This window comes from Ruditapes philippinarum, unplaced genomic scaffold (genome assembly GCF_026571515.1).
Source record: "Ruditapes philippinarum isolate M1 unplaced genomic scaffold, ASM2657151v2 ctg723_1_1_1_1, whole genome shotgun sequence".
In the NCBI taxonomy this organism is placed as follows: domain Eukaryota; kingdom Metazoa; phylum Mollusca; class Bivalvia; order Venerida; family Veneridae; genus Ruditapes; species Ruditapes philippinarum.
The window spans coordinates 790,428-862,516 of NW_026866929.1; the positions used below are offsets into that span (position 1 = coordinate 790,428).

General features: G+C 33.4%; 3 protein-coding genes across 4 annotated transcripts; 2 read left to right on the forward strand and 1 right to left on the reverse strand.

Moving 5' to 3' along the window:
• The first annotated feature begins 588 nt into the window (after positions 1-588).
• Positions 589-12,232, forward strand: LOC132734254 (uncharacterized). Of its 2 annotated transcripts, none has more exons than XM_060720957.1 (4): positions 589-1,196; positions 9,501-9,651; positions 9,982-10,354; positions 10,697-12,232. In XM_060720957.1, exons 2-4 carry the CDS (start codon positions 9,507-9,509, stop codon positions 11,037-11,039), a joined length of 861 nt encoding a protein of 286 aa, XP_060576940.1. In that variant the 5' UTR covers positions 589-1,196; positions 9,501-9,506; the 3' UTR covers positions 11,040-12,232. The 2 variants fall into 2 exon arrangements, with proteins under 2 accessions (XP_060576940.1, XP_060576941.1); XM_060720958.1 differs by lacking the exon at positions 589-1,196 and adding an exon at positions 5,254-5,365.
• A 2,583-nt stretch (positions 12,233-14,815) lies between these two features.
• On the reverse strand, positions 14,816-27,174 carry LOC132734238 (peptide-N(4)-(N-acetyl-beta-glucosaminyl)asparagine amidase-like). Its single transcript, XM_060720942.1, has 7 exons — positions 26,923-27,174; positions 23,933-24,166; positions 21,191-22,085; positions 19,766-19,854; positions 19,105-19,128; positions 17,570-17,717; positions 14,816-15,937 (listed from the first exon to the last, which is right to left on the reverse strand). The coding sequence occupies exons 1-7, from the start codon at positions 27,142-27,144 to the stop codon at positions 15,765-15,767; spliced, it is 1,785 nt and encodes a 594-aa protein (XP_060576925.1). The 5' UTR covers positions 27,145-27,174; the 3' UTR covers positions 14,816-15,764.
• Positions 27,175-34,671: 7,497 nt separating this feature from the next.
• On the forward strand, positions 34,672-58,111 carry LOC132734240 (ubiquitin-conjugating enzyme E2 Q2-like). The gene is made up of 12 exons (XM_060720945.1): positions 34,672-34,953; positions 38,148-38,252; positions 38,619-38,720; positions 39,444-39,523; positions 40,543-40,639; positions 47,209-47,293; positions 48,167-48,227; positions 50,852-50,942; positions 53,903-54,010; positions 54,886-54,981; positions 55,768-55,834; positions 57,289-58,111. The coding sequence occupies exons 1-12, from the start codon at positions 34,792-34,794 to the stop codon at positions 57,318-57,320; spliced, it is 1,086 nt and encodes a 361-aa protein (XP_060576928.1). The 5' UTR covers positions 34,672-34,791; the 3' UTR covers positions 57,321-58,111.
• The last annotated feature ends 13,978 nt before the right edge of the window (positions 58,112-72,089 follow it).

A 72,089-nucleotide genomic window follows, 5' to 3' on the forward strand; every position in this document is an offset into this window, starting at 1 on the left:
TATTGACCTCGGCTATCGCCTCGGTCAATATGTCATCTGCCGGTGAATATCACATCATATTCAATGGCTCACTAGTCAATAATTGTATAATAAAATGTCATTGCTGTTGTCATAACATTTTTTTGTATTTATAAATGGCCAAAGACAAATGTATTGCTGATTGCAAATAAATTAAAACTTTGACACTATAATTAACTTTGATTCGGGGTTACAAGTGACCAATGATATATATATTGAAACTTGCTATTTTCATTGAGTCGAATTTTTTATCATTTTAAATTACAGAATTGATGCTGTTTAATAAGGTGAACATGTCGGACATATTGCGATATATAATCGTAACTTTATCTTACATGTATCTATTTAGATTTATCGGTTCAACAATCGTATATATACATAATATACATTTATCTTTGATCTACTGTCATGCATGTGATGGGAAGCGATTAGTTTGTGTGTACACTAAATGTTCTACAATATGTCATAATGTTTTAAAATAACAAATACAAAACGCACAAAATAACATTCGATCTGCTATCTACCGATCGAATTTCATTTTGATATCACTTTAAACCCAAACTGATCTCCTCACTACAGACATAATGTTTAAACTCTTTGATAATCAATGGTGTAAATACGTTCAGATAAGTAAATATCTGACATGGAATTTAAGCACTAATTTTAAGGGTTTCTTAAGATTGGGAGATTTATGTATAATTCCATGTATAAATATTTCCATTTATTTATACGCTAATTTTTGATCAATTATTGATTTTCCTTATCAATGAAATTAAAAGTGGATCTTTAAAGGGAAAAAATCGCGCTAGCGGAATGGACGTATAACAATGTGGATTTTATATTGTTTGAATTGAATATGGAAATTCTCTTTAATTGAACAGATCTTTTAAAAGGCAATTCTATTGTTGCATTTATTGTCCCAGGGAGAAATTATATTCTACATAAACTGAACAGAACAATGTAATAGCCATTAATTTATGTGGATAGTTAAACAAACAGTCTTTTACAACGTCAGACAAGTACAACAAATGACAACGCTAGTTTCGTAAAAAAACAACTCACTATACGACATGGATTTTGATTACATTTATATATAACTATTTTATATCTATGTTTTAACACTTAAATGAAGTGCTATTAAGATTTTGAAGAAGAGTTTTGAGATATCTACTACAAAGGTAAGAGCATGTTTGTAAATACTTTATTAAAATGTTGATATGAATTTTACTAGAAAAAGACGAAAAACGGGATGTTTAGGCAGAATTTGATCTGTGTGTCATAAGCTGTGTGTTATTATATAATAATGATTATAAATGAGCCGCGTCACGACAAAACCAATATAATGGGTTTGCGACCATCATGGATCCAGACCAGCCTGCGCATCCGCACAGTCTGATCAGGATCCATGCTGTTTGCTTACAAACCCTATAGCAAGTAGAGAAACTGATAGCGAACAGCATGGATCCTGATCAGACTGCGCGGATGCGCAGGCTGGTCTGGATCCATGCTGGTCGCAAACCCATTATGTTGGTTTTGTCGTGACGCGGCTCAAAAAATCATGGTGATATGCTAAGCAACGGATTTTATTTTTAACGGAGAACAATTAACGTTACGTTACACCGGTTATATACATTTAATCTCAGATATACATGTATAACTACGAGCCAATGGTTGTGGATATTTAATTTGATATTGTCCCTCCTTTGAATTGTCTTAAATTGCAAATTTTCACATTCGTCACACAACACATAATGCTGTTGTTGTTGTTGTTATTGTTGTATTAGTGTTGCTTGTTGCTATGAACGATATTTTCCTTATCAGATCTTATGACACATTATCTATTTCGAGCATAAAAACTTCATTTTCAAATAAATAGCCAATATTGAAAATATCCATATAATGAGATAAGAATAGCAAATTTTCAGGAAAAACAATTCACCTGTCAAATATTGACGAATGGTCTTATATAATTTGTAGGCGTATTCGTTTTAAATTTAATTAACTATATATAAGTATGATATACACGAAACAATTAACATCATTCAGCTGTGCCACATGCAAGTATGCTTTAAATTATGTTTTCCATGGAAGAAAATAAAAGAAAAAACGCGTGTTTGTGTATAGATACTGTAAACAACGCTAGCTAGCTTTAATTAAGTGGCAGGGGAAGGGACTTTACACAACAGCGACAAAAAAAAACAATTTCTTTTCCCAATCTCGCATGTGTTCTGAATTCTAAACAACAAAAAAAAACAAGGCATTCAAAGAAAACATTGAAATACAGCAGCAGCAGCAGCAACAACAACAATAATAACAACAGTCTTTTAGTGTGTTCATGAAATAGCATTATTGAAAAATAATCATAATGTATAGTATACCCTATCAAACCGTTAAAGAGACTAAATTAAAAAATATATAAACACTCAGTTTTGGTGACGTTTTTGTGCATGGCTCTATGTCAGGAACTCAGATTTTATTCACAAAGTAAGGTGACCTCCACTGTTGTATTCAAGCAGTTGAGGTGGAAACATGGTGTGTCAAAGTCTGAAACCATGCAGGATTCTGACTGGTGAAACCAAGTGGCTTCCGAATATGGGCATTATTTTATTTGTCTCCAAGAACGAGCATGTAATATGTCCAATAAAGAAAGTGGGACGGACTATAAATCCTTAAGAAAATCATAGATTTTGTGTAAATTATTTATTCATCAAACGTACGTTTATAAGAAATCTAGAGCAATATAATTGACATTTTTATTGGAGACAGCTTTTCATTATTTTACTTTTATCCTTTAGATAAAAAAGTCCAGTGTGTATTTATTATCTTTTAAATGTTCGAGCATTTTAAAAGAGCGTTCGATTTTATATCAATTTTAAAGCAAAAATAAATAGAGTACGTAAGTGATATTCTGTTAACGCCATACACTGTCTGCCTTTGATTATATAATCAATTTAAAAGGCTCATATAATGGCCGTACCAAACTAAAATGTAAACTTTTCAGAAAATGATACAAACTTACATTGAAGAGTAAAAACAGCATGACATTATGCACTTACATCGAAAAGACTACCATGAATTAATATAAATTATTATCATCAATAAACAATGCTACATTATGAAAACGTTTCGGCTTCTGTGGCCGCCAGAAACAAAGTGTAACTGAGGAGGAATAATACAAATTGCTAATTTTAATCCAAAAAATGTTAAATATATGTCCAAGGCGTCAGTCTTGAACCAGTCAAAGCTTTTATTTCTATTCTATATGTGTTAAATTATCTTTTTTGTGACAATTCGATGCAATTATCGCAAATAAAAAAGTGTCAGTATGCTTTATAACCCAGTTGAGACTGACCCGTTAGTTTTTAACATAAGACTAGAACTCGGCAACATTTGTAATTTATAAGACATGATAGTTTTTACTAAAGTTAAAGTTATTTGTCTAGAGTCACAACGTCACAACGATGACAAGAGGCGCAACCAGCCTTACATATATCAAGTGTATATCATAGCAATTTGTCAATATCTCTTGAAAAGAGTTTGGCACATCAAACACTTATTCGCAACATAAGATTTCGTGCCCGGTACCTGAGTGTTCGTCTCGTATTCCTGACTGTTACTGACAGTCTTCAATCAAAAGGTGTGCTCATCGCCACCATCTTGGGCAAAACTTTGATATAAGAATATGTGAACAGAGATGCAGAGGTGAAAGACAGCGCTATAATATATAGATATTCTTTGCTTACACAGAAGCGACATTTAGTATAGTAATTTTGTGTGGAATCAAAAAATGATAACAAGGAAACCACCTGATTAATGTCTTCATAGGTTTAAGGTCAGTTTGGCAGAATGATTTAAGTGATTTAAACATTTATGTTTTTATTTTTTTTCCTATTTCACTTCTTTCAGTATTTTATTATTGACAAATGACGACAAGGTTTGTAATTAACCTTAGTAATTTCATGATTAAATACAAAATTGTCAAAATGGAGAAAAAAAATCTTCTATATATCACAGTTTTACAAATCATTAAATTAAATGTCCAATACTATTTTATCGTGTTATTTTCAATAGAAGTATAGTATATAATTGTTGAAAGTCAAGGTTTTCCTACCAAATCTAACCACTTTATATTCACACCACGGTGCGAACGTAAATCTTCTTTATACATCTCATTAACGACTTCAAACACATTAAGTAATTTAAACATAAACAAGCGATTGTAAAAATTTTAAAAGCTTAAGTGAAAGACTTTTTAATGAAAGGGTTATTTTATTGTAGTGTTGACAATAGATAGATATAATCTATACGTCGTCATAATAATTAACGACACACACATATCGTATATCTTAAACTCCGTATTTAATTTCATGAAAGTGCCACTTTCTGTACAAATGTCACCTTGTAATTAAGGTTGTTTTTTTGCCTTTTTTCTTTTTCTCTTTTGTGTAAAAGTACGGACCCCTTTAAGTGTCATTTTTTGTTACAGTTTCACAAAACAATTAGCATGTCTTACTAAAAGAAAAACTACGGAATATTTTAAGCGATACGAATGAACTGAATATTTTGACTTGCTTAAATTTTAAAGCACAAATTCCGTTGAACATATGGTCATCTTAACATTTACGGTTTTTGTTTGCTTGTTTTGCAAATGTTTGAAAACCTTGAGTAACATCTTTTGAACAGAAAGTACAATCTTCTTTAGCAAAAGAATGTTTAATTGTAAAATAGTACGGAAACATTCTCCATATAATAATAATAAACTAATTAAGTTCTGTTCTGTTTGTGTTGTTGCTCGGAACGTGTTTTAATCATTTTATTTCAACTACCATTCTCTTTATGTTACAATAAAATCTTAATCAGAGAGATTGATTTCACAGCTACACTAGCGGTTCCATAAGATTACCTTAAACACTGGTGTGTAAACTATATTTTGTGATAATCTGTCAAAGTCACATTTTTTTCGCTATGGACAGGATTGCTTTAATTGCGTTGTTTTCAAGCCTAAATAAAATAACTTTTAGGCGCCATGGTGTGCTTGTTTCTGGATTAGAAATATTAATCGCTTTATTCAAAGTTGAACGTATAAATTATAAATTGATCACGAATCCGTTCACTTCAAAATTAAAGTTAAACAAACAAGTCTCGGTCTTACTAATCCTTAACATTCTAACAGAAATTTATTCTGATCTTATATATAACTTTTAACATGTACTTAAAGCCAATAAACTGACACTTTTGTTCTGCTCATGTTGAAATTATAAATTAAAACAGATTTTGTCTGTAAATCAAAACCATACAAAAGAAATGGTGACTTGGTATCTTAAAATATGGAATAACTTATCAACAGGTTAGTTATAATGTAGAATTTATATACATAACTTTATAATGTTATGGTTAGCAGTACTTTAAAAAAACTAAATGAGTTTGATTGAAATTTGCAGATTTTACGATAGGATTGATATGAGGGATGGAACATTTGAGCCGCGTCACGACAAAACCAACATAATGGGTTTGCGACCAGCATGGATCCAGACCAGCCTGCGCATCCGCGCAGTCTAATCAGGATCCATGCTGTTCGCTTACAAACCCTATTACAAGTACAGAAACTGATAGCGAACAGCATGGATCCTGATCAGACTGCGCGGATGCGCAGGCTGGTCTGGATCCATGCTGGTCGCAAACCCATTATGTTGGTTTTGTCGTGACGCGGCTCATTTATATTTTAACGCCAAGACTATTCAAATACCATAATAGTATGAAACATAAGTTTACATAACATGATATTTATTAAGCATTAAATGTTATAATATTCATAGCAATATCAAATCACATATACTACAAACATATAAAGGGCAAGTATACATGGTTAACAAAGAATTATACGTATTTTGTAATAATATCTCTTACATTTTAGCATTTCCTGACGTGATTTCTTTTTCAAAACTGTAATTGAAAGCAAATGAGAAGTAACATAAAACATTTTTTATGTTAATAGTAGTTTTTTACAGAGTCTAACGTCGTATAAGTGTAATAAACAAATGAGGGTTAGAATAGTTTTTCGTAATCATTATATTTTGGACACACAAGGAGAAAATGATACTCGTATGAAATATGTAGCTTTAAATGAATTTCTGAGAAACAACAATGGAATCCTCGTTTACAAGTTCTGTAAAAATATATGGAATTTAATGGATTGATAAAGATTTGTTAGAAGTTCCATTCATAGTGTATTGAAACGATATGCACCAAAAGTTGGTAAAATATTGAAGAAAAGTAACATAGGCAAGCAAGAACAAAATTACATTTTCAGCGCTTCAAAGGGGAGTCTAGTTTTTAATCCGCTATCAAACACTTGTTTCTTTTCACGGTGAACTAGAACGGCCTCTTTTTTGAATAATTAATTTCACAGATACTGCTTTAAAATGTTCTTTTCTTTAGATACATGTATGAAATATGAGCGTAATGATTCATTATTTAAAACCACACAGTGTCGAACTATATCCAATGGTTACAGTCGTTAAGTTTATTTGTTTCAATTTTAAATAACGATTTCATATAATGTTTGACAATGCATTTTAAAACATTGTATTCACAAGCTTAATTTAAATGCAGAGTTTCCTCTTTATTTAGACAACTCAACGTTTCGATTGTTCCGGTAGTCTCTTAGAATTATGTAGAATTCATCCTGAATAATGAATAAAGCGTTTTGCAGTGTTTTCAAGTGCGAAAAGAAACTACGCAGCATTAAATTAGCCGTGTCATGACAAAACCAACATAATGGGTTTGCGACCAGCATGGATCCAGACCAGCCTGCGCATCCGCGCAGTCTGATCAGGATCCATGCTGTTCGCTTACAGACCCTATAACAAGTAGAGAAACTGATAGCGAACAGCATGGATCCTGATCAGACTGCGCGGATGCGCAGGCTGGTCTGGATCCATGCTGGTCGCAAACGCATTATGTTGGTTTTGTCGTGACGCGGCTCAAATCTTCTCCGGATGCACCGATATTGAATTTTCAATTTTACTGAAATTTCGTTCTAAGAGTATTAACAGTCCGGCTATATTCAGCCTATGTCAACAAAAATCTATTCAAAAGAAAACAATTTTGATTTATTTCAGAAAATGTTTTTAAGAATTCTATACATAAATTTGATTGATTGTTTAATCGTTTGAAAGTAAAAGGGACTTCTGTTACAGTTCCCCTTTTTATATTTTATATCTAGAATAGAATAATATCTATTATATTTATTTTCATTTTTTTATTGGATACATTGAAATCATGCCTCCACATTCATGCAAATTTTCATGAAAATGTTAAAATGTATTTAAAAGTAAAATATTTTGAAATGATAACATAAAGTATTTTACACACTGAAAGCGGCACATACAATCCATTTAATTTACAAAAAGAAGGTCAGAATATACAAAATACCCTAACTGCTTTAGTCACAATGTAGAAATATCGGTGATGAATACTGCAAAATCATCAATCGCACGTAATATGTACATCATTACTAGAATTTTGAGTCTTTTTACTTTTCTCAAAATCTTTTCATTTTTCCGAAGTTTGATTTTTTAAAAAATATTTTGGCTCATTTTGAGGCATACAGCTTTGACATTAAAAAACATTCAGTAAGTTGGGTGAGAAAAGGACCAAAGCAAAATATAAAATGCATTTCAAAATGAATGGAAAGATATAAAGAATAATTCGGATAAGAATTATAATTGCATCTATACCATCCATTTATTTCGAAATCACGGATTTGTAAATTAAGTGAATGAAAGTTACATAAGAGTATGCTTTATCCTTTACTTTAGAGACAATTTGTACAGAAAATAATAATTTGATGCACTTTGGGTCGAGATTACTTTTACATGTAACTATAAAACAAGATGCTCATCGCGCGCGCATACTTTGTGTCTGATAATAACAAATCATATGTAATTGTGTTTTCCTGCGTTATATCAAGCCAAATAATCATAACGATGTGACCTCGACACATAAAAAATAATTCCCGGAGATATTTTTATTAAGTTTATTTGTACATAATTATAAGAACCACACTTACAAGTTTTGAAAACTGGCATTAAGCTGGAGCCGTGTCGCTGAAAGTCTTTAAAAAAAGGTTCAATTTGATCACTTTGCATGCTTTGAGCGAAGTCGAGTCTATTAAATAAAAAAAAACACTTTATTCTGAGTTCTACCTCGAGCCTCAGAATATTCATTGGTCAGTGTACATTCTATGCCAGTTATGCACAAATCAAATACCTGGGATTTATAACCTCACTTTACATTCAACGAGGTCAGAAGTCTCAAATCGGACCAGCGTGGTGGCAGCATAGTTGCAATTCACATTATCACCAATAAAGCAACTGTTTAAATATTGTAAAAAAGAAATATTTGCGTAACCGACCCAACAAATAACGCTTCAAAGGTTTGCATAAAACAAATATTTACTAAGTTTTACAAATGTATGGATATGTTCTATATACTGTGGGTAAAACGGATTAAGTCCTAATAAGGTTATTTTAAACAGCTGGCGTATGCCACTATAATTGCATTAAAAAGTTTTAAAGCCAAACTGGATTGTCTTGACCACTTATTTCACGCACAATTAAGATTATATAGAGAACATGTCATATGCTTAAAAGGTAAAATTTTTGTAGTGAATATGAAAATAAGTGATAGAATATGTTGAATATGTAACAATTTTGCTATTTTTTTCCTTCTTCTTCTTTTGGATAAATAAAAAGGGATAATGAAAAAGTTTCTTGATCTGGTATACGACAAAGCTTCGGATTAAGACGTTATTGTTAATAACAGCCGAGATGTTCCGACTGGTATATGACTATTACGAAGCAGAGTATGATGTGTTCTAGAGCCAAATACAAGACCTCGATCAAGATACTCTTGTACAACATTTTTTTAAATACCACCTAAAATGTAAATGAGCCGCGCCATGACAAAACCAACATAATGGGTTTGCGACCAGCATGGATCCAGACCAGCCTGCGCATCCGCGCAGTCTGATCAGGATCCATGCTGTTCGCTTACAAACTCTATAACAAGTAGAGAAACTGATAGCGAACAGCATGGATCCTGATCAGACTGCGCGGATGCGCAGGCTGGTCTGGATCCATGCTGGTCGCAAACCCATTATGTTGGTTTTGTCGTGACGTGGCTCAAATTGTATATTTTACCGTAACGTAATGCCATGACGTCAACATCGTCATATCTTCTCTTTATCGCGCCAATTTGTGCATGCGATACATGCTGTAAATTTAGCATTATAAGTATATAATTCATGTAATGTATAGAACTACACAGCATGTGTACATTACTGTATCTTTAAGACACCAGTATATTTATAGATAGCATTGAAAATCATCCCAAAACTAACAAACATCAAATATTCTAGGATGAATGGTATATAATCGAAATGAGCCTTTAATATATATGAATTTTTTTCTTTCTTGCAGTGTTAAATGCATGTTGAAAGTACAAGGGACCGCTGGGGCGGATCTCCGAGGACATTGACACCTGGTCGACCCAAGTCAGTGCGGGAATTGTACCGGCCTGCTGTGCAGGACCTCAGTGAGCAAGCAGCAAGGAATGGTACCAGTAATCAAGGTTGTATTTTGTATTACATAGTAACGCGAACTAATATGCAATTGTTTAAAAAACATCTGCTATAATATTATGCACTTAATCACATGTTTTTAACTTTTAAGTATTTAAGCTTTCAACATTTTATTTAATTTACAGTTGTAAAGGAAGAATAGGAAGAATATGGCTTAGTGCTTGTGTAAGTATCCAAAATAAGTATAACTGACATTCTTTCTGACAACAATTTCATTTCTCCTTCCGAAATTGCATGTCACTTTTATTGAAATATTTAGACTAACTTAAGCTATAAAGACTATCTTAATGCACCTTTATTCGTATAATTTTTATTCTCAGAAGAAGCAATATTGAGTGTGGTGAGCACGTGCACACCACGTGGCTCAAGGTCAAGTGCAGATTATTACAGCGAAAAGTTCCACTCGCCAACCCCATTGATCAGTCAGTTTACCCCAGAAGAAGCAATCAAATCGTCACCAACAACTTCATACTGTTTCAACACTCACAACAATGAGTACCACGAAGATCTCCATAGACAACGCGTGCTTGTATCTGCGCATCAACGCCGGAAGTTACAATCGCGCCTGCGTCGTTCAAAATCTACGCCCCTAAGTGATAGAAGCAGAGAATATTGGCATGATGATTACAAGAATAAGCTCGAGCTCGTTATAACAAATAATTCAAAAGTTGATGAAAAAGATTTAAAAGAAAGGTATTATGAAGATAATATTTTACAGATATGAGAAAGCAATACTCACATCAAATGCAACTGGATCGACATCACGTAAAATTATGAAGTTGTTATTCTTAATTAAGAACTTTTTCAAATCGGATCTAAATATGTTATTTAACAAGTCTGACAATTCCTTTTAAAGCCTATACATTTTGATAAATTTGTACCTATATTAAGTCTCTTTGTAAATCTATGCTAGATTTTAAGCAGGCTACGTTAGGTAAAAAATATGTAAAATTTCTTTCCCAGGTATCAATACGCTTCACTAGACTACTTTGTAATCAATATATGTTTCTATATTTCTCATAATTTCTCTTTTAGAATCAACTACAGACTAACAAACCGGACAAAGCCTAGGACAGCTCCTCAGGGTTCACTTATGTCAAATGGCTCACCGTTATCAGTCACCAACGGTTACACACAGACTTTAACCCAGCATTACCCAAAGTACACTCAGAAATATAGCAACTGGCTAACAAATGGTTTTAAAGTTCAAAGCTTTAGGACACACCCTTTATCACAAGAGTACAGTCACTCGCGCCCACCACCTCCGTTATTACAGTATATAAACCGACCAAAAACTGTCCACAGCAGACTTGGTCCAAGAAAATTCTACGGATCAATGGATATAAACATAATCGGAACACAAAAGAAAGGCGTGTAATAAATACAAGTACAATTTATATCTTTGTGGTCTAATATTACATCTTCAAATTAATATGTGATAATCAAATTTAAAATATCTATTTCTGATAAGTTGATACAATTGGGATGTCTTGGTTTGAGGAATACTCAAATCAAGCCAGTTTCAAAATGATTTCAGGGTTGTAAACAGAAAATGGACAAATGTCAGAAACAAATATTTGATTAAGTAAAAAGTTATGTTTTAACACATGCGCGTTTGCTGAATGAACAATTACCATGAAAACCATGTCGAAAAAAAATCAGAGACGCTTTTAAACTTAGCAAAAGAATGGGCAATTATATCACAGAAAGTCTACGTTCAAGTAGATCTTGTATGTGAAAACAAATTACGGACTCTTGTCTTGAGATTTGTAAATCTGCATAATAAATGGAGAAATTTTGTATTTTGAGAACAGATCAATGTTCAATGACCACCAGAAATTAAATTAGAGGTGGGGTGGCGTTTAGCATAGGTTTGTGGAATTATAAATATATAAATTACGAGACTAATATTTGAGAAATTACGCAAGAAAGCACAGGATAAATACAAATGACCTCCTGAACGGAAAACTGGCTTACATGGTCAAGAGACCAATGTGTATTAATCGTGACAAAAGTTAGCTCCCCTGACGTGCACGCGGTTTTTTCATGTTTGTTACAAATGTAGGTTATTTATTGTTCGAGTAAATGATGTTTGAGCTACTTTGTATTTTATATCCAATGCATAAACATTCATTCTTTAGTAGCATAATATGTATTTCATTCTAATTTATTTACAAAGAATCAGTTTATTTATTTATATATTTATGCTTTATTCGTTGCCAAGGTTTCATCAACATTATCATCACATCATGTTTATTGTAAACATTACTACATCATCATCATCATCATCACCATAATCATCATCAGCAACAACAGCTACAGAACTGCAGTCATCATCAATCCTAAAAACAGTTCATTGAAAAAACTGATTTGTATGGCTCCATATGGTGATAAATTTCTTAAATAAACAGAAAACAAAAGATAAAATTTTTTGTAATCATTTATTTAAAATAAACAATATCTACATGGTTCTTTTCTCTCTTGTTTTTTGCCAATGCAACACAAACAATTGGCCAATTTTGTAAACCTAATGTTAATTCATGGATTTCATTACATATAAAATGATATAATCTATACAATTGTATTCAATTTACAATTTCTCTGTCAATTTGTTCTTAGTTTAAAGGGAATCCACCGAGGTTTTTTTTTACATGACGGGACTGGATTTTTTTTTTAGACATTATTGTTCAACTTGATGTAGGTCCAGACCAATAACATGACATTTGTGTGATAAATTTCAGATCATTTGCATATTCTGTTTTTCTGGAATGAATTATTCAATTTTGTAAAAAAAAAAGACAAAAAATGGGCAAAGAATAGCACAAAGATATGATTTTCGATCTATTTCTGATTTATACTTCTTTATTATCTATTGAATATCTTGCTGTTTTAAGAACCCCAGCTGATCTATGGAAGAAATTCAAATTCATATACCTCAGTGGAGTACCTTTAAGACTTTTAAATTCTATAAAAACTTGCAATAGGTTAGCTTTACAACATTTATGTGACTAGATTAATGTTACACATTTTAAAGGCAATGAAAACATGTTTTTCTCCCATGAAGTTTAAAGCCATGAAATTGGCAAAATCTCTGTTTTACATGCCATTTTATACAAACAATTAATAATGTAAGGAAAGGCATAATGTTTATAGTTTATAATGGTAAAAACAACTGTAAAGTAATAAATCAATAACCATAGCTGCAGGTTTTACAGAAGAATTTCCTTTCATTTTTTTTTATTCCATTACAATGTTGAAAAGCTTTCTATACATTATCTGATCGTAATGTGAATAAATCATAAGAATCTACGTGTAAAACATGCAAAGATGGTAAGTTATCTTCAACCATTGCCACACTTAATATCTTAAATGGACCTGTCCATCTTGCAGTGTGGATAAAACAATTCATCATTGTAAGGGAAAATTTCAAAATTATTATGTACCGACTGAAATTCACATTGTAAGATTACTATAGCCATCTGCAGACTGAAGGTTAATAAGTTGCACAAATATATACATGTATATATATATATATAATATGTCAATCAAGTAAAACAAATTGATTTATTATTCAATGCCAAGTGTCAGAGGAAAGTACTAGTTTCTAGTTGAAACATTTATAACGATTATGAAACAGTATCTTGTAACTTCCTCATTTGTGAATTAGATTCAAATCTGATTTTCAGAACAAACCAGATATTTGGCTTTCAGTGTTATACTGGGAAACATGAACATTGTTCAAATAAGACTCAAACCCATGACCCCATGCAGGGGCAGGCACATTTTTCATCACTCTTGTTAGCATTATATTTTATAACAGAAGTTGAGCTGAATACATTTTTCATGTAAAAAAACCCATCTCAAATCTACTATATAATATGGATAAGGTGTTAAACCTTAAACTGCTCAATTTGTGTAATGGATTTGCCCTGCTTTGACTTTGGAACACTCTATTTGATGATTAAGGGATTTCAGAATAAAAATACAACAAGAGGGCCATGATGGCCCTGAGGTCGCTCACCTGTATATAGGCCCCCGCAGCGGGGCCAGTTTAAACCCCAGGGCTTTTATTTGAACAAACTTGGAAGACACCCATAAGAAGATGTTTCATGATGTTAAGTTTTTACTACACACATATAATGAAAAAAGAATGATCTGCCCCCCCCCCCCCACCCCCGGCAGGGCCATTTTTAACCCCAAGGGCTTTTATTTGAACAAACTTGGTAGACACCCATAAGAAGATGTTTCATGCTAAACATCTAAGCTGCAGCTCATTGGGTTTTTTGAAAAGAAGATTTTTAAGTTTTTACTTTACACATATAGTTAAAAAACAATGACACCCCGGGGCGGGGCCATTTTTGACCCCAGGGCTTTTATTTGAACAAACTTTGTAGACACTTACTAGAACATGTTTCATGCTTAATATCTAAACTCTAGCTATTTGGGTTTTTTCAAAGAAGATTTTTAAGTTTTTGCTATACACATATAAGGAAAATCAATGACCCCCAGGGCAGGGCCAATTTTGTCCCTCAGGCTTTTATCTGAACAAACTTTGTAGACACTCACTAGAAGATGTTTCATGCTTAATATCTAAACTCTAGCTATTTAGGTTTTTTCAAAAAAGATTTTTTAAGTTTTTGCTATACACATATATAAGGAAAATCAATGACCCACGGGGCGGGGCCAATTTTGACCCCAGGGATTTTATTTGAACAAACTTGGTAGACACCCATTAGAACATTTTTCATGCTAAATATCTTAGCTCTAGCTCTTTGTGTTCTTTAAAAGAAGATTTTCTTAAGTTTTTATTATATGCATATTAGGAAAATCAAAGACCCCCTGGGGCGGGGCCAATTTTGACCCCAGGGCTTTTATTTGAACAAACTTTGTAGACACTCACTAGAAGATGTTTCATGCCAAATATCTAAGCTCTAGCTCTTTGGGTTTTTTAAAAGAAGATATTTAAAGTTTTTCCTTTCGGTTGCCATGGCAACCAGAGTTCTGCATGGAATTAAATTCTTTGAACAATTTTTAAAGGTTACCACCAAAGGAACATTCCTGTGAAGTTTGGATGAAATTGGCTTAGTGGTTTATGAGGAGATGTCATTTAAAGTAAAAGTTTATAGACGGATGGACGCCGGACGAAAAGCGATCACAAAAGCTCACCCTGTCACTTTGTGACAGGTGAGCTAAAAATTGAATAGAAACATTTAGTCAATAAAGCTTACGCTAAACCCAACAAAAAGTCACTTTTTGGAGTGAAATGATAAAAAAATACAAATAGTAATAACAGAAGTGTGTATAGCACATGTATTTCCAATTTTAAGTTTGGGCTCACAATTGAACCATTACAACAACTTTTAATCAATATTTGATTCCAATGAAAAGAAATGAAAGCCTAGTTTTTGTTAAAAAATCATATTTTGGATTTTGCAGTTTCCCGGGACTGAACTTTGTATTTTTAGAATCTACAGGGTACAATCTTTCATAAAATATAAGTTTCAATTCTGTGCAAATTTTGTCCAGGTTAAGCCTATTTTTGGATTCAGTAGATAGACTGTGCATATGTGCAGGGAGACCAGGCTACTCTGCCCTGGTGGCAGGGGTTAATCATTTTATGTTCCAGAAGTTTAAGGGTTTAAATGAAAATCAGCAGGGATGAGAGAATTACACAAATGTATGATTGGTTCACCTACTATACTTCTATACATATATTTGATTGTTCAGAGATTCACTTCACAGGCTCAATAACAAACATCTTAAACTTAAATGCCATATTTTTAAACCACACAGTAAAAAAAACATAAAAAAATAAGTTGCAACAATATGTAGATAAAGTGTAGGAAATAATTTTGTATTTAGTACAACCATTCAAATTTGTAAAACAAAAATTTACCAAGAATAAGAAAATAAATATACGAAGAAAAAAGAATTAAATAAAGAGAATAATCATTAAATAAAGTGAATAATCATTAAATAAAGTGAATAATCATTAAATAAAGTGAATAATCAACCTTCATGCTCTTAGAACACATATGTATAATCTAAATATATTTTTATAATCCTACACACAACAAACACTTTGTTTATTAAATAATGCTGATTACTGAAATCTGATCAGAATTTCAAAAGGACATATCACAGTGTCCTCACTAGATTGTCTAAACAGTTGAGTGTGTTGCCAGGCAGCATCACCCGTTCCCCCTGACAGACTGGCAGTTAAAGTAAAACCAGTCTGACCACTAAGGTCTGTCACAGTCTGTAACGAAGGTCCACCTGAAATAAAAACAACACAGAAGTAAATAAGATGATAATGACAAGCATTCTCAGAATTTCAAAATTTAAAGGTTTTCTTCTGCAGTCCTATTTAAAACCCATCCCGTTCCACAGAAGATACAAGACTTTTATTCAAAATATTTCAATAAAATCAAACTTGAGAAAAATGTACTAAGATGTAAGGAAAAGTAAAAAGTTTAAAGATTCAAGTAATATTTCACATATTATGTGCGATTTATGACTGACTTTTCAGTATTTACAACTATATTTCTACTGCGTTACTAACGCAGTAAAGGCTATTTATGCATATTTTGGCCACTTTTTGGTAATAAACGTGGTTTGTAAGTGTCATTGATAATGTGTAAATTGCTTCCTTTTGGTTAATTCATAATATTACAAACATTCAAATACATTTTCAAAATTTTCATGAAAATTAGCATGAATCTGGAGGCGTGTTGCTTTAAACTATAAAAACATCAAAACACTTGAGTTCAAGTAATACAACATACAGCGGGTCCAGCTTTTCTTATGGAAGGAGTCGGAGTGCACTTCTGTGCATCATTTTTGTAAAAACTTTAGATTTATGAAGAGCAACCAACTTTCTCTTAGCTATCTGGATAAGTGTCTTGTATAAAAATGTTTTATAGTTTAAAATCAGATGTGCACTTTATGCTGTCTTGGATCGGCATAGATATCAGATGTGCACTTAATGCTGTCTTGGATCAGGATAGATAGCTAAGTCAGCATCCTGGCCAAATGCAACACAGAGGTCATACAAAAAATAAACAGTATGTATGAAAGCACAGAGTTAACATGCAGAACTAATTTTGGCAGTAAACAGAAGTGGCTAGTACAGTGTTTCTAAAACAGCTTTTACCTCTAACTTTTTATAATGATATTGATTTATGTGTACACAGTCACACATATATGTGACATTACCTATTAATCCAAAATGCATGAAAACTGCAACATGAGACAATGGAATTCTAATGGGTTTTCCAACTTGAAATATAAGTTAATAAAACTATCAAAGTCATGATATATGGTTTTTTTTGTGGCATAAATTTTAATGAGATATAATTTTTTTTTATTTGTCTACATATCAACTGATTCCATTGCCAATACTTTAATGGAAAATCAAGATGAACATACTAACAATAAGCAGCCAGCAATATAGGCATCTTGTCAGACTTTTCACATACATAAGATTTGCAGACTGGTCTGGCTCTATACTGGTGGCAAACACAATTAATTTTATTCCGCTACTGTCTATATTATCAGCTGGCTAAAGCCTTGCCGAATAAACTTATCTATCTCCAGTCATTATGTCACATGGTTAGCCTATGATGAACTGACATGGTTAGCAGCAGAACAAAATACATATAGACCCTGTATGATCAGGGAAATAGTAAAAATTAAACCATTTAAATAATCTGTAAACATGGTTTAATTAGACAAAAGCATGCTAAATCAAATACATGGTTGTTGTCAAAATGAAGAAGATTTATCCGGTTCACTGTAAAACTGAATTTGGCTCACTTCAGCTCATTAAGATACATAAACCTTCTCCATTCTGAACATCTACTATGTATTCTCTATGTTCCTCCAATATTTTCAGATTCAAGGTCATACCTTTCAGCATTGCACATGTCTCATCTGAGCAAATCATCCAGTTTATTCTACCATTCTCATATGTAGAACAGTCCACCTTTATATCTATACTGTCAATCTTCAAAGTACTCTCTACAACAACAATAACAACAGTGAAAATCATCATCAACTACAACAATAGACCTGACATCATTCTTCTTTAATACTTTTCTATATTTGCTCTTTATCTAAAATCCTTTCAAAATCGGGCAAATTTCTTAAAAGAAAACATGTAATTAATCTAATACCGTATAACTGGTAATATCTGCGGATAGCTAATTTCTGCAATATTTTGCGGGTCCCTTCAGACTGCATCTCAAATATTTCCTAGTTTTATAATTAGGCAATTTACCCAGTTTGTCACCTCAATTTACCTCTTAAATTAATCAATACACAATACCTGTTGGTAGCCTCTCGCTCTACTGAAAATCGTCTATTATTAAGCTAGAAACGTTGCAAAATAAACTTTATTGTATTGTATTGTATTGATAAAGAAATATGAGATGTTTATAGCGCGCTTTTGGTGTAGTCAATTATCACAAAGGAGTTTACATGTAGTTAATCACGTAATAAGTTTAGCAAAATGGTGTTTGTAGGCTGTAAATTTAATAGAAAAACGCAGAAATTGAATTTCATAACAGTTTTTGAAGAAAAACGCAGAAATTAAATTCACATATATTAATATACTCATTTTCAGTCTCAAAACGCAAAAATATGCACCCACAGAAATAACCAGTTATACTGTATATGAAAAGTATTTTACTCCAAAATCAATCAAATAAATGAAACATTATGTTTTAACTAAGAAATATTGTAGTCATTTGTTATCTTAAGTTATTTATGAATTATCAGTTATTTCTAGCAATTATATTTTTGCAAAATTTCAAAATTTTTTCCCTCGTTTTGGACAAAAAAGCAAAAAAAGTTGCCCCCACAAGTTTTAATGGCCCCCTTAGACAAGCTTAAAAGGGAAATAATTTTTTTTCCTTTTCATTTTGTTTTACACACACCGACACAGTATTTGTTTAATTAGCGATTTTTCCCTCTTTACTGGGAGGAAAAAACTTTAGGTTCCCCTTTTGTGCATTGGGTTTTTGGGGATCTGAATAGAACCCCCTGAAAATTCTGTTAAAACTAGCTGGAAATTTTCCTCAATGAAAAAATTTGAATGCACATTGGGTGAAGGGGAAATTTAATGACCTTAAACCCCTTGGGCCCCAAAACCGCCCCAAGATTTAAAATTTAAAATTTTTTAAAAAGTTTATGAAAGAAAAAATATTTATAACAAGTCTTTTCCCTTTTAAAATCAAACTTTCCCGACAATTTCAAACCCCTTATTCCCGGCCCTTTCCCTTTCGTGCCAGGTATGCCCTTTCCAACCTGTTTTTACTTTCCTGAATATATTTTCTGACTTGTTTAAACCCAAAGTTGAAAACCAGGGCGAAATTTCCCCATTATACATGACTTTCGACGGGATTCATCCTTTTGACAGGAAATGGTCAGAAAGGAGATATTTACCAGGGTTTCTCCTTCTCTGTCAACTTTAATATCAATATAAAACAGTTTTTTTAATTTAAAGGGGTAACTGCAAATGTTTTTAAACAACATATAAAAATTCACCAATTTTAAAATGCTTGAATCAAATGCCCGGGAAATTTTACACTATAAAAAAATTTAGATAAAAATATTTTACAATACCACAATATACTTTGGGAGTTTCATTTTTTTTATTTTTTAGTTTTATAATAACTTTGACATGGTTATTTTTGTACATGCATCTCTTTTGCTCAAAATTAATTTTCCTGTATTTGAATGTAAATTATATCCTGCCTGGCATAGCAGACATTGTTCCTGGGCAGGATGTCAAACAGTTTACCAGTACTAGTTGCCTTCACTTTCGTAAGGAACTGAAACTTCTGTACATAGCAGAGGTACAGTGCGAATGACCGTAGAAAAGATTTCATGATCAATCACAATGAAAGTGACCCGCACCGTCTTGGAATCGAACCCAGATCGCCCAATTCACAGTCCAAAGCTCTTCCTATTAAGCTAACCAGAAAGTGTGCAAAACTCTAACTGTACAGTATTTATCTAAAATTCTAACCAATCTCAAGGCTTGTATTATCCACTGGACCACAAAGGCCCCTTAGGTACAAAGATACTAATATAAAATCTAACCTTAAATACATATGGTTCAGCTTTGTTTACTGGTTGGTCACCTAACTCTCCTCGTGCTAATCTCCATGCCAACGATCCAGTAGTACGACCTAAATGATAAATATCATATATGTTCATCAAAGGAGGAAACAATAAAATTCATGGTAAATACATAGAGGATAATAAATGAGTGTAAATTCAATACTGATTTTACTGAACGAGTTGAATAAAGTTATATTATGCGAGTCTCTGGCGAGCATAATATTATCTTATTCAACAAGTTCAATAAATTCAGTATTGAAAGTACACGAATATAATATTCTATTTATCACATATCCAAAATAATGAGTGTCTAAATTGAAAAAGAATCATTTTCAATGACATGCCTATAGTGTAACGCTAACATTTAGTTTTATGTTTGCATAATGCAAATGACATCACGCCACAATATATGCATGGTCGTGCAATACTGTTTTTACGGAGTGGCAAAATCTGCACGAGTATGTGATAAAATGTTCTATGAAAGCCACAGTGCTGAGAAAAATAACTTGCAACAACAGAATATATTGCGGGTTCGTATAGTCAAAATGCTTTAAATCATAATACTGTAAGTTTACTAAAAGTGTATCAACTATAATATGAGAATACTTCATATTATTTTATTGTTAAGAAGTTATCATAAAGTTTTTTTATGTAATCTTTTTTTTTTGGTCATGAATTTTACAATCAAATTATTTACAATCAATGCAGGGTTCATAAGATCACTACTGTAGTCCGGAACCGCGGAAAAGAGTCAACTCGGCCCTATACCAACTCGGCACGGGTCAACTCGGCCCACTTTACAAAAATATATAGGCCTATAACGTATTTACTTTGCTTTGCATGTTGTTAAGGTAAATGAATAATAAGAAATATCTTATTATTATTATATAATTATACATTGTACCTCTGCTGAAATAAAGTATATTTAGAAAAAAAAAAGTTATTTATTTGTTCTTGCAGATTCGATAAAATTAATATAGATATAGGCACGATTATCGAACCTGGGAAGAAAAAAATATGAACAGATTGATAAAATAACTTCATATTTTTTCTTCCCAGGTTCCGATACTTGTGCATTTTGTTTTGTAAAGTATATTTTCAAAAAAATATGTGCTGTCGACTAAATCAAATTTTGTAAATGAATAGTCAATCATAATTATGTATACTTTTAACATCAATATATAGCCCGTGACAATAGGAAATTTTTAAGTTATACCGAGTTGCCACGTGCCGAGTTGGAATAGGGCCGAGCTAACTCGGGGGCCGAGTATGTTTTAGGGCCGAGCTGACCCAGATTCCTGTAGTCCATAAATTATATTGTATACAGAACTAGAGCTTTCTTACCATTGAAAATTTCAATTTTTGTATAAAGTTTCAATTATTATTTCAAGTTGAATAATTTACCTGACAAATTTTTCCCATCAGCTTTTTTTGGCGTCATGAATTCAACCAGCTCCACAATTTTTCTTTTTAACCTTACATTACGCTTTGCTTCAGGCATCGATGACCACTTTTGTTTATCCATATTGTACAAAGTTCTGACTAACCAATTTTCACGACATTCATTCCTCCTTTTCAGAATTTCCTCGAAATTTGACGTATATCTCCAAGTAACATCCTCAACATCGTCCACAGAAAATGCAATAATGTAAGTCAACTTTTTCCCCCAGCCAACTTCATATAACAATGGTTTATCACAGGTGTTTTCACAAGGATCACAGTGAACCCAACGCTGCTGTGAGTTTGAATATACCTCGGTCCATACGTGATCGGTCCAGTCTAAGACATAGCGTGCCTCAAAATTCATTGCTCGACAACAAAGAGTGAAACAATTTGCCCACTCTCCACATCTTCCCTCCCTTGTTTCTAATAACTTCTCTGGATCGTTGTAGCGTACAAATTTTGTAAATGTCTGACAAGTAGGGCATTTGTAATTTTCAACTCTATTACCGCCAAAGCGTAACTCTTCTGCAGTAGGCTGTATGCTTCCAACAGCATTTGGTTTCCCTCCACAACCCCCACAGGCAGGAGCATCAACCCATTTGAAAAAGGAATTTTTAAACCAATTAAGTAAAGCTAACACCAAGCAGTCCTGTAAATCTAACTTAGGAGAAGAATCTGTTTGACCATCACCTGTACTTGCGTATTTATTGAGCTGTTCCAACTTTGCCTCAGCCTCTTTCTGGAGTTGAGCTATTGGAATGACCTCCCTTGCTTTTTGTTGCTTTCTTCGATCTTCATAAACAAGCACATGTTGAACCTGTGATTCAAGTCTTCTATGGAAATCCTGTTCTTTTCTCTGAAATTTTCATTAATGTTTAATTTTGCACCATGCAGTCTTAATATCATCAAGAGAAATAAGATATGCTTATAAACTGAAGTATTTTAGTAAACTATAAATTTTGTAATCTGTTTGCATTTTTTTTTTTAAATAAATACTATCTTCAATAAATTGTTTAACTAATTACTATGCTCACAGAAATAACTGTTATTTATATCATATTGTATCATAGTTTGGAGACCTTTCTGTTGAAAATGTGTCAGGGTTAAATTGTATACATATACATGCACAGTGCGTTAACTGGAGTGCGGGTATTAGTTACCCGCACTCCAGAGCATGCCCATTGATTGGCTCATTTTTGCTGGTGTTTACATATTGTGAACGGCAGAGAAAGGGGAAAGTGACAGAAATTGTCATATTTCAGAATGTTCGTTCATTGGTTTCATTTTGCCGGGGTTTTTCATATTGTGACAACAGGGAACGTGCTTTTATGTTTGACTATGATACAAAAGAGAAAGAACACCAAAACACTCGGCAATCTGATTAATACTCGGGGGCTACGCCCCCTCGTACAAATCAGATAGCCTCGTGTTTCGGTGCTCTTTCTATTACTTAATAGTTTGACTGGTAATGCCCATAAAAACATGCTTATCCATTGACTAGACTCTAAATTGTTTTCCGTACATTGTAATACTTAGTCTGCATGCAGCCATTGAGTCTACTTTAAACATGCAACAAGTGTCAATCAAGATCAGCTGGCAAGACCATGCCATCTGATTATGACCCACACTGTTCCCTTTTCAGTCAGTACATATTTTGAAACTTTCATTAAATATGATGAAGGGCTTTGTCCAGACTGAACATTCTCCAGAATACAATGCAGATTGAAGCATACATATATGTACATGATATTCAGGTTAGAGAGACTTAAATATAGTTCAAGGTAACATCATTCTCATTAGACCATATTCCTCCATTAAAGTGTACATTTTGGTATTTAAATATGAGCAAAAATAAACTTTTTTTAAGCATAACTGATAAAATTGAATATATGTTGCTTTTTTGTTGTAAGTATATATTTTTAACAATAGGGCGTTTGCCAATAACAAAGATAATACAATAAACAAGTCAGATTTGGGGTTATTGAAAATTTGTGATTGTAATTACAATTTATAACAACTTTGTACAATTTGTATGGTAATTGAATGTAATTCATTACATCATGAAAGTACATTCTATCATTCACTAATTAATGATCTGCCACTTTCAATTTTATTTTTAACTATCAAAGGGAAGTAAATGCTGAAAATATTTGTAATGTAAAGTTACATCAGTTTTTCCCCCTTTCTATGCCACAGCTTTTTTACACTAATTTTTCCAAAAAAGAAAATTTAAATCAATTTAAAAAAATTTGACATTAAAAAGTTCAATACTTTTCAATTATAGACATTAATTTTAAATGTTTTAATTTTGTAAATTTAAAAAATTTAATTTTATTATTTTTTTCTTTACTTTTTTACTGGAAAACATGCAAAATTTTGATTTAAATAATAAACCCCAAATTACCAATATTATTGTTAAAGTAGGTTTGACATCTTCCCTCTTAACAAATGACACAATTTTGGGTCATTTTCTGCATTTGCAAGTACAAATGTATTTGGTACAGTTGGTTGGAGAAAACAAAATATAGCTGATTACTAGATACATGTATATGGTAATAAATTAATATTCTTTGATATTATTGTAGGCATAACAAATGTATGCTTAATTGACAAAAAATTTGTGTCTTTTCTGTTTAAAATAAATGTTTTAGATTTTTATATATGTTTTGAAAATGCATTCAATATTGAATATAGGCAACTTACAACAATTTCAGATAAATTCATTTGACTGTTAGCAAGTGAAGCAACTTGTTGTCTACTCTGTCCACCAGATGCCTGTCCTGCACTTGAAGGATTAGTGGTTTCTGGTGCTGAACTACTTGGAGCCACTGGGGTTGATGATTTCTGAACAATTCCTCGTTCATTCTCCAACTGTGTCTTTAACTGAGATAATAGACTTAAAGGAGCTGACATTGGTAAAGTTAGAAACTCCCCATCCTGTAAGATAAAATAATGATAAATGATATGTTATTACCATAAGAATAAATGTTACGTATGAGATTATTAAATTTTTTCAATTAAGATAGTTCATATATATATGAGTGAGCGAGCGAATGAGTGAATGAGAAAATGAATGAATGAATGAATGAATGAAATATTTCTAGAGTTAAAGGCACATTATGTCTAAACAAAATATATTTTTCAATTCTTTAGAAATTTTATAGATGTGTTAAGTAATGTTTAAGTAATGGATTAAGAATATGTTAGATGTTTAACAACTGAAGATCATGCAGTAAAATGTGTTAAAGGTAGCAAAATACTTATTCACTGCAATTATACCAATTGTAAACAGAAAAAAGTAGCAGAAGAGATATTTCATGAATAAGGCTAATAAGTTCAGCTGGAATAGACAAAGTAGAAGTATGAGGTAGTCAAAATATATTCATGTGCCAAAGCTAGATTCTGAGATAACGTTTGTTTTTGGTCAGAATCTCCTTTCCATACACAAATAGCACAATTTCTCATCACAAAGTTTAATTATTTGGACTAAGGTATGAGGTGGATTACCCTTTATACTACACTGCCACATAATTTAATTAATGATAAACTAATTTCCCTTATTCAGAAAACCTTTGCACGGGAAAAAGTTACATTTCTTGCATGTAACTCTCAAAAAGCCTTCTTTACAAACTGTATTGTTAAACAATATACTATGTGGACCTGTGACGAAGTTTGTAGAGCACTCTCTTTTCTTTTAGACAATATTTATGTCAGGTTTGGTAATACCCTATTCAAACAAATCATAGGAATTTCTATGGGTACTAATTGTGCACCCCTGGTCGCCGATTTGTTTTTGTATTGCTATGAAAGAGATTTTATGTTAAGTCTCTCTGAAAAATACACAACAAGATGTTATATCAGCATTTAATAACACTTCCAGATATCTTGATGACATTTTTAATTTAGATAATTCTTTTTTTGATCAAATGGTGTCTAATATTTATCCTACGGAGCTACAACTTAATAAAACGAATACTTGAAATTTAACTACATCATTTTTGGATCTTCATATCACTATCAAAAACAATTCGATTCACACGAAAAAATTTATGATAAAAAGAGATGACTTTGATTTTAGTATATAGTAAATTATCCTCATTTGGATGGAGACGTACCGCACGCAACATCTTACGGGTTTATATATCTCAGTTAATTAGATTTGCTAGAGCTTGTAGCAACGTAAAGGATTTTAACGAGCGAAATATTTTCATTACCGGTAAGCTTCTTAAACAGGGCTACCGCTATTATAAATTACGTAAATATTTTAACCAAAATTTTACAATCGTAACTTTGATTTAATTTCAAAATTCAATAGTGATCTAAAAACACTTCTGCCACAAGGGATTAGCCAGCCTGATTTTTACGGTGATGTTGTTTACAAACTTCGTAAGATCTTGGGTCATTGTAAATTTTTCTGTTGTGTTTTACTAAAATTATAAAACGTTTATTAAAAAGGGCTTATGACCCTACTATCTTAAGACATACCGCAATGCTTAGTGTTCAAGCCCATTTACAGTTGGACACTACGCTTTCCTCTTTTGATTACATCTGACGGGGCCAAGTGGGAGACTATATGATGGACAGTTCTTAAAGCCCTTTGGGACTGAATTGCCTTAATGTTTGTCTTCTGTCTTGCTTTCGTCGGGCCATTGTAGATGATTTTCTTGTTGCTCTGTCTTCCTTTAAGACATCGAGTACTTTTGTTATGGTCATTGGGTTTACTTTTATATGTTTTCTACATGATCATTTTTGGTGTTTTACTTATTTGACCTTTGTAACCATAACAACTGTTAGAATTTCACTTGGCGGGGATTCATTTTTGTTTACACTGTCTCGTTTATAGGAACATGGTGGGGCTAAGAGCGAGGTTTGGTGCACCATTAACCGGTTTAAACTCCCCAGTAGTCATTATTATGCTGCTGACCGTTCCAAGGCGGCGCCCCTCTGTGTTCCTCAGATGTATGTCTATGTTGTTTTATACTGTTTTGGTGACACGTTTGCTTGTGTCTCTTGTTGTTTCTCGTCTACGGTAAGTGTCTTCCCTTGTCCCTAGTTTGTATTTATTTTATTTCCCCCCCCTTCCCCGTGTCTCATGTCCCCTTCCCCTGTGCCCTTTGGCATTATGGGCCTTATATTAAATCATTTATTTGTTTTGTTTTAGTTCCTTATAAGTTAATAAATATGTATTCTGATGTAGTGGTTTGCCTGCCCGTACTCTGCCTTGTGCCCTGTCCTTTTTTTATTTTTTGGGGTCCTCCTGGGCTCCTTGCCGCTGGCGTTTGTTGCTGGGTAGGGTGGGGGCTGCGTTCATTGGATGCCGCCTTTCCTTGTCGATCTTGTTTATCATATTTTACATAAATAAGGTAGGTTTATGGTCTTTACCAATTGCTAAGCTGCAAATCTCTCCACATGTGTCCTGTTTCCTATCTGCGCCATGTGCACTAGTCCTATAAATATGACGTCGCTTTGAGATATTTTTGCTTGTCGATATTAACTTTAACAAGATATATTGGACTACCATGTGCACATACCAAGCCCAAGGCCACCAAATCCTACTTATGACACTCGGCACCCTCCCTCCACTTCTGCCCCGATAGACAGGTTAAATTTAGGAAAGAAGAGTTTACTCTCAACTCTCTTTCATCAAAGTTTTCTCATGCTTATATAACAAACAATAACAAATATAAACTTACCTCTGTAAATCCCATTTCAAACAAACATTCCATGGCACCACATACTGGAAGAAGTTTAGTTTCCACTGTAGGGTTGCCTAATCTGATTCGACGATATTTTTGTTCAGATGGGTGCTGTAAAACATTATTTGCAAACTTTATCAGTATATCGGACGCTGTCATAAAGTCCTTAGCAGTGTTTTCATTTACTAATTGCTTTACCGATGAAAGAATTGGTGCCATTGTTTACCAGGAAGTGACGATTCACATTTTAGAGTTATTCCCCTTGAATAGTAATTTAAACACCACTAAATTTTATCAGAAAGGGTCTTGCAATGGGATCAGAATATCGTATTAATTCTCCCGATAGACTTACATCTACATCTACACGATACTGCGAAATGTGTTCAATCAATACTGATTATGACTAGCAGGCGCATTGTCAGGGAACTGTTATTAAAAGAAATCATTTATATGCAAATTTAAAAAGTTAAAAGAATAAAAGTTCTACAAGACTATTTATTTAAAAGAAATGGTGTGCAATTTAGAATTTATAGAATGGGTCAAGCCTCTCAGCCTGGGGCTAGAGTGAACAGTTAGAGGGAGGCTATTCCAAAGACGTATGTTCCTAGGAATGAAAGATTTTATTGTGTCCTCGAGTAGGGTATCAGGTACTTGTAGTTCAGATAGTTACATGTATATTATAAAAAATGGATCCTAAACCTACAATAAAATCGAGTTTTCATGCTACAGTAACGATGTAATTTTTCCAGGAGAATAAAATGTCTGACACGTAAAAGTGATCGAAAAACTGACCAAAGAAGACTCTAAATCGGAACATCTTACTATGCATAGGCATTCTAAATAACCAGTTTACAAAAGCGTTCACTTCTTAACCAATCACAAGAAAGGCCAAAGCCCTAATCTATTACTTATGACATTTAGACCACACAAACAGGCCTTGACATTATTTTTTATATTTGGTTGTACTGTCGATCAAGTACATGTACTTTTAAAAATCAATTTCCCATTTCAAATCCAGCTTGTTCTGACATAAACTGGCAAAGATAAGCGAACAACCATACTGTACTTGAAGTTAGTTTAAAGCATTTCTAAAGGGAAAAGGGGTTTATATATTTCCACTACAGATGCAAGAGTTTCCAATATAAGCGGCCTTTTGGGCGGTTACAAGAAACAATTTAATGTAGAAATATTGTAACAAATACAATATGTACACACATCACTAAAATTAGTTGGAAAAAGTGGGAGAAAACGTAAAAAGGAATTAAGATTTCAAATGTATCTGCTTACTATAGGTATCCTGATTTCTCGTATTATCATGGGGATAAGGCCTAAACTCGCATAGATGAACTTTAGATAATCTTTCTAGATAGTGTGTTTTGCCCTACACACAGAAAAATGTCCCTTTTAGACATTATGAACAAAGAAAACATCATATCTGAATTAAACACAAACATTTTTTTCTGTCTGTGAATACTGACCCTCAACATCTAGATGAACGATAAACTTATCGTATTATCTGGTAATTTTATTTGTTGCTGAAGGATGGGTCGCTGTGTTATGATTTGACTCTACAGATCACCTCAAAGCATTAGTGTCATTCTTAATTAAGTGTTTAAGATACGTTTTCATAGAAAATGATTATATTTTATCATGAAAAATTAGTAAACCAGAGTATGATTAAAAGTACAGTCGAAGTTTTAACACATTTTTCTGGATTTACTGATATTTTCATAGAGCATTATTTTTACATGTTTTAGTCACATTTTTAAAAAAAATATTCTCTCGGTATATATCAATGCTACAAAGAAGGCGCGTTTTCGAATCACTAAAATTGGTTGGAAAAAAAGTAGAAGACGAACGTAAAAAGGATTTATTAATTAATTCAAATGTATCTGCTTACTAACTATCCTGTTTTCTTGTATAATCATGGGGCTAAGGCCTAAACTGGCATAGATGAATCTTACATAACATTTCTAGATAGTATTGCTGTTTTGCCCTACACACAGAAATATATCCCTTTATGACATTATGGACAAAGAAAATGTTTGTTTTATTATGAAAAATTACTAAACCAGAGTATGATTAAAAGTAAAGTTGAAGTTTTAACACATTTTTCAGGATTTACTGACATTTAAACAAAACATTATTTTTACATGCTTTTGTCACATTTTTTTTTCTAAATTTTACTCGGTATATATTTATGCTACAAAGTAGACGCGTTTTCGGGGTTCGAAGTGCCGATTTCATCTGTTTAAAGCGCGTCCCGTTAATAAAATACGAGAAACAGGGATAGATTGAAAATTTTGTTTGGCTAGTATAGTGCTTTTTCACAATAAAGTTAAAGAGAACATGAATATCATTAAAACTTTGCGTTTTTGTTCCGTTTCTGTATGCACCATGTCTCAATCTTTTACAATACATGTCAAAAAGCATTAAAGGTTGGGCATGAAAATACATGACACATTCATACATTCATATACGACTGTTAGTTTCTGGTTTTTGCATTTTTTTCTCAGTTTATATTATGTTTCATGGTAGATAAGAATTTGTAACACAAATGCAAATTAATTGCTATTATGTTCACAATATATTTTCTAGAAGAGACTTCTTTTTCTTTGAGGAAATTAGATAAACTTTAACGCAATCAAAAACAACAGTGTTGCCCGTTCTTATTAAGTCTAGTTAAGATGGAAATTTCTAAGATAGGATTTGACAATATGCTCAATTGTGATTTTTTCATTTGCCTTTCGGACACGTCCTTTTAAAATTCATTCACCGACCATACTTGTAGTTATCCCGGGAAGTTGGACAACCGTTAATATCGATTCCTAATGTCAAGATGATATCACAGAACCATTATCAAATGTCAATCCACATACCAGGTAAAACTGGCCCGAACAACATCCACGCAAAATATCTAAAATATATCTCTACTTTGTTAACGATCATTTTAATGCATGTTGGTGAAATACCTTTTAGTTGGAATAAGCATCGTGTACTTAGTTTTAAAATTGTGAAAAAACACGACCGAATTAAATATAGACATATCATTATAACCTTAGTAAAATCTGTCAAATATCTAGATGTCACAAGTCAAAACAATTTGAAAAAGGACATTCATACTGATTATTTTTTGTAATAAAGCAAATCAAACACTCTGTTTCCTTTGAAGATGCTTAAAGACAAATTCCTCAAAAGTAAAAGACATGCATACCTAGTATTAATAAGACCTAAAATAGAATATGTTAACTCTCTAGGATCCCCTCAATAGATCTATATCAAATTAATCAAATAGAAAAAGTGTAAAAGAAGATCTGCTTGTTTAGTCAATATCGATATATCACATTAGCCCTTTAAAATAACGTTCTACAAAATAAATATGTCCTCTTTTCAAAGAATTGGGGGTATATTACTTTGCACATGCCGGTCGATCAGTAAGTCAGGAGAACAAGCAACTGATCAATAATTTAGGAAAACATGTGGACCTAGGAACTTCAAACTTTGTATGTTGATTAGTCATGATCAGTTGATGACCATAATGTTTTTGGGGTCACTGGGTCAAATTTGAACGTCACATTGTCTTTTTATATAAAAACGGTTTCCAACCAATAACTCAGCAACTCATAGGCACTTCACTCTTAAATTCCGCAGGTGCATTGGCCGTAGCCAGTAGATAAACTCTGTTGATTTTGGGGTCAAGGTGTCAAAGGTCAAGGTCATATTTACTCTGTATGTTAAAACGGTTTTCAACAAATAACCTAACATCACATGGGCCCTTGTCCATCAAACTTTAAGTGCGTTTCTATTCGCGTGTAGATGACTCTTATGATTTCATGCTCAAGGGGTCAAAGGTCAAGGTCACATTGAAAATGTATGTCAAACTGGTCTCCGACCAGTAACTCCACAACCCATGGACCCGTGGCCCTCAAAATTCACAAATACATCAGTATTGGCCAGTAAATGACCCATATTGTTATTGAGGTCAAGCATTCCCTCCGTATATTATTGAGCATAATTGTAGTAATTGAAATATGATAACAAGATGAACAAGAAAAGGTGGCGTTCAATGTACGCAACTCCCACACCGTGCAGCAAGGACCAGCGGCCAGGAGTCCAGGAGGACCCCAATTAAAAACAGGACAGGTCACAAGACAGAGCATGGGCAGGGCGATCACTTAGTAATTAATGAAAGGAATTAAATTGTATTTAAATACAATTGGCTGATTAATAGGCCGACAAAGCAAAAGGGCACAGGGGAAGGGGACTTAATTGAAGTACGGGGAAACGGGGGGGGAAAAATTAAAAAAAACTAGGACAAAAGGGGAAATATTTTCCCGCAGACGAAAAAAAAAAAGGGACAAAAAACAAAAGTGTCCCAAAACAGTATGAAAAAAAAAGGACATACATTTTAAAACCCAAAGGGAGGCCTTGAAACACCACACAAGACCGCTGGGGATTTTTAAACCGGGTTAATGGTCACCAAACCTACTTTACCCCCCACTAGTTCAGTCCTATAAACGAGACAGTGTAAATAAAATGAATCCCCGCCGAGTGGAATTCTAACAGTTCTTGTGGTTACATAATTTGAAATAAGTAATACATCGAAATGATCATGTAGAGATATATAAATGAATCCACAATACCAAACATCATCATAAGTAACTAATCCTTTCTTAAACTTAAGCACTTTACAAACGAAATTCTGAATCCCAAGTTTTTTCTTTTTAATATACCGAAGCGACTATGACAGCTGATGGAGATTTAATTGCAGTCAGACACTGTCGCAGCATTAGAAACGCCCGAGCTCAGGTCAAATTGTGAAGCTCTCTTGGTCAAACTCGAGTAAACGGGTTCAAAATCGTTAAAGTTGAATACTACAAAATTCATGAGCATGACATCACTAGAGTTCAGAGCCAAATATTTGGAAAAGGGCACAAGGAAGCACAAAACATCTGGGTTGCTGGTTACATGACAGTAAAAAAGATCACCAGAAGAGCATACAATGTTTATGGAAAGAAGTAAAACACGTTACATTCCACGTCCATAGCATTTGCTTAAGCAGTATTCTACATTCAAGTAAGAAAATGATATACATGTATTTATTTTTTTCCAATCCCGCGAAGTTCATATTGTAAGTGAAATCATTTTGATTTATCAGCTTCATGTCTTGTTCTGAATAAAAGTTATTCATGATATTCATATATTTGTATTTTAAAACTCAATACATGTATGTATGTATGTTTGTTTGTTTGTTTTTTGTTGTTTTTTTTGTTTGTTTTTTTTATTAGATTATATGTATCTAACAAGCACTGGGGAACTGAAACTTTACATGGGACATAAGTAAAATGAGGCCTCTCCATTGCTATAAATAAGTGTTGCATTACTAATTCTTATATGGTTTCTGAATATTCCTCGACAATAAATGATAATTATAAGCAATAAAGTGTCCTAATTAAGTAGAAACAGCATAAGTCGTTGTTTTTTAATCTCTCAAACTGTACAATAACCGTTTGATGCACATGTTCCTGGATGACAATATGCATGGTCAAAGCAAGATAAGGTAAAAATAACGTAATAATAATAATAACAACTGTAGAATCCTAAAATCTGAAATGACAAACTTTTTTTTCAAATATCTATCATTTCTTACATACAAATAATTTATTATCAGCTTACTGGACAAATAGAAATCCACCAATTAAGTAGAAAAATGCGCCATACGTTATCATTGATATTTTCTTCTTCTTCTTCTTCCAGTATAAGAGCCGGGATCCAAAAGGAACGTAATGAGGCTCTGCGAAACTATGTACATGGTGAGATGGAACACTCTTCCTCTCAGCGATAAAAGTTGTAAAAACTGATAAAAATTTATTTACAGAGACGTTGTGAAGTGAATTTAGATGGAGGCCGGCAGGCGCGCGCGGAAAGCATCCAGCGTTTCCGCGGCGGAGACTGTTGGTGCCAGCCATTCCAGTCAACAATTGTCCTGGGGAAGAAGGTATTTGTATACATCCTGCCAGTGGTGCGTTCTTGGTAGAAACGAATACGTGTTCTACTGTCACTGGTGGTGTTGCTTCTTGGATTGGTTACTCAGTGGTAGGTACTTGTCCTTGGGATGTCTACTAGGTCATGTTGAATTGCGGTAGAGCATGCCTAACCTTGCTTCCTTCCTTCTCTGTTGGAGGGTGTTCCAATCCAGGCTCCTCAGCATTTCTGTCATACATCCAGGTGTTCTGGATTTATAGTCATTTTTGACAAACCTGGCTGCACTTTTCTGGATCTGCTCAATTGAATCTATGTGGTGTCTGAATATGAGGATCCCAAACCGTTGCTGCATATTCAAGACCTGGGCGTACAAAAGTGCAGTAACTTGGTGCTTTCAGTTGTGGTGGTACAATCCTTCAAGTTTCTCCTCACAAATCCAGTGTTCTGTTTCCTTTGGCAGCTACATTCTGTATGTGCTTGTCCATGAAAGGTTGTTGGAGACACTTAACACCAAGGTATTTGCTGTGGTCCACTGATTGCAGGAACTTGGCCATGAAGTATATACTGGTGTTTGGTGATCTATCTTTTTGTTTGATGATATGTGTAGTACATAGCACTTGGAAGCATTGAAGCGCAAAAGCCAGGTTCGTTCCCATTGTTCCAGGTGCTTCAAGATCCTGCTTGCAGCCTTGCCTTGTCATTTGTACTCTGATGATGACCTGTACATGAGGCTATCGTCCGCAAAGATCTCGAGTCGGATGTCAGATGATGTGCAGTCAGGCATGTCATTTATGTAGGCCAGGAATAGAAGTGGACCTAGTACGGTTCCCTGGGGAACGCCAGATATAACATCATCTTGGTCAGAATTGGTGCCATACGCCATACGTTATCATTTCCGGAAAATGCCCCGATATTAATATTTACACCAGTAAATCTAGCCAAAATGGGCATGAATGATTACTTGACAACATATTACAACTTCTTAAAGTCAGTGGTTTCAGTTAATATACATATATGTTAGGAAACAGCGAATTTGAGTGAAGAAGCCGTACGTTACCACGATCAAACCGGTGGAAAATTCTCTTGCTTCGAATCTGGTGACGCGCATTTCAGAAGAAGTACGGGACGAAACACCATGAAATAAATTTCTGCGTGCCAGGAAAATTGTGTAGAAGGTTGTTATATGTAACATTACACAAGAACATCATGAATTTCAGAGAAAAAAGGGAAAAACCTACTTTTTGGCTGCATCCGCCATCAAGTGTTTGTTTGGGTAACGAACGGCGTGATTCCTCCCCGTGTGTCTTTACAAGGGCGACCATCGCCTGTATAATAAAATGCCCTAAAGCGCACAATTTGTTGGGCTAGTCCCGAACTAAGCTCAAAGTGTAAAAATAAAAAAGGGCAATTACTCCAAAATTAGGCAAGGCAGAGTTACTGTTTTTGTGCACTGCACTTCTACTCAATGAGATATATCTACCTACATTTTTATTGTTGCTACTTCTGGTCCCGGGCATTAAAATGCGGACGGACGGACATAGTGAAGGACAGACATACAGACGAACGGACAAAGCGGTGACTATGTGCTCTTCTTTCGGGGATTAAAAAAATCAGACAGACAATAATTATAAAAAAACCCAAAGACATCACCACCTCTCTATCAAGGTAGCACTAGATCGGTTCGTCTATATTTTGTTATGCCCAGTTACAGCTCTTAGTGGCTTGTAACCTAGGAATTGACTTCCTTATGGGCATGCGCAGTTGTGCATAAGTAGCCATAATGGAAGAATCATAACATGAAATTCGTACAAGAACTAAAATAAGACCATTTTTACAAAGACTTGATCTTAAATGAAACACTCATGAGTTGAAACTAATCAAATGGCGTGCCTTCAAGCCCTTAAACAGGACATTAAAATCCTAGAACAAACATTTAATCGTGAAAACGAAAGGTTTAAAATTTTGTCATCGTCTGTTGACGAACTTTGTTGTCAATTTGTCGGCGTAGATGGTGAAAACTACAATATTCATGCAAATATAACTGTAAGAGCCATTCATCTTTTCGTTATTTGTTGTCTTTTTATGTAATCAGTCATGTGGTTTCTTTTCAAATTTATAATGGGTGCCGAGTGCTGTGTCATTCCTGTTAAATTTTATAGGAAAGAATATAAATTATTATTTCTTGCCACAGTTATCATTTTATGACTATATTTAATGCTTATATATCAAAAGGTTTTTCATAATTTCAGAGACGGCCGTTCTAGGACAAAATCTTGCTTAAAAATTAAATGAAGAAATTATGATTGTAATTTGTATCAAATTCAAACAAACACTGAAACAGTTTCAGAAAATTTAAATGACGAATCTCTAATGCGAATTTGATGCTATAATTTTAGGAATGACGCATTGAAATTTGCGAAACTCATTTTCTATGACCGTTTCAAAACCAAGGGATCTTTTCAATAAGAACTAGGGACTGGTCTCTGAATTCCTTTGTGTCTCATTAGCTCAGTAGCTGTCTCTCAGGTTTCGAGACGTTTCGGCCCCAAGACGTATCGGCCCCAAACTACCCAAGACGTTTCGGCCCCGGACATTTCGGCCCTTTACCAAATCGGCCCCAGAATAAGTACTGTATTTTAAACCGATATATTAATAACATTTCAATAAAAAAATTAATCAATTTATATATATATATATTTAATCATTTTGTATAAAAACTAGATTATTATAGTAGTAGGGGGAAAGTAATCAATACAAACAGAACAGAACATAAACTTTATTTGAAAAAATATAATACACAAACAAACAATTATTAACCATATATAGATAATATTTTATTTAAATGATTAAGAAGCAAGACACAAAACAATACCGCCAATTAGCATAAAGTATAAACAGTTAATTAGTTACACTTTGAAAAAATTACGTATATAAAGTTTAATTAAGATCAAAAGATAATGTATTCTAAGGAAAAATTGAAAGTTACTTTCTTAATCCAGAAGTTTTAGTGGTTTGTTTTATAGGTAAGTAACCGGCCTTTATTGTTTGTTACACCTTTAAGAGCATTAACGTATATCTAAATGGTTCAAGAGATCAAAAGATAATAAATAATTATTCAAAGAATTAAAGTGTCATAATTGTTTAATTGTAATTAAATAAATTGTTGTTAATCAATCAAGCAATACACTATAGTGGGGCCGAAACGTCTCGCGGAAAAGGGCCGAAACGTCCAGGGGCCGATTTTTCGACTGGGGCCGATTTGGTTTGGGGCCGAAACGTCCTGTTTGCCCATTGAAGCAGTGAGTATGATGTAGATGTAATTATTGTTTGATTGTCCGAAATTTGTTTTAGAGTTTCTGGTTTATGTATGAGTTGCTAACAGATTCATTGTAGTTATCCGCACACTTTTAACTGTTCCATAATATCTAAGTTTCAGTATCCGCAATTTAGACATTTATCGTCTGGGTAACAGTGTGATTAGTGTATGCAGACACTTTTCTCACAAAAGCAGACAAACCACAAAAGAAAGTGGCTTTGGTGTCCAAAATAATAACAAGGTGCCTGAAAGAAACAGACTATCATTTGACAGGTTAAATTTTTTTAAAGCAGATGAGACTAGGTCAATGATTTTCCATTTGCTAGACTGCGCCAATGCCCCTCTAAGATTCACACAGTCGCAATATATGAATCATATTCAAAAATATTGGACCCATAATGGGACACATTGACAGTGTTAGCGATTTTCCCTAACTTTACTGAGTACCTGGGACTCAGTGCTAATAGATCTGTTACGTCCCAATTCAAATGGAACGAGTCCTCAATTACAAAAATGTCAATGTTTGCATAACTTCATAATACAATCAAATTTGAGACTGTTGATGTTCGCGGATACCATTGATAGGTTGGCCCAAAACGTGGCCGAGCACTTGCTCCTAGTCTACGTTTGGGATATAAATCTGCATTGCTAATGAGAAAGGAACAAATGAAAATGAGGTGAAAGTCAAGTTCTTATAATACAATTTATTTAAAGTGAATAGAAAATCATTTTCAAGCAGAGCAAAAAAACTTAAAGAGAGAATTGACCAATTATCGGGGAAAAAGTGTTTCGTCCCAGGGACTCAACAGCCCTTTTTTTCTTTCCTCCCTGGCAATTTTAGCGAGTAAATTGATATGTTTACTCAGTAAACGCGAACACTGCATTGAGACGGTCTATGACTCGATCTGTTTAAGTAACCGATTGAAATAAATAATCTTACCACTTGTGGATAGCAATGCTGTTTCATAAACTTGCTTTGACAAATTATGAGGACTGCCCATTGTTATCCAATAAATGTAATTTAATCTTCTGACGTTGAAGGGCAGAAGGAGATTGTTGGCTTTGACTATTGCTTGTAATTAATTTTACTTATTAAAGATCAACAAAGGAAACCGGAAATTGCACACATGACACAAGTTCCCTAGAGTTAACAAAACAATACATAGTCCAGGGTTTTTTTTCTGGCCCACATTGATGACCGATATTGTTTTTTACTTTCGTAAATCTCATTTCAAATTTTATAAATTTGCAGTCTTTCCACTACTTTGCGTTTTTGACACAATAATTTAACAGATGACGCATTGGAATTTGCAAAGGGCGTTCTCTGTGAAGCAGACATAATCTACCTTAATTGGATGTCTTTTCATTAAGTTATTTCTCCTATTATTAGCGCCATCCTGTTTAAATTGGGAATTAATGTTTGAGTATTCAAAATTCATTTATTTCCGGTTACTGGGTGTTTGTATAAACTGCTAACCTATTCTATGTCATTATTGGCACATTTCCTGCAGTTCTACAATCAGTCCGGGATTTTGACATGTACGGTCTGATTTGTGCATGTAGACACTTTTTTTCACAATGGTAAACACACCACGAAAGATATTGGCAAAAATATCAAAGTTTCTGCTATAATCAAATGTCTGACAGGTTAAATGTTTTAATGCAAATAAGGAAATAATTGGTTCTTCCTTTAAATAGAAGATTTTTTCGTTGGCAAATGCAAAAAGTAAGAAATTGAAGTTAACATGTGAAATCAAACAGTTCTGATTTACTTTTGTAGTTTTTACTCTTTTTTTAAAATAAATTCGACCCTTCATAATTTCAAATGACCCCTATATTTTTATACAGAGGGTCACAAATGACCCCCGGTAAATCTAGTCTGGCAGAATCTGTTAAGACATGTTTTTTCATTAATTTTCAGGAGACATACCCACAGACTGCTCCAATTTGGTTTTGTGATGAAGATGATGTCGTTGTCACTGCAGCCATAGAAAAACTTACAAATGTTTCTGCAGATAAAAACAATGTATGTATTATAAGGCATGATAATTGCGTTTGCCATGACAGGCCTTTTTTGAATTGTAAGTTTTATTGCTTGACTATGATAAAAGCTTGAAACTTTTTGTAACCATTCTGATTTCACAAGTCTGCTTCTTAGAACTAAGCAGTGTTTGTGCCTCATGAGGAAACTAGGTTTAAACTAAGGCTGCAACAATATGTTTTTTTATGATTTGATTATGATACAGTCAATATACATGTATATACAATTGAACATGTACTGTATGTAACTGAACTTACCGGTATTCAATGCATCCTGAATTGTAATTACTGTAAAGTATTTTGCCTGTGTTCTTTATTGTCAATATTGATAATTAATGATTGATGATTTCAGATTTTGCAGCAAGTAAGAATTTTGCTTGTGGAGCTTTGTAATTTATCAAATGTTGAAACTCCTGATGAGCTGCTAGCACTGGATGCCAAGTTAGATGAAAGGGTATGATAATTTTAGTTTAATATTTCTATTTGAAAGGAAAGAATGTAGATATATTGAAAAGTATCCAGTCGGTATAGTATATATTGTTCAGTCGCAATTATCTGATACTCATTTTACCACAAATTGCTTGAGGTATACAGTTGATGGTACAATTCTTTTTAAGTGGTTTACCAAGATGCATGTCTATGCATAAACTAACATAAAGAAGAACTTAGTATAGAATTACCACAGTGTGTGTCCCTATGCTAGTCAAACTGCTAGTTAAAAAACCATTAAAGTAACATTATGCTCATTTTTAGGGCGACTATCTGAAGAATAGGTAGAGCTAATGTACTCACCTAGGTGTCAGCAACAGTTTGGTAAAGTTTTTGCATGTTAGTTGGTAATCAAAACTACTGAAGGGAATGGGTTGGAAACTGCACACACTTATTTGAGAGCATAATAGGAGGTTACTGTCCAAGGTCCATATCTCGAAAATATGTATTTTGACAGAAATATAGCTCTTTTTGAAGGTAGAAAATTCTACATTATCCATGCCCTTGTGTAACTATCAAGCACTGAGAATAATGGAGCATGCTGTTCTACTGCCAGCTCTTGTTTTTATTGTCAAATTGTGCTTTTATCCCAGCATTTATATTGATGTCTTGAAGATGGAGAATATATCTGTATTTATGTAACTTTGTGTACATGTACAATAAATTATAGTGATTTTGTATTTGTCAGGGCATGTTGTCTGTTGACCAGAGTTCAGAGAGTGAGGATGAGGATGAACTACATTATGACATGGAGGAGGATGCTCAAAAGTATGTTTAGACAATGATATATTTATCCTGTATTGACTTTGAGTTAGTCGAAAAAAGAATGAGCCAGGGAATTAGAATAATTGTCGTAAGGAAGGAACGTTGTAAGGTTTATAGTTCTATGTCTGCAAGCTAAGCTCATTAGAGAGCATCAGATAAGTATTCCAGTGGTCGCTGGTTTGATCCTCTGGGGATGTAAAATTTTTCTCTGAGAATTGTCGCAGACATTGGGTCTGATAGTCTCGGTCACTCACCCCTGATTCAGAAAATCATGTTGGCTTAGTAGTCGATCACTGGCAGAGAAATAAGTAATTGCTGGTTTGTTAACCAGGAAAGCAGGTTAGAGAGATTAACCGCAAAGATATGACCAAAAAATATGCTAAAATATTTCTATAAATTAGATAAACAAAGATAGTTCTTCTATAGTAACTTTAATACGTATTTCTGAAAATAAAAATTACATTTTCTATAATAAATCAATTACAGTATGTGTTGAGAAATAACTATTTCAGTTTCACAGTAATTGGCTGTCACTGCCATGCTGAAATTAATGCAGATGGGAACAGTTTGCTCTTTGACCTTAAAATAGTATCAGAAGGACTTGAATGATTTCTTAAAAAATTCTTAAAATGGCATTGTCATATTACTTTTTACAGTTTTGTTTGCCATATTGAATGATATTGTCAAGCCTAATGACTATAGATTACTGGTAAAATATTTGCTTTCATGGAGTAAAAGCTCTGAGTTATTAAAGTTTAGTATATAGTCATTGTGTAATGTTCATGAAAAAAGTTCAAGAAAAAGTTAACTGCTGTTAAGATGGTAATCTGTTTCATATCAGACAGGATTTCTATAGTTTACAAAGGGCTAGAAAAATTCATCTTATACCCACCCTCCCATGTTAAAAAAAGTCAGTTTGGCACCTTGGATGGATGAATTCCTTGTATGCTTCGGATTGTGGACACATTTTACAGTTTAGATGTATTCAAATGACACATAATACATTTTGCATATATTTACAGTGACCAGAAAGCCAAAGAGGAAGTGGATGGTATAGACACAGAAAACTTAGCTGTTTTAGAGCGACTGAAACAAAGTCAACGAGATGAATACTTAAAGGTAATTGTTTTATGATAAGGAAAGGGTAATTGTTTTGTGATAAGGAAATTTAAAACTTTTTCAGACATGTTAGTCTCTTTATAAGCAGTGCTCTAATATTACTTGTTCATACCTTGTTAATAAGACCTGCTTCAACAATCACTAGGTGGAGACAGCTTAACTCACTGGTCTTCTTAAAGGCATTTATCTTACAAATCTATCAGCTTAATATATAGATTATTATGTTAAATTCAGTTTTACAGTCTAGTGTTTTGTGAATTTTGTTTAGATATTAAGAAAGGATCACATAGAAGTTGAAATGGTGGGAATATTGTGAAAGTTGTTTCATGATTTGGCTGAATCTAACTCGACAGATGCTTTACTATTTCGAGATTTTTGTTAGCTCGACTATTCGCAGAATAATCGAGCTAATGCAGTCACCCATTTGTCAGCGTCGGCGTCCCTGTGGTTAAGTTTTTGTGTGTAAGCTGGTATCTCCATAACTACTGAAGGGAATGGATTGAAACTTCACACTCTCGTTGTCTGTGATTATCTTAGATGATTGGCACAAGTCCCATAACTCTGATTTGCTTTTTCACATAATTATGCCCCTTTTTCGACTTAGAAATTCTTGGTTAAGTTTTTGCGTTTAAGCTGGTATCTTCATAACTACTTAAGGGAATGGATTGAAACTTCACACACTTGTTCTCTGTGATTATCTAAGATGATTGGCACAACTCCCATAACTCTGATTTGCTTTTTCACATAATTATGCCCCTTTTTCGACTAAGAAATTCTTGGTTAAGTTTTTGCATTTAAGCTGGTATCTTCATAACTACTGAAGGGAATGGATTGAAACTTCACACTCTTGTTGTCTGTGATTATCTTAGATGATTGGCACAAGTCCCATAACTCTGATTTGCTTTTTTACATAATTATGCCCCTTTTTTGACTTAGAAATTCTTGGTAAATTTTTGCTTGTAAGCTGTTATCTTCATAACTACTGAAGGGTTTGTACCTTTTCGGACAATTTTATGTATTCATATAGGTAAGCATTATTATACTCAATGAAACACCCTTGTGACAACTTTTCCAATAGTCGAGCGTTTCTGTCCTCCGACAGTTCTTGTTATAATATATAATCTCCCATTATTGATAGTATAACTGTTATGTACAAGTTAACAATTATGCACATATGAAAACATTTACATTGCTGTTGGGCTTGCTATGAAGCTTTAAGCCTTTTACAGCTATGAATGTTTACATTTACTTTGAATTTACTAATGATTTTTTTCTATATTTTACAGCTTAATAATGGCTGTTTCCCCTAGCCCAAACTAGATATATTCTTTCCCCTATAAAAAATGCTATATATTCCCCTGAAATACCATGTGCACATTTTTACAAGAACCATGATTTAACAGCAGCTGACTTTAATCAGTTTGTTGATAAATTTGATTGACCAAAAGACATAAAGCTGACCCTATAGATAACCTCTGCTATGTACCACACATGTTAAATTGAAAAATTTGTAAAATGTGTGGGATAATTCCATTCTCATTTGTTGAAATTTGATTTTAAGTTCTCCCCCTTTTCTGATTTATTGTGCTAATTATTTCCCCCTTTGAGAAATTTTCCCCTTTGAAATTTGGAGAGAAAATCACTGTGTATCATATGCAATATGAAATCTGATGAATGATTTTCTTATAAGTGTTGTTTATTGTTTATATTTACATGTATTTACTTAAAAAAAATTTTGTGAAACTAACTTAAGAAATTATGAAAGTCATGTGGTGAAGAATGAGTCATACGTACTTTAGTTAATTGTTGAAGTACTTAAGTAGGATATGGTTCTGAACAATAGATGTGGGAATACACAACCCCTATATATGGGGAAATCATTCTTACTGGTTATAAAGTAGACATTTATAATCTGAAATGTTTGAGGCAAAAAGTGATAATAGTAAAATTTCATGATGTTTGGTCATAATCCGAGAGGAGGAGGTTTTCAGAAAAGTTAAATGATACTTGGAAAGTACCTAAAAAAATAAAACATGTTTAGAATTGCTAATTGTGACCAAATTAGATACAATGATTCAAAACCTCAGAGAAATCAGGAACAGGGAATGAATTTAACAAATAAAATAATGTTCTATTGCATTTTATCTCTGACTGATTGACAAAACACTTGTGATTAAATTTGAGTAGTCACTTTATGACTTTATGGTTAAATTATTATTCTGTTGTGTGTCCTGTTGTTATAGTATTAATAAAGATAAAAATATATTCCTCACATATATGATAAAGAACAGTTACATAAAAGGTTTATATTATATCTATGGGATACTGTATTAGATCATTTTTGATGGAATTTTTTGATGGGATTAGTCATAAAGTTTAAGTTCAATTTGCTAAAAAAAAATAGAAATCTATAACCTTTTCAATTAAGATAGTGGGCTTTCAACTTTTTCTTTTCTGAGAAATTTGAATCACTATATATATTATGTAGATTAAATTATTATTCTGTTATAATAATTTAATTTGATATGTCTGAAAATATTTACATCTTTGGGTGTGTACGATTAAAATCAAGTTTGATTTAAACCCCCAAAAATAATATATCAAGTAAGGAATGTGTTAAATATATCTCATTGTCAGGTGTCTGCTTTGTTTATTTGTCTTTTGATCCATATTTTTGTGTTAGAAAAGGAAAACAGACTTGCACATTTAAAAGGCAGTTCTCAATGTTATGATAACGGCCTTATGTAAATGGTATTGAATCAGTTTCATGATATTGTGGTTAATAGTAGTGACAATTGTGATGATACAATATAAAAATGACCTGTAGAAACTTGAATAGTATGATATATTGTGGAGATCTATTATGGTAGACATTATATTGTTTTATGTTTCAGGGATCTCTGTCTGGCTCGGTACAGGCTACAGTGTTGACATTATATTGTTTTATGTTTCAGGGATCTGTGTCTGGCTTGGTACAGGCTACAGTGTTGACATTATATTGTTTTATGTTTCAGGGATATATGTCTGGCTTGGTACAGACTACAGTGTTAACATTATATTGTTTTATGTTTCAGGGATCTGTGTCTGGCTTGGCACAGACTACAGTGTTGACATTATATTGTTTTATGTTTCAGGGATCTGTGTCTGGCTTGGTACAGACTACAGTGTTGACATATATTGTATTATGTTTCAGGGATCTGTGTCTGGCTCGGTACAGGCTACAGTGTTGACATTATATTGTTTTATGTTTCAGGGATCTATGTCTGGCTTGGTACAGACTACAGTGTTGACATTATATTGTTTTATGTTTGAGGATCTGTGTCTGGCTTGGTACAGACTACAGTGTTGACATTATATTGTTTTATGTTTCAGGGATCTGTGTCTGCCTCGGTACAGACTACAGTGTTGACAATATATTGTTTTATGTTTCAGGGATCTGTGTCTGGCTCTGTACAGGCTACAGTGTTGACATTATATTGTTTTATGTTTGAGGAATCTGTGTCTGGCTCTGTACAGACTACAGTGTTGACATTATATTGTTTTATGTTTCAGGGATCTGTGTCTGGCTCTGTACAGGCTACAGTGTTGACATTATATTGTTTTATGTTTCAGGGATCTGTGTCTGGCTCGGTACAGGCTACAGTGTTGACATTATATTGTTTTATGTTTCAGGGATCTGTGTCTGGCTCGGTACAGACTACAGTGTTGACATTATATTGTTTTATGTTTCAGGGATCTGTGTCTGGCTCGGTACAGACTACAGTGTTGACATTATATTGTTTTATGTTTCAGGGATCTGTGTCTGGCTTGGTACAGGCTAGTGTTGACATTATATTGTTTTATGTTTCAGGGATCTGTGTCTGGCTCGGTACAGGCTACAGTGTTGACATTATATTGTTTTATGTTTCAGGGATCTGTGTCTGGCTTGGTACAGACTACAGTGTTGACATTATATTGTTTTTATGTTTCAGGGATCTGTGTGGCTCTGTACAGACTACATTGTTGACATTATATTGTTTTATGTTTCAGGGATCTGTGTCTGGCTCGGTACAGGCTACAGTGTTGACATTATATTGTTTTATGTTTCAGGGATCTGTGTCTGGCTCGGTACAGGCTACAGTGTTGACATTATATTGTTTTATGTTTCAGGGATCTGTGTCTGGCTCGGTACAGGCTACAGTGTTAACATTATATTGTTTTATGTTTCAGGGATCTGTCAGGCTCTGTACAGACTACATTGTTGACATTATATTGTTTTATGTTTCAGGGATCTGTGTCTGGCTTGGTACAGACTACAGTGTTGACAATATATTGTTTTATGTTTCAGGGATCTGTGTCTGGCTCGGTACAGGCTACAGTGTTAACATTATATTGTTTTATGTTTCAGGGATCTGTGTCTGGCTCGGTACAGGCTACAGTGTTGACATTATATTGTTTTATGTTTCAGGGATCTGTGTCTGGCTCGGTACAGGCTACAGTGTTGACATATATTGTTTTATGTTTCAGGGATCTGTGTCTGGCTTGGTACAAGCTACAGTGTTGACATTATATTGTTTTATGTTTCATGTATCTGTGTCTGGCTCAGTTCAGGCTACAGTGTTGACATTATATTGTTTTATGTTTCAGGGATCTGTGTCTGGCTTGGTTCAGGCTACAGTGTTGACATTATATTGTTTTATGTTTCAGGGATCTGTGTCTGGCTCTGTACAGGCTACATTGTTGACATTATATTGTTTTATGTTTCAGGGATCTGTGTCTGGCTTGGTACAGGCTACAGTGTTGACATTATATTGTTTTATGTTTCAGGGATCTGTGTCTGGCTTGGTACAGGCTACAGTAATGACATTATATTGTTTTATGTTTCAGGAATCTATATCCGGCTCGGTACAGGCTACAGTGTTGACATTATATTGTTTTATGTTTCAGGAATCTATGTCCGGCTCGGTACAGGCTACAGTGTTGACATTATATTGTTTTATGTTTCAGGGATCTGTGTCCGGCTCTGTACAGGCTACAGTGTTGACATTATATTGTTTTATGTTTCAGGGATCTGTGTCTGGCTCTGTTCTGGCTACATGTTGACATTATATTTTTTATGTTCAGTACAGTGTTGACATTATATTGTGTGTCTGGCTCTGTCTGGTCTGGCTTGGTACAGGCTACAGTGTTGACATTATATTGTTTTATGTTTCAGGGATCTGTGTGGCTCTGTACAGACTACATTGTTGACATTATATTGTTTAATGTTTCAGGGATCTGTGTCTGGCTCGGTACAGGCTACAGTGTTGACATTATATTGTTTTATGTTTCAGGGATCTGTGTGGCTCTGTACAGACTACATTGTTGACATTATATTGTTTAATGTTTCAGGGATCTGTGTCTGGCTCGGTACAGGCTACAGTGTTGACATTATATTGTTTTATGTTTCAGGGATCTGTGTCTGGCTTGGTACCAGGCTACAGTGTTGATATTATATTGTTTTATGTTTCAGGGATCTATGTGGCTCTGTACAGACTACATTGTTGACATTATATTGTTTTATGTTTCAGGGATCTGTGTCTGGCTAAGTACAGGCTACAGTGTTGACATTATATTGTTTTATGTTTCAGGGATCTATGTCTGGCTTGGTACAGACTACAGTGTTGACATTATATTGTTTTATGTTTCAGGGATCTGTGTCTGGCTCGGTACAGACTACAGTGTTGACATTATATTGTTTTATGTTTCAGGGATCTGTGTCTGGCTCGGTACAGACTACAGTGTTGACATTATATTGTTTTATGTTTCAGGGATCTGTGTCTGGCTCGGTACAGACTACAGTGTTGACATTATATTGTTTTATGTTTCAGGGATCTGTGTCTGGCTTGGTACAGGACTACAGTGTTGACATTATATTGTTTTATGTTTCAGGGATCTGTGTCTGGCTTGGTACAGACTACAGTGTTGACATTATATTGTTTTATGTTTCAGGGATCTGTGTCTGGCTCCGTACAGGCTACAGTGTTGACATTATATTGTTTTATGTTTCAGGGATCTGTGTCTGGCTCCGTACAGGCTACAGTGTTGACATTATATTGTTTTATGTTTCAGGGATCTGTGTCTGGCTCCGTACAGGCTACAGTGTTGACATTATATTTTTTATGTTTCAGGGATCTGTGTCTGGCTTGGTACAGACTACAGTGTTGACATTATATTGTTTTATGTTTCAGGGATCTGTGTCTGGCTTGGTACAGACTACAGTGTTGACATTATATTGTTTTATGTTTCAGGGATCTGTGTCTGGCTCCGTACAGGCTACAGTGTTGACATTATATTGTTTTATGTTTCAGGGATCTGTGTCTGGCTCCGTACAGGCTACAGTGTTGACATTATATTGTTTTATGTTTCAGGGATCTGTGTCTGGCTCGGTACAGGCTACAGTGTTGACATTATATTGTTTTATGTTTCAGGGATCTGTGTCTGGCTCCGTACAGGCTACAGTGTTGACATTATATTGTTTTATGTTTCAGGGATCTATGTCTGGCTCGGTACAGGCTACAGTGTTGACATTATAATGTTTTATGTTTCAGGGATCTGTGTCTGGCTCGGTACAGGCTACAGACAGACTTATGAAAGAGCTGAGAGAGATATACAGATCAGAAAGTTTTAAAAATGGTGAGCACATATTTCAGTGTATTTTGTTTTGGTTTTGCACCAGAATGTAAGCTATGAATTAGAAACATCTAAAAAAAAACAAAAAAGCTTTTACTATTGAAGTTGGCTTTGCAAAAAAAAAAAAAATCAGTACTGATAGTATTGTTGACAAGAAAATTTTCCCCTTTTCTTTTACCAATATTAAGTTTTTCTTCCCGAGAGCTCCTGTCCCTTTTAATATATAAAGGGCTTCAAATTGTAAACAGATTTTCTTGTTGTACTCTTTGTTCCTGTTATGAAGACAGCTTGATTTTATTTTGTCTTTAAACAATTCATCATAACTGGATCTAAAAAGTGCTGTTCATCTTAATTGTAAACAAACAATTTCATTTAATATGATTGATTTTAAACACAGTTTTATTGAATATAGGTGACTTATATAAAGGGCATATAACTGTCAGTAGAATGTGTGATGTTTTCTTGTAAGATTTTTCTCCCTTTGTTTGTTTTTTAACTGTTCAGCAGTATATGCAATGTTAAATTCATAATAGAAATAATTGCGTTCAACTGTTTTATCATATTAATATAATGTAAATAAAGATTCTTTTCTCCATCCAAGTGTAGTACATTTTATTTCCATAAATTATTGGAAAATGATATATCATATAAATTTGGTCGAAAAAGAAAACTCAAAACATTTTAGACACAAAATATATTTCAGCATACTGGTAGTTCTCCTTGATTTAATAAAACTCCGGTGATGTGTTTGGAATTGTCAGGATAATTAAAGGGAAAATCATTGTTATATTATGAGTTTAGAAATGGTCATTTATCTCATAATTTTGATCTTACAGGATGTAGGACATATATTGTATTTTGATGTTATCTTTTCAGGAGTATTTACAGTGGAACTAGTCAATGACAGTTTATATGAATGGCATATACGTTTAAAAAAGTAAGTATTGTGCCTGTCTTAAAAATTTCATATTTGTTTATAAACATATGCCAAGTTATTGTTAAGGGAGATTTGTGACATGAGTATAAAGTTCGCCTCGGTCCGTATATGACTTTATATCCTTGTGAGTAGTTTAGTTGGCGTCAATTTGATTTAAGACATACCCATGACCCTTATCTTCAGATTTTCCTAGGCCATTTTATTTTTGAAAAAAAGTTTTGGAGATGATAGTCTTTGGATTGAAATAATTTCCTGTACATAGGTGTAACATCATAAAATACAGGTTAAGTTTGATTTTGGGTTCAGACCTCTAAATTTTTACAGAGTTGTGTTCCCTTTTAAGATTTGCAAAAAAAAAGCTTTCCAAATAAAAACCTGTTTGGGGGGTCATTGGAATGAAGTTATTTTTTGTACACGTGAGTAACATTATCAAATACATGTCAAGTTGGAATTTTGGTTCACACCACTAAATTTTTAATTAGTAATGGTCCCTTTTCATAAGAAGAAAAAAATTCAGACAGATGATAATTCTTTAAGGAACGAAAGGATTGAAATAATTTTTTGTAAATAGTTTAAGCCATTACTTCATATACACGCCTTTTAACGCCTTTTTCACCCCCCCCCCCTTTTTGTTGTCTCAAATACCTTACTTAGGCCCCAAACACTTGTTTTTGTTTGAGAAATGTTGTTAAAAAAAGTGACCTCTTTTTCGGCGCGGCCCCCCAACCAAAAGATACATCAGGGGGTTGCCAGAAGGGGGATGTGCCCCGGTTTGAAGGGGGGCGGAGTCCCCCTCATCGCCAAGAAAATTTTGGACTTGTGAGAGACTGTCAATGACCCCAGATTGATCATAAGGTAACGTGTAACCAATGCTGAAAAGCATTTGACTCTATCTCAATCCATTGAGAAGTTTCAGCACTTTGAAATCAATTTTGATGGAAAAAATCAACGCAAAATAGTGATTTTTGGCAATTTTGAGATGTCCCCTCGTTGCCATGGTAACAGAAAATTTAAGCCCGAGCATGTTGTTGCAAGGGCAATGGTCCAGTCAACATTTGTGCCAAGTTTGATTAGTGTTGAAGCAGTTTTTATAGTATTATAGCAATTTGAACTTGTAACGGGAGACTTTTCAATGAAAACAGCCATTTTTCACAAAATGCTCATGAAGTAATGGGTTAAACATCTTAAAATACAGGTCCAGATTAAATAAGGGTTCAGACCACTAAATTCTTATGCCACTGCCGCATCTTCTATGAGGTGCCATTCACCTTGTGTGCATTTGTGTGTTTGTAATAATTATAGATTATATAGTGAACTTTAAACAAATTCTATATCTTTTTGCACAGAAGTAATTTCCACTGACTTCAATCAAGGACATTAGTGGGGGTTAATCACGTTCAGCAATACATATAAGTTTGTTTTTGTTTACATTAATAGTGACTATTTGTGAAAATAAAAAAAAAATTGTGTGAGAAAGTGTACCTTTACCTAAGTTAAAGCACACCAAAGTGTTCAGTTACAGGAATTTAGAGAATGCGGCTTTTAGAAATCTAGTTAAGCTGTGGTTTTCAAAAATTAAGAATAACTGTGGTTTTCATGCAGTAATGTAATGGCACATGTAATTTTACTCATACTGTGTATTGTCATTTTTTATATCAAATCTGATTACCAAAACTGTTTATGTAATACATGTCAATACCCTTCCCTGCGATTGACATGTTGTATTTTCGTCTGAGGTGCGAGTTTGAAGAACAAAAATCTTCTAAATATACATATGTTCTTTAAATCATTGCTTTTATCTCCAATCCTTAACAATAAATTTATAGTCTATTGTGTTGAAGTTCACAACCATCCTATCACAGGAATACGTAATTATAGAGGGTAAGGTTTTTAAAGTAGATTGTTATATTTATTGCTCAAGGTGACGAAATTTTTTATCGAGCATATATGGGTAGTGAATAGTTATCTGTCTTGTTTTTTCCTGTTTGAACCCTTAAAATATCAGTTGTGATATCATGACACTGGTGAAGATGCTAGTAGTATAGGCTATAGAGACATACTTTTGAAGTAAACATAATTTGAAAATCCTTTTCTCCTAAACAACAATGTCCTAATTATAGATATTAACATAGCAGGTTAAGAGAAATAAAAAAATTCCAGAATAATTTTAGATCCTGCCAATAATGAAGTTTGTTACTTAATTGAAAATTTTTTATTATACTATTATTTGGATACAATAATTAAGTTTGTTACTAAATTGAAGAAATTTTATTTTAATATTATTTGGATCATTTACCTTCCACTTGATTGTAATTGGACAGAGGTAATTTGTGCAAAATATTTTGTATGAGTAACAAACGTAGGTTACAAAAAATTATTGATTATAAACATTGAGTATAATTCCTTTTGCTAAAGTTAGCTTATAATTTAAATTTTTTTGTTACTGTACTTAACTTGTCACACTTTCTGTTGCCCCCTCACAAAAAGAAATGAAATTTTAAGCTACAGGCAGAAAGTAGATATGAAGATAAAACATAATATAAACACTTAAATTTGCAGACTGTGCCTCTGAGTAAGTGAAGAAATGAACATAATTGAATTTAACAAGATTGTATTTATTTTAGGGTAGATCCTGACAGTCCGTTGTACCAGGACATGGAGACGTACAAAGAAAAAGAGAGCAGAGATCATTTATTGCTGAGCTGTTCCTTTAAAGTAAGTTTTATTGCAATCTTAGAGATCTTTGTAGTTTCTTGATTATGCCCCCATTTCGAAGAAAAGGGGGTATATTGCTTTGCACTTGTCGGTCCGTCGGTCCGTTGGTCCGTCGGTCCGTAGACCAAATGGTTTCCGAGTGATAACTTAAGAACCCTTAGGCCTAGGAACTTCAAACTTGGTATGGTGATTGGTCATGACCAGTAGATGACCCCTATTGATTTTGGGGTCAAGGGGTCAAAGGTCAAGGTCACATTGACCTTGTAAGCAAAAACGGTTTCCGATCAATAACTTAAGAACCTTAAGGCCTAGGAACTTCAAACTTGATATGGTGATTGGTCATGATCAGTAGATGATCCCTATTGATTTTGGGGTCAAGGGGTCAAAGGTCAAGGTCACATTGACCTTGTAAGCAAAAACGGTTTCCGATCAATAACTAAAGAACCTTAATGCCTAGGAACTTCAAACTTGATATGGTGATTGGTCATGATCAGTAGATGATCCCTATTGATTTTGGGGTCAAGGGGTCAAAGGTCAAGGTCACATTGACCTTGTAAGCAAAAACGGTTTCCGATCAATAACTAAAGAACCTTAAGGCCTAGGAACTTCAAACTTGATATGGTGATTGGTCATGATCAGTAGATGATCCCTATCGATTTTGGGGTCAAGGGGTCAAAGGTCAAGGTCACATTGACTTTGTAAGCAAAAACGGTTTCCGATCAATAACTAAAGATCTTTAAGGCCTAGGAACTTCAAACTTGGTATGGTGATTGGTCATGATCAGTAGATGACCCCTATTGATTTTGGGGTCAAGGGGTCAAAGGTCAAGGTCACATTGACCTTGTAAGCAATAACGGTTTCCGATCAATAACTAAAGAACTTTAAGGCCTAGGAACTTCAAACTTGGTATGGTGATTGGTCATGATCAGTAGATGACCCCTATTGATTTAAGGGTCAAAGGTCAAGGTCACATTGACCTCTTGGGTAAAAACGGTTTCTGATCAATAACAAAAGAACCCTTAGGCCTAGGAACTTCAAACTTGGTATGGTGATTGGTCATGACCAGCAGATGACCCCTATTGATTTTGGGGTTAAGGGTCAAAGGTCAAGGTCACATTGACCTTGTAGGTAAAAACCATTTCCGATCAATAACGAAAGAACCCTTAGGCTTAGGAACTTCAAACTTGGTATGGTGATTGGTCATGACCAGCAGATGACCCCTATTGATTTTGGGGTTAAGGGGTCAAAGGTCAAGGTCAAATTGACTTTGTAGGTAAAAACGGTTTCCGATCAATAACGAAAGAACCCTTAGGCCTAGGGACTTCAAACTTGGTATGGTGATTGGTCATGATCAGTCGATGACCCCTATTGATTTTGGGGTCAAGGGGTCAAAGGTCAAGGTCACATTGACCTCTTAGGTAAAAACGGTTTCCGATCAATAACGAAAGAACCCTTAGGCCTAGGGACTTCAAACTTGATATGGTGATTGGTCATGATCAGTAGATGACCCCTATTGATTTTGGGGTCAAAGGTCAAGGTCACATTGACCTCTTGGGTAAAAACGGTTTCCGATCAATACCTAAAGAACCCTTAGGCCTAGGAACTTCAAACTTGGTATGATTATTGGTCATGACCAGTAGATGACCCCTATTGATATTAGGGTTAAGGGGTCAAAGGGCAAGGTCACTTTGACCTTGTAGGTAAAAATGCTTTCAAATCAATAACTTAAGAACTCTTTGGCCTAGGAACTTCAAACATGGTATGGTGATTGGTCATGACCAGCAGATGACCTATTGATTTTGGGGTCAAGGGGTCAAAGGTCAAGGTCACATTGACCTTGTATGTTAAAACGGTTTCCGATCAATTAACTAAAAATGCTTAGGCCTAGGAACTTCAAACTTTGTATGATGATTGGTCGTGACCAGCAGATGACCCCTATTGAGATTTGGGTCAAGGGGTCAAAGGTTAAGGTCATGACCAGTAGATACTTGATAACCCTTAATAATTGTTTGATCACTGGGTCAGAAGTCATAATAACCTTATCACATGACTAATTGGCTGCTGATAGGGGGCATACATGTTTTACAAACATATCTTGTTTAAGAGAAGTATGTGAGATCATAATCCTATTGTTGGGTTATCATCATCTAAGATATTTAGCAAATGTTTTGTTTCATTGTTGTAAAAGGTTTTATAGCCAAGGTTGCTAAGTCTTAAGTTACTAGCCTGCTGTTAGTCTCTGTTTCATCCTCAAAAATGGAAAAATCATCACCTTAGTGCAGTAACATGTTAACTTCTTATAAATCTAATAGGAGATAACCACTTATTGCACTAAGGTGTTGAAAATGCTGCTGTGTGATGGCAGGTATCTGCCAAGCTTTTGCATGGCGGATAAATCTTCTTAAGTATTTTAGCATGAATATTCATGTTGTTAAGCAAATTCAGGAACTTTCTCAATTCTTGTTTTTGAATTGGTTGCCACTCAGATATAACAATATCCAGTTATATTGATACAAATTTGGCAATCCCCTGAATATCAGTATAAAGGGGAGATTACTGTACATGTAAATTTGTTTTCATGCACATTTTTTATGATGCAATATCTTTGAATAAAATACACATTGATTTATATAAGGTAATTAATTGTAAATTAATTGATTAATGTTTGTATTAATTCATCTGTCATTTTCCCAAATTGATCATGTTTACATTTTTGATGCAGAGGTTCCCCCAGTATAGCTTAGCTGATTAAAACTATACTAGTATTTAGACATCAAAAGTAAGATGAAGCTGTTAGTAAGTTACTTGAAAATAATTTAAAATATCTGTAGGTATTTGTTCACATCCCTTGTAATGTATATAGATTTTTTTTAGTTTTAAGCAATATCTATTTCATATGTTATGTGAAGAGAGCTTTTTAGTCATAGTTTTTCTTTAATTTCTCTTTTTCATTATTTCAGGAAAACTTTCCATTTGAACCCCCATTCATCCGAGTGATAATGCCTGTCCTAAAAGGAGGCTATGTTTTAGGGGGAGGTGCTATTTGTATGGAATTGTTAACAAAACAGGTAATTGTAGAAATCAGTGTACTTTTTTTTGTTTTTTTTGTTTTTTTTTTCAAAACAAAATATACACATGCATGTACATTGAAATCAGTATGCCTTGTTAGGCCAAATGAATTTTAAGCTATGTTTTGAATTGCTTTGTAAATTACTAAAATAAAATCATCTTCTGGGTTGTACACAACTAAATTTTTAGGAATACTAGTTGATATTTCTAGGGGCTAGCATCGTCTACATTGTTTCTGAATAGTTGTATGAGTAACTGTAGAACTTGTCTTTATGACCATGTCTATATTATAACCAGTTTTTCAAAGAACAGTATTTTTGCATTATTTTTCAATGGTCTTTTTAAAGGTTTTTTGACATGACAGGTCAGGAATTATTTTTGCGAGATTAATGTTCCATTTGATGTAGATTTAGACCAATAACTTGTATGAAAAATTTCAGATCATTCACACAGTCTGTTTTTCCCCGAATAATTATTTTTATTATTTAAAAATGACCCAAAAAAGAAGTGTTGCAACATAATTCGAAGAAAACAACCGACTGGAAACGTGTCTTGACAAAAACTGTAACTAAAAGGCGCCAAAACCTAACTTAAATACAGTTTGGCGTAACGATACAAAAGTGACCCTTGACCTAACTGGTGAAGTAACCAATCAAAAAGATTGTTTATTGATATACAACAAATGGAATGGAGTAATAGTACAAAAATGACCTCTGACCTATATAAAGAACAACCAATGAGAAAGGCTGTTTTATCCATAATTAAAAGATTTTATTGTAAACAAAATGCTTCACATACAATTATTAAATTTCATAAACAGAAAATTTGAGCACAAATGGAACTTAATACATCTGTTAAAAACATTGTCTTTCAGGGTTGGAGTAGTGCCTACAGTATGGAATCAGTTATATACCAAATTGCTGCAACGCTGGTCAAAGGCAAAGCTCGCATACAGTTTGGAGCGTCAAAGGTACACTATCATTTCTATCTATACTGTTCCACTTGTCCCTCACTGCTGTGGGTACGAATCCCGACAGTGACTTTGGATTCTTTCATGTGAGAAAGCTGTCCAGCTAGCTTACGGAACGTTGATGGTTCTACTCATGTGCCCGTTCGTGCCTGAAATAATGCACGGAAGGGCACCTGAGGTCTTCCTCCACCAGTAAAGCTGGAACATTGCCAAATGACCAATACTGTGTCGGTGTGACGTAAAACCCAATCAAACAAACAAACAAATCTATACTGTTACCTTTCTGTTTACATTCAAGCCTCAATAATGAAAGGCCTATACTACCAGTTTATAGAAAGTCGGACCACACTATGCTAGTAGTTATTCTTTTTAACCAGATTTTTCAACAGAAAACTGGTTATTAGATTTGTGCATGATTTTAATCTGTTGGCTGAATAGACCTCTTCCATTTCCCTTGAGGTCAAATTGGCCTTATTGAGATATATATCTTATAATTATGCAGTATTGGGCAGTATTCCTAAGTTTTCATATTGATAACCATTTCTTATACATTAACCTATGCTTTTTATCATTACATTCTGATTCATACAGTAATTGTGTTTATTTTTACAAGCTGAAATATTTACTGTGAGTCTTTTTTGACATTGATCATTGTCTGGTGACGTAACAATCATTTGTTCAAACAAATGATAAACTACTTTTGTTCCAACTGTTTATATTATTAGTGCTATACAATACCATGAAAATAAACATATAAATGCAGTCTTGTTTTTATTTTATTTTCAGAGCCAATATAGTTTAGTAAGAGCTCAACAGTCTTTCAAATCTCTTGTACAAATACACGAAAAAAATGGTAAGTAAAGTATCTTTATTTCTAGCAATGTAAAATTACCCATGAATTATGAAATCCGAATGTTTATTTTGATTGAAACTGTCAAAATTTTCCTTTTACCTATTGGAACTTAAAGTGATTAGCATTTGCTACCAGTATAGAGCACATCCCTGTAGTCTGACCAGGCACACATGTGTACCACATCAAGACAATATGTTGTGTTCAAGAATCACGTCTCTACCTCAAAGGTCAAGGCCACACTACGGTGACTACCATTTTGAAGTTCACTTTATCACAATTAGAGTTTATAGGGTCACACTTTCATGTCCAGACTGTAACTTTGTCTTGCATGAAGGATTTTAAAATAATTAGGCATAAATGTCAACAACATGACAACATTGTGTTGCATCTAAGAAGCACATCCCTTCTTCAAAGGTCAAGATCACACTTATATTTTGAAGGTTCAGGCTATCACAATGAGAGATTATAGGTATACACATTTGTGTCCAGACTATAACTTTGTCATGTATTGAAGAGTTTTAAAATAACTTGGCACAAATGCCTCCCACATCAAGATGACGTGTTGTGTGCAAGACCCATGTTCCTACCTCCAAGGTCAAGGTCACTCTAATAGTTTGAAGGTACCTATGATCATAAGATGAGTTTGAAGATACACATTATTTTTCCAAACTGTAACTTTGTCATGCATTGGAGGATTTTAAAATAACTTGGCATAAATGTCTACAACATCAAGATAATATGTCGCATCCAAGACCCTTGTCCCAAGGTGTAAAGTTTGCTATTTCTAGTACTCCATTTCACAAAAACAATATTAAGCAATAAGTTACTTTCATTCTCTTTTTCTTTTCATAATACCTGCATGCTTAAAAAAATCTTTTCATGGGCATTCCTCACTTATGTGACAGCTCTTGTTCTGTTGTTTTTTCATGCTGATTTTAATACATTTTTGTTGTATCTGTGGGTCGATCAGAATGCAAGTTGTATGTGTTATATAACTAATAATCAGTAATTTGAAGGACTAATCTTTTTTTTCTGTATTCTTTGTTTTGTTTATTTTAAAAAATTGTGAAAATTAAACATTGTTTTTAATGTTTATAAATTTGACATAATGACAGATAAATCCTGATAAATCCAGTAATTTGACAATGCCTCTATTTTCATCTTTGTTAAACAATCTGAATACCATAAGAAATATGAGCCGCCTCACAACAAAACCAACATAATGCTGTTGCGACCAGCACGGATCCAGACCAGCCTGCGCATCCGCACAGTCTGATCAGAATCCATGCTGTTGCTATCAGTTTCTCTACTTGTAATAAGGTTTGTAAGCGAACAGCATGGATCCTGATCAGACTGCACGGATGCGCAGGCTGGTCTGGATCCATGCTGGTCGCAAACGCATTACGTTGGTTTTGTCGTGACGCGGCTCATATGCCATTTTCATTTACTTGCAGGTTGGTTTACCCCGCCAAAGGAAGATGGATAGCATTGTGCAATGTTTTCTTTTTTCACTTTGTTTAAATGTTATGACAGTTGTGTGAATGGAGAAGTAACAGTTGGATGAACAGTTAAAAAAGACTGCCAAGTATAAACGATTCCATCTACAGTACATTTTCTTCCTGCACAACAATATCATGCTTATGTGACTGATTGAGGAGAAAATTCCGTGCAAAAAATATATATTATTATTATCTTGTTAAGATTAAGATAAGGACATACTCTTTTATTTATGGAGATGCATTTTCTAAAGTTCTTCCCTGACTGGATAGTGATATATTCATTGGGTATGATTTTTAATAGATAACTCTCTTATGGTGTCTTCAAGACAAATTATATTTTAGGATACAGTCTAGAGTATGTTTTCATGAGGCATTATTCTTGAGGATACTTTATATAGTATGTTCATGAAGAATTATTCTTGAGGATACACCAAAGTATGTTTATGAGGAGTTGTTCTTGAGGATACACTTTAGTCTGTTCATGAGGAGTTCTTCCTGAGGATACCCTATAGTGTGTTGATAAGGAATTATTCTTGAGGATACACTTTAGTATGTTCATGAGGAATTATCCTTGAGGAAACACTATAGTATGTTCATGAGGAATTATTCTTGAGGATACACTTTAGTCTGTTCATGAGGAATTATTCTTGAGGATACCCTATAGTATGTTCATGAGGAATTATTCTTAAGGATACACTATAGTATGTTCATGAGGAATTTTTCTTGAGGATACACTATAGTATGTTCATGAGGAGTTCTTCTTGAGAATACACTATACTATGTTCATGAGGAATTATTCTTGAGGATACACTATAGTATGTACATGAGAAATTATTCCTGAGGATGCTCTGTAGTATGTTCATGAGGAATTATTCCTGAGGATACCCTATAGTATGTTCATGAGGAGTTCTTCTTGAGGATACACTATAGTATGTTCATGAGAAATTATTCCTGAGGATACCCTATAGTATGTTCATGAGTAATTATTCTTCAGGGTACTCTTTAGTATGTTCATGAGGAATTACTTTTGAGGATAGACTATAGTATGTTCATGAGGAATTATTCCTGAGGATGCTCTGTAGTATGTTCATGAGGAATTATTCCTGAGGATACCCTATAGTATGTTCATGAGGAGTTCTTCTTGAGGATACACTATAGTATGTTTGTAAGGAATTATTCTTGAGGATACACTATAGTATGTTCATGAGGAGTTCTTCTTGAGGATACACTATAGTATGTTCATGAGGAATTATTCTTGAGGATGCTCTGTAGTATTTTCATGAAGAATTGTTCTTTAGAAAACGTTCTGTATTGATGAAATATTTATGGTATATTCTTGAGGATAAATTCTTTTGGAGATGTGACAATTTGTTAATTCACATACTGAGAAATACAACATGACCACTATATTGATTTATACGCAGTCAATGTAAATGTTACCATTTTGTTTTTATTTATCTATGACCATTGAGTAAACAGCCATTTTATGGTTTAAGATGGAATATTTATTTTTTAAAAGATCAATACTGAAAATATAGTTATGAAACAATTGAATTACTGAAGAAATCTGCAATCTTACTTTATTTCAACACAGATAAATGTGCATGATAACGTGAAAGTTACTGATGCCATATTTATGCATATGCGTGTTAGACATTCTGCCAACGTGTGTAAGAAATTATGCATTGAAATATATTATACTAACCATTTTAAGCATAAACATTCATGGTTGTATTTTAAATGTGTTAAGGCTGTTGAAAAATCATGCAGAGTTAGAATACAATCATGCCTTCTTCAAGTTGAAACGAAATAAATTTTTGTTTAAATATTTCACTTTGTCAGTTAGAGTCTGTCTTTATATGTTGCATCTTTACACAGTAATACCAAGGAAATGTGTAATGTATCCTTGTTCAGATAAATATTTTAATGTTATTGTTTCTCTCCATATTTTAAAAGATTACAGATGTTACATAATGTCAGATACATTGAACATCTAGAAATAGAATAGTTGTTAATATCCGGAACTTGGCAAAAACAGGTTTTTTCCAAGCTAATTCTCCGGAATAAACAAACTTTTACTGTTATGACTTCACAGTGCACAACCCTTTCCAATAGTTATGTCAATCTGTTGTGTTTATTTTAGAAACTATTTTTGTAAATGTTTGTTTGTACCCCCGGATTAGCTGGGAAAACTCGAAATTTCTTTTTTTTCCGGAGTATGCTTAGAAGTTAGGAGATAAAGTACTTTAACTATGCACTGCTTATGCTGATTATGATAAAAACTTTGCATAAATCATGCATTTTTAATTTTAAATATAATGTAAAAAAATAGAGTAATAAAACTCGATGATAATATATGATAAAAGTAAAATTACCTACCTGACCAGTGAAATTTCCACACTGGTATTGTGAAATGCAATGGTTTAAAAAAAATTTGAATAATGAAATGTTGTTTGAAAGATTTTTGGTAATTATGTAATAAATGATTGAAAATAATTATGTTAAAAGAAAAATATATGTTTAAATAAGAAAATTGATGTTAAAAGAAGAAAATTATTATATTGAAAGAATAGTTTTCATATATGTTTTTTTTGGCTCATCTGAGCACTTAGTTGGCAGAGGTGAGCTTTTGTGATCACATGTTGTCTCTTGTCTTGTATGTTGTTATCCGTATTTCTCATTTCTCCATCAACAATATCTCCTAAACACTGTGATAGATTCAGTAATGATTCATAATTGGCCCTCTACCAAGGTTATCTACTACCACCCCATTTTATGGCACTCTTGTTATAATACATTATAACTAATTATAAAGCTCAAACGGCTTGGCTCCCCCTATAAAAACACTTGGTATTTTTCACTGTTCATAAAAAAATAATAATATGTGTACATGTAACACAGTGTCTGTAACAAAATTGAATTATTAAGTTAACAAAGAAGTGAGAATGCTTGAGACGGGCAAATTTGTGAAAAGCATTCGCAGCCTTTAAACATGTTAAATATACTCTTTTGTTTTATTTTGACTTGTTAATCAGTCCAGTATCAAACTTTTGTTAATCTGTGACACACAATCACCAATGAACTAAAATACTAAAACTAACTTGAAATCATTTTAAAAATAATGCAAGGTAGAACTTGGTTCATATAATTTATGACAGAATTGTTGAGTAGATACACTAGGAGTGACATGTCACTAAAACATGTTAACATATGGGTACATGATTAATTTTCAAGGCTACAAATTGGAACACTGTAACACTGCATAATTCATAAAGTATGTCACTTTATAGTCTTTATAGAAAATATTATAACCTCTTTAAGCAGTGGATCTCAGGTGAGCAATGTAGGGCCATTATGCCTCTGTTCTAAATTCAGATATACTGGTACATACTATATACTATCATTTAAATACAACTCATTGCTACTATCACTATAATACGAGATAAAACCATCCTTAAAGCAGCACACCTCCAGATTTCCATTAAATTTTCATGAAAAAATAAATAAAGTTCCTAAACGAACTGGTGAAATGTACAGATAAAATGGTATAACCTTACTTGTATAAATATGCAGGAAAAGCACTTTCTTTGTAAAAACAACTGTAGTAACTTATACTGTAATTTTGATGGATTTTTTGCATAAAATATGCAGGGTAGTGTGTGAAAAATGATTTAAAAACAACTGGTAATGTGTTTCTTTTAAGTTTAATTTTTAAGATTTTTTTTCTCTTTTTGGAAAATTTGTTAACTCATATGGAGGTGTGCAGGTTTGATCTTTTACCCTGCTGAATTTTTGTAATTGGTTTGCCTTACTTTGAATTTCCAGCAGTCCATTAAAAAAAAATATATATATTTCTTTATCAAAATGCAAAAATCTGGCTTACACCAGTATAGAGACAGGTCAGTTATGCATTGCTTGGCCTGATTCTATACTGGTAGCAATGGCATGTTACTTGTAGTTTCAGTAGGGTAATGGTAATTATCATTGACAGGTTCCTAACACCTTACTATACTGTACATAGGCTAAATATGCTGGTCTTTATTACTCGGGTATTAATTTCATATTTCTTTATTTTTTAATCAGTATTTTTTCCCCCTGTTATTACTATGTTGTATATTTTTTGTTGCTGTCTTTTATTTCTCCTTTTACAAATGTGTTCATACAGGTATGATAAAAATGTTTGTATCAAACAAACTTGTTTTACCCCCAGAAACAGGGAAGTTATTGGGACCGGGATGGGGGCTTGGGCGGGAATGGGGTGTGGGATGGGATGTATATAGAAGTGAGCTTGTTAGTCCATCCATTACATGATTTCAGAACAAGGCAATACATTAAATACAGGCTGAGTTAGAATTTAGTGCGGCTTCAAATAATTAATATTTTCACATTATTTCTATGCCTCTATTTCTTTTTGAGTTTTGTGCGTGTTTTTTTTTTTAGGGATTTGTTTTACCAAAAATATTAGTTTTGTATGATAAATCTCGAATTATAATAATTTTAGTGCACTGATTAAAAATTAGGTTGAAAACAAATTCGGCTTCAGACCACTAATTTTTCACATATAGTTGATGTGGCTGGTGGGGCCTTTAAGTGGTAACTTTTGTTATATATTTTTATCACTTAACTCTGAGCTGTTTGCATTACTTCGTGTAGATCATTTCTCTCCACTTTTGCAATCATTCTTGGAATTTCTTGAAAATTTCAAAGCTTTTCATGTGTTTTCTTTAGTAAACATGCATTCTTGGACTTTGTGATAATTTTGCAGTCTTTGACTTTTGTGAATTTTTCAACATTTCTGTTTTTTCTATGATATTGTCACCTTAGTGCAGTCACAGGTTAACTTCTGTCATACTGAATAGGAATTAACCCATTACCGCGCTTAGATGATTTGATATAGAGTATTTATCCCTTATATACAGTATACCACCAAGTTTACTGATCTATATTCACACATTACTTTAACAAGTACAGTAGATACCTGAGATAATTGTATTAAATTACAACATCCAGCTTCCAGTTTTGTCATATATATGAGTATGAGTGCAGGTGGTCAATTTGTACATTCTCCTCTCTTTCTGATTTATGTTAGAGTTTATTATTTGTCCTTATAATGCCAATACTAGGTCTAAAATATAAAGATTATTTTAATTCAGGTTAAGCTTGTAAAGTATAAGACAGTAATGGGTGTTTTAAATTCAATTGAACCTATATGATGTAAGGTATTCAGACTGTTAAAAAGAACATTCAACTGTCTCTTGTGTTAAAATAAACCAATCAGATAGTACAGTATATCAAATGAACCAGTTAACTGGTACAATATGTCAAATGAACCAGTCAGCTAATAGGATATGCTTTTATTTGAATGTTTGTATTAATTATGCAAATGTTTCTTTTTTTGACTACTGCTTATTTCAATCAATTGTAGCCTTATTTTCAGCTCACCTAAGCACCAAGTGCTGACAAAGAACTCAGAAATGAGCTTTTATGATAGGGTGATGTCTTTGTCTGTTGTGTCATATGTCATTAGCCACAATATTTTTTAAACATCTAATTTATCACTTGGTACAATTTGCCTAAAGTACAAGAAGGATGACACTCTACAGGTTATATAAATGGTTTCAATCTGTAGGTCACAGGAGCTAAATTAGACTAAAAAAGAAATATTTGAAACTTTTCTTACTAAAAATGGCCAAAAGCTTATTCTGACCTTGTGATTATTTACAAATTATATAGAAATCATGTCCCCCCAGAGTTATAAATCTCAGATGAGTGACTTAGGGCCATCATGACCCTCTTGTTTAGATAGTTGTATTGTTATGGAATGCATTCATAGTACATCAGTAATATGATAACCATATACGAAACAATAAGCTTCAAACCATAATCTGGTTTATAGTAAATCAGTAAAGTTATATACAGATATTTTAAGAATTTATATAAAAACTGCTGTATATTGTTCTGTTAATTAACTACTATATTGTAGTTACCTTGTTCCTTTGATGATACTTTAAAGATTAAGTAAGACAAAGATTTTTACAGAAGAAGTAGAAATGTTCTTTCAAATTCTTTCAATTTGATTTTTTAATTTGACTAAAATTGTTGTATACCATCCATGAATTAATTTTATGTTAATGGAATTTTGTTATTTAGGAATAAATTCTTTTGGAGAAAACTTCATCACTATGTTATTTGAAGAGAATATTCCTTGTCATGTGTTAGGAAGTCTCCTTAAAATATTTGAGCCGCGCCATGACAAAACCAACATAGTGGGTTTGCGACCAGCATAGATCCAGACCAGCCTGCGCATCCGCGCAGTCTGATCAGGATCCATACTGTTCACTATCAGTTTCTCTACTTGTAATAGAGTTGGTAAGCGAACAGCATGGATCCTGATCAGACTGCGCGGAAGCGCAGGCTGGTCTGGATCCATGCTGATCGCAAACCCATTATGTTGGTTTTGTCGTGACGCGGCTCATTTGAGCTTTTGATTTGATTGTTGTATCTCACAATATTATAAGAGTTAACATAATTATTATATTTGACATCATATGTGTACATGTAAATTTTGATTGATCATTTATTATGCATTAAATATGAAAACTTGCATTGTTTTATTATTCTTTAAAGGTAGACATCTTTTCTCTGCTTGCAATGATCAATAGAACTACTTTTGTTTAAAGATCCTGTATGTTTTGTGATTGATATTGTTACTGTCTGTATACCACACTTGCAAAAAAATATATATGTATATAATTATGCAAGTAAAACAATTTTCAAACATCGAAGAATATGTATATGCATTCATTTCTTATTAGAAAATTTGACTTAGAATTTATAGAAAATAAATTTCTAATTATCTCCCTTTATTTACATGAAATATTAAAATCGGTAATATCTTTATAAATAATGCTTATTGGAACTTACAATATTGACAAATCTTAATTTGAGCATCATATTTATGAAATAAAACCATGAAAAAAATGTGTTACAGGATCTTTAAAGACACTCGGTCAAGGTGGTCCATTTTAGGTATAACAGTAGGTCAAAGTAACAGAAGTGCCAAAAGTTTTTGATAGTTTTAAGATAGGTTATGTTTTGCAAGAAACCCTGTTTTAGAGCTTAAATATTTGGCTTGAAATATCATCTAATGAATTTCTACCAAGGTTGTTCATAGTATGGCCATGGGATTAAAATTGGGTATTTCATGATCACTAATGATATAAAACAAGTTTTCTTTTATTTAGGATGTTATAGCACGTTTTGGCACTTACTATTGCTATGTCTGCATTAGATAAAATGTATCCAACCTTATCAATATCGGTTAAATTATCAAAACCATTACAACGTCTGTTTACGTATTGAAGTAATTCAAATCTAATTGAATAATAAAGAGGGCAATGTAACAATACATGTTCTTCATCAACAACTATATTCATACAATGGAAACAGAGTCTTTGTTCTACTTATAGTCCGTTATATCTTCCTAGTTCAATACCTATTGGAGCTTTCCCACTTCTAAATTTTGCCAAGGCTCTGACATACTGTTCTGTTTCAAAATTAGATTTAGAAGTTTTGTATGTTCGGAGTTTATTACTACGTGAACCTGTCCATGAAGTAAATTTTATTTACATACGATGCTCCATTTTTGAACATAGTCATAAAGTTTTGGAAGCAGATTTTTAAGTATACATTCTTTTGAATAAGGTGTATCAATATTGAAAAATCTATCAAAATTATATTGTCTAAACTTCTGACGGACCTTAAGATTCTAATTTTTACATCTGTTATTTGACAATCTATTTGCCCACGTGAAAATTTTCTTATTAAGTCTGTTTGTATCTAATAAAAGTGTATCTAGCTTGACAAATAATGAGTACGTAATAGGTTTCCGACCAATATCGGCAGAAGTTGCTGCATTTGCTGGAGTACATCTCCCCACATTGCAGCTCTATTTTGTACTGCATTTGTACAAGAAAAATTGTCATAGCCTCAAATTATGTAATTACTGGTAAAACATGTGTAAAACTATGTACATATATATATAGTGAAATCTTCAAAAATGTTTTTCACTGAAAGACTAAGTGCTAGGGCGTGGGTATTTGATATGAAAATTCATCTAATGGACCTTTACCAAGATTATTTGACCTTGCGGTCATAATTGGACCTGCTCTGGTATCATAGGTGTTTCATATACATGTATATAGACAAACTTTCAAATCTTCTGGAACCCCAATGGGTAGACCTTAGATATTGGCATGCAGCATCATCTGGTGGACCTCCTCCGAGGTTGTTGAAATAATGTCCCTTGGATGGACATTGACCCTGTCCAGGAGGTCATGGGTTTTCTCTTAACTATAATTATAGCAGAAAAATAATTTACACAAGGTCATCCAAAAGATACATCAGAAAAATGAAGGAAATACAATTTGAAATTTCTAAAAATAATCATTAAGCACGTACTGCGATTGAACCGCACGTTGCGGCAATTCGGCAATAAAGATGTCTACGGCTACGACACATTGACAAAACGGCAACCAGTACTGTTCCAGTAAGTGGACTGACTGTGATTTTTTTATTTTTTTTTTGTTAACACCTTCACCGGATGACCGTTGGTGCTGTTTGTTAAATAGTTGTGTACAAACAGACGAAATATTATTCCGCATAAGAGAGTTGTTTTTCAACATTCCCTTTTCGTTTGTTATTTGTGAAATCTATAATTGTAGAAAGTGTGAACTATTCCATCAATATCTCTTTATATTTAATACACAATCGGCAGGAAATAAAACTATAATAAACTATTGAAGAAGGGCTTGGTTCGTTCCGGAAAAAAAACACAACAACATGCAATGTGATTGTGATCATTTTTTTATCACAGGACAGTGTTACACGCCTTACAATGGAGATAATTTCTACGTGTATTTTCTTATGAAGGCTTGCCTTGGGTTTACTACTATGTCAAATGAAGGCCAGGGCCATTATCTAATTCCCGCCTTCATCAAGCCTTTCTGTATTCTCCTGCGCATCGGTCGAATGTTCCACTATCGCTCACTTTGTCTGAAGTAATGCCGAGAATTTTTATCAATGAAACTTTCCAATATGTATTAACAATCATTATTCTGTGCCTATTGAGAACCTAAAAAGAAATATTAACTGTAACAGATAAGTTATGATAAGTTCAAGAGAAACTTCTCAATGACCATATTTTCGCGACCACTTTCTGCTCAACAATTCAACCCGTCTTCTCGAACTGAGGGTTCATGTATATTAATTGTCGTCACTTGTGCCAATGCTCCTCTTAGAGTAAGTCAGAACATACGATTATTAAACCAGCTAATCTAATTATCACTAAATGGCCGACCAAATTTACTGAGTCCGTATATTGAGCTCATCTGAGCACAAGTACACAGTGTCGGTGAAACTTAAAACAAAAGTAACTTTGAAATAACCCAAAACCACAATTTAAAGTTGATACTATTTCCCTAGACATGACAATATCGGTCCAAATGATTCACGATCTGGACGATATATATATCGGAAACACAACTGCACACAACATTCCCCAAAAAGGTAAAGGAAATGATCTACGTCTTGGTTAAATAAGTATAAAACACATATCAAACCTATCAAAACTTTTACTAGATGAGATAAAAACTACGTATTAGATGCGTACCTCGTAAATTCAAACGAATACTGTTACCTTTAGCAACAAAAAGAGAACGGGCTGTTTAATACCAAATTTTATGTTTTGCTTTTAAGCTCTGTAACGATAATCATCACTCGGACGTGATAAAAGTGCAATGTGTGTGCAAGGATTAATAATACTCCCTATTTAAACACTAAAAAGGAGCATTCTGAATCAATGCAAGGCAAATATTTTGGTATGCCCGGTTCCATCAACATAGGGCCAAATTGGCTTCATGTTGATCACAATCCCTTGAACGCCATAATAAAATAATATATTTGATAAATACTTTATTATTATAAACTTCTACATTAAACTTTCTTTTTATAAAATAGCCAAATTGTCAGACGAATTAAGCTCTAAACGACGTTTTTATCATCTTCTCCATCGTCATCATCTGATTTTCAATCACCAACAATTTGAATACAAGTATTCGAAATGTCTTAATTTAAAACAAATGTGCTTAAACCACGACTAAAGGAGTGAAGTGAATATCCAAATGAAACAAATGAATGCATACGTTCCTGTACGATTTTTAATTTATTTTTGTTCCGAACGATTTAAATGATCTACGAAGAAACTAATCAAACAGTTGTAAAGCAAAATACTCTGGCAATGAAACTAACATAATTGGCCTTTATTACAAACAAAATATGTGTTTTATACAGCAAGTCATCTGTCAACAAGAAATGTTTTTGCAAATATTTTTTTACTAATAAAATTTTAATAGTATTTTAATTGAAGTCTTTAACTCTTTAACATCGAATTATAATAGTTTTTTATTAAATTTTTCTTTTATCTTTTCTATTTTGTTTTTGTCATTCATCTGTAAATATTTTATCTATTATTAATAAGTATACAATATTTTTAACGCAAATTGATCATTTGTGTTTTCGTCATATCATTTCAGGTCACTCTGTCATACCTGGCTTCTGTTATAGTACTTGATACGTTATCGGTTGTGATCAATTATTTGTTGAGTTACGTTATTGGTTGTCATCCGTTATTGTGTTAACAGTTGTGATCCGATATTGGTTGTGATCCGTTGTCGATTGTGATCCGTTATTGGTTGTGATCCGTTGTTGATTGTGATCCGTTGTTGATTGTGATCCGTTGTTGATTGTGATCCGTTGATAATTGTGATTCGTTGTTGATTGTGATCCGTTATTGGTTGTGATCCGTTGTTGATTGTGATCCGTTGTTGATTGTGATCCGTTATTGGTTGTGATCCGTTGTTGATTGTGATCCGTTGTTTTTTGTGATCCGTTGTTAACGAGTCAACTGTTTCTATTTCTGAAATGCTAAAATACAATTGTTTATAACGTTTAGTATGTAGGGCTAACATTTAAGCACTCTCAAAAAGATTTTTGGTCAGAATGGGGCCAAAGTACGATGCTCGTAAATGCTCGAATTTTAAGGATTGTTAAGCGATGGTTCAGATTTAAGGGCTTTTGAGAATTACCTCAGAAATCAAGCAATAAAGACGTTTTCCTATTCTCATTAGGGCGTTCCATATTTTCATAGTCTAAGACGTTTCAAGTATTTTCTTTCTTTATTTTAATGTTAAAAAACTTTGAATACTTACAAACCTCTATCCCTTTTCTATGTTTCATTTCCTCGTTTTCATTTTCAGAGTCCGAAAAGTTCATATGGAATCTATATTACACCCCATTTAGACTTGTTTTCATTTTTGAAAGTCCAAAATCCATGTCAATTCATTATTGTAATTGAAATGACAAATTTCTGTTAAAATGTCAAAAAATGGTGTGAAATAAAAAAGGTCATTAAACATGGTTTAGAACAACTTAACGCCTCGTCCAATATAGTTTTGACAGCTGTGTACTCGTCCAATACAGTTTAGTATTGTACCCAACAATGTAATTAACATGTGTAAAAATCAACACACGCATACTTTGTTGATTTGATAAACGATAAAGATGCCCAATATTCCATTATACTAAAAGGACAGATACTTTGCTTAATAAACTGTCAAAAACACTTTGTGGTCCAACGCTCTTTGGGGTCAAAATCGAGAAAATGACCCCAAAGTGCGATAATATGCTACATATCAACGCACTTTGGGTTCCACAGGTCTAAAGGTGTCACCTGAGTTCTGCTTAAATACTGAGTACTGACTTATTTCTGATCTGCGACATTGAAATATTTGAGATGGAGTTCAAGATGGTGGTCGATACTTTGTTTGATGCGTAAGTGATAAAAGTTTCATTAATTTTACCACTTGAAATATCTAAAAATTGTGTTCATATAACAAATGCTCTTGTACATAAATTGTGAATGTATTCCTAAAATTAAAAGATGCTGCGAAAAATATCCCGTTCTGTCAGTCACTTACTTGACAACTTTTGTTGCCATATTGAGCCCCATTTTAAAAATGAAGGGGATGAAATAAAATGTAGTTAATAAATTTTTTCCAAAGAACTATAATAATATTGTATTGCAATGTTCTGGTGAAATATCAAGTTTCTCGACCGGACTATTAATAGTAATTTTTACAAATACATTATTTAGCTTATCAACAAACTTAAGTTTTTTTGTAAGCTCCGTAATAACCGTTCGCCAGAGACTTTTTTAATGGGAAATCTTACATACTTCTTTAGAAAGGGCAAACACAATTTTATAATGTTTAAATAATGGTATCAGAGAAATGTAAGGTGCTTGTTACCTGAATAAAGTAGTGATAAATGTGAAATTATGTGTCATAAAAGTAGTCAAAACAATGTACATGTAGTATTTGACTTCCATATAAAATACTAATTCACTATAACTGTACTTATCATTGCCAAAAAGCAACAGATGAAATAGATGGTTCAGGTAATTGGTCAATGAGTATATTTGAATATTATAGAAGAACATCAAAATAAAAAAGCTTTTTAGAAAAACAAATAAAAACATAATGGACATTTAAAACGTTATTTTAACCCCCAGGGGATCGATACCCCACAATGGCCTCTAGACACCCAGTGAGAACTTTACAGTATAATGAAGCTCCGCTCTTAATGTGCGACTACTTAAATAGTTTATGATATTTTTTAGTACTGCCTCTTAAAGCCGCATCTACACCTAGTCACGTTTCTTATATGACACATTTATATAAGCTAAATAAATGGCTCTTTCAACATATTATCAGGCACATTTTTTTTACTGAAATGTCTTATTAAGAATTCCCAGAATTTATACCTTTGTCTATGCTAAGACTATCATATTTCTATAAAATGTGTAAATAAAAAAAACGACAAGATGATGCAATTAGCTAAAAACAATAGGTGTACATTCTTTTAAAATAAATGGAAAATTTGAGACAAATATATTTTAGCTTTTTAATTGATACAAATTCTTTATTTGATGAAAGTTCTTTACTAACTGATTAAGATCATTTCAATTCCTATTGATTCTACCATAATTCAGGGCACATGTTTTGCGTCTATTTAATACCTTGATTTTTGTTTAGCATTGGCTTTGACTACAATATATTATTTAAAACATAATGAAAATTCATTTTTCATGACCCCAAAGTGCGGGTGTTTGTGTGATGTTATAAATTGCGTATGTACATGTTTAACGCACTTTGGGGTCGAAATTGGAGCCAAAAGTGCATAACGCACTCTAAAGGTCGGGCCCCAAAGTACGTAACGCACTTTAGGGTTGGACCCCAAAGTGCGTTGGACCCCAAAGTGCGGTGTAACAGACCCCCTTATATTATTATGATAACTCTTCCTCCAGCACATACACCAGTGCAAAGAACAAACAACAGAAAGAAAATTCGGGCAAATACACTTATAATACATGTATAGAGCATTTCCTTGGCGACATGACTACATGTACATCCTTCACGACAGAGTATTCGCAAATAATATATATCATATTTCAACCATTGCTTTATGTAGTTCATTTAATCATTTGGATTGTTAACTTTTCAATTTCATTTTTGATGCCTACCGTGATATTAATTAATGTACATGCAGCTTTGTTTACAATATCAAAAAAGTAATTTAATCTATAGTTATGAAGTAAACATATCTCTTGTTTTTGTTTTATTTTTATTTAAGTTTACGGACCATCCCAGATTTCTATTACATGATAATATTGTTTTCAGATCAGGCAAACAGGAAAGTAAACAAATTAGTAACATCTTTAGTGTGATACAATCCCATACAAAATTTATCAGCGTGCAATACCACTCTGTTGTGCATCCGCCATGTGACTTGGCAATGTCAACGTTCCAAATATTTGCAGGGATAGTATTGCGCATGGGAATGTGAAAAAACGTAAGATGTTCAACAACCAGTCTGTTAAAATTGAATAAAAATGTCCTTGTATTTTTTTATAATTATGTAAATTGTATCATATAGATATCTATGTATTGTCTAAATAAGAATTAAATTCTATTGAAAAGATTATACTGTACTGCTTAAGGCATGTTTAAGGAACGTTGCGCTTTCTATCATCATAATTAAACCAAATATGAACGATTTTCATCCAATAATGTTTGTTTTCCTAGCCGACAAATTTATCTCCACCAAATCGGCCAATGTCTTCCTTTAATAACTAGTTAATTGTAGGTTTTATCAACTTGATCTTAAAAACTATCCAATCATGTGATGGTCCAAGTCATTTTATATAATTTTGTAAACAATGACATGTGTGATGACGTCATGACTTGCCTCAACTGCCTTACTGAATTTAAGTAAAAATGTTTTAGTTTAATAATAATAACCAGAAAAGCTACATGTTTGGATTAAATTATGTCACGTGTCGGCATGGATGATAATAAACACAAAAATTTCAGATGAAAAGAATGCTGTCCGAGTATCTCAGATAACAGGAGGTTCTTATGATACTCGGCAATCTACAATAAAGTGTTTGTCGCTCCGAGAACGAGCATATTTTTATTTCTGGTACCATTTCATTTTCGTTCTTTAATTGTTCTTCTTTCACTTAACGCAAACTGAAATCATTAATCTATCCTCTGTCGAAGCAAGAATATCATTGCAGTAAGCCATTAAGGCTTACGGACATGACCGACAAAGTAAATGCCGCTGCGGAAAATGCTATT

What these genes read in the sequence shown, in the direction of transcription:
- LOC132734254 (XM_060720957.1), top strand. Translation starts at nt 9,507, where the DNA reads ATGCATGTTGAAAGTACAAGGGACCGCTGGGGCGGATCTCCGAGGACA. An exon ending in GAATGGTACCAGTAATCAAG is followed by an intron (nt 9,652 to 9,981) that starts GTTGTATTTTGT and finishes TTTTATTCTCAG; the next exon opens with AAGAAGCAATATTGAGTGTG. An exon ending in GAAAAAGATTTAAAAGAAAG is followed by an intron (nt 10,355 to 10,696) that starts GTATTATGAAGA and finishes TTTCTCTTTTAG; the next exon opens with AATCAACTACAGACTAACAA.
- LOC132734238 (XM_060720942.1), bottom strand. Translation starts at nt 27,144, where the DNA reads ATGGCACCAATTCTTTCATCGGTAAAGCAATTAGTAAATGAAAACACT. An exon ending in TGATGGGAAAAATTTGTCAG is followed by an intron (nt 19,855 to 21,190) that starts GTAAATTATTCA and finishes TTTATCATTTAG; the next exon opens with GTCGTACTACTGGATCGTTG. An exon ending in CTGAACCATATGTATTTAAG is followed by an intron (nt 19,129 to 19,765) that starts GTTAGATTTTAT and finishes TTGATATTAAAG; the next exon opens with TTGACAGAGAAGGAGAAACC.
- LOC132734240 (XM_060720945.1), top strand. Translation starts at nt 34,792, where the DNA reads ATGGCGTGCCTTCAAGCCCTTAAACAGGACATTAAAATCCTAGAACAA. An exon ending in TGGCATATACGTTTAAAAAA is followed by an intron (nt 48,228 to 50,851) that starts GTAAGTATTGTG and finishes TATTTATTTTAG; the next exon opens with GGTAGATCCTGACAGTCCGT. An exon ending in TACAGTTTGGAGCGTCAAAG is followed by an intron (nt 54,982 to 55,767) that starts GTACACTATCAT and finishes TTTTATTTTCAG; the next exon opens with AGCCAATATAGTTTAGTAAG.